Here is a 72089-nt window from a genome sequence, read left to right on the forward strand (position 1 = left end):
CATGGAAACCCAAAGATTATTGTAAGTGACAGAGATCCCATTTTCACTGGAAATTTTTGGACATAATTATTTTCTTTTCTTGGTACTCAGTTAGCTCATAGCTCATCTTATCATCCTCAATCTGATGGGAAAACTGAGATAGTAAACAAATGTTTGGAACGATATCTTTGTTGCTTTGTATCTGATAAACAGACATAATGGGTCAAATGGTTGCCTCTGGCTGAATGGTGGTATAACACTTCCTTCCATACAACAACAAAGATGACCCCATTTATGGCGCTTTATGGGTATTAGCCACCATCCATCACATCATATTTAAGAGAAAATTCTAAGGTTTAAGTAGTGGAACATCACATTGAACATCAACAACAAGTCCTCCAACTCTTAAAGGATAACCTCGTGCTGGCACAGAATAGAATGAAACAATATGCAGATCAACGTCGTAGTGAAAGAAGTTTTGATGTAGGTGATTGGGTATTCCTACGGCTACAACCATATAAGCAAATGTCCCTCAAGCAAGCCAAGAAGGATAATAAATTATCACCAAAGTATTATGGTCCATACAAGGTGTTGCAAAAGATTGGTACTATGGCATACAAATTGGAGCTTCCTGCAGCTTCTCGATTGCACCCAATTTTCCATGTTTCATGTTTAAAGAAGGTTGTAGGCGACAAGCTCCCAATTCAAACAATATTGCCAGAACTTGACGAGGAAGGAAAAATTATATTGGAACCGGAAGCAGTCACAGAAACAAGAACTTGACAGCTACAAAATCGATCAATTTCAGAGTATCTTATCAAGTGGATGAACTTATCCGCTGAATATTCCACATGGGAGGATGAGAATTTTATATAGAAGCATCCAGAAATTCTCAAGCGTTGAGGACAACACTTTTTTGAAGGAGAAAGGCATGTTGGGTCCCTATAATACTAGTGATTACCCCATTACTATTGTAGTTGTACCCCTTATTAATAATGTTGTGCCCCTATTATCCCCATATTGTTATTATTGTGCCCCATAGAATCCATCTATTGTTATTTTTGTGGCTTTATATTATTATTGTTAGGTCGGTTGGGTTATATTGTGACTCCTTAGACTCCTATATATAGAAAGGAGGTTTTGTCATTTGAATCATCCAAGAATTGTTCGTTTATGTAATGTAAAGGAGGTTGCCCCCTCGAAGAGGCTGAATTCTAAGGCGTCGATCTATCTTTTCTATCTTTTACTTGAGCTGGTTTCATAACAGTTTCTATGTCGCCGGATAGATCTTCTTGAATACTTGTTGACGCTATCTGTAAATGGTGGTTTATCCTGAATGAGAAAACTGGCAACTGTGGTTAACCAGAATACGAAGAAAATAATATGAAAGCGTTGGTTCTTATTATTGGAGGACGTTGTTTGGAATGAAACGCTATTTGGAATGGAACGCTGGTTCTTATTGTTGGAGGATGTTGGTTCAAATGCCAGAACACAAAGCTAAATCTATGCCAGACCACTTATAAATCATGTAAAATCGATGCCAGAATGCTCAACGCAGGGGATTTGAGCATAAATTGATGTAAACCACTCTCATAAAAATGCAAAATCAATTTGTAGAATCGATCTGAATGTTTTGAAAAGACTTTAAAAATAATTAAAATATACATCGCTGTCCTTTTTTGTTGTTTTCATTCACTCAAACAATTTGAAAAAGTCACACAGATTTGCATTTGTTGCTTTAAAAAATGATTTTAGAATTTGCAGACCTAAAATCAATAAAAAAATTTGCAAATTTCATACCAATGTTTTGCTGATCACTTCAATGGAGTTGAGTTTTCCATGATCTGATAGAGCTGGAATCTCCTCCTGAAATCAACTGCAGCACTACTAGTGCTCTGATACCACAATAATGGCAGAACTCTCCTCAGACCCTTAATTTTATTAATCAGAAAAAATAATTACATAATTTGATTTTGCAAGAGTTTACACCCAAACATCCAAACACTCTTGTAATGAGCTATTTATAAGCTCCATGTCCTAACTACCTCTAATTATGAATCACTTATTAAATAACAAGTGTCCATTTACAATAAATGCTATTCAATCCAACTAGCTAACAAATCTCCCAAAATAGAGCCTAAGATACAACACATTTGGAGAGTCATATCTAGTTACAACAATATACTAATTCTAAATGATTAAACATTCTAGAATAATAATTATTAATTTAATACCTTAAATTAATAATTATTTTATTTTAATTTTATAACCTATGATAAGTTGTATTTTTGGATCATGTAACATTCTGGAGACAATTTTATTTTTATCTCTCAAGAGACAATTTTGTTTTTGTCTCTCTAGAGACAGTAGTTGGGATTAAAGACATATTGTCTTTAAAAAAGACAATGTCTTTGATCCTAACTATTGTCTCTCTAGAGACAATAAAAATTATATTCAAAGATAATACAACATCACTTTTGTCTCTTTAGAGACAATTTAAAATAATGAATCTAAAAAAGTACATCTTCATTGAAAAAAACCAATATTAAAAGTACTTAATTGAAAATAGACTACAATATCATTGATTAATTCATATTATGACATAATGGAATCGAACCACCAATATCCTACTTATAAAGCAAGCGCTCTTCCATTGAGTTGGCGTCCTTTAAAGAATTATGTGAGAATTATGGTATGAAATTGCATATATAGGCATTGATTTTAAAAAAGTGCTTGACACATAATGGCGTAGTATTTGTAAAATCTAAAATCATGCAGCCCCTATTTTTAACTTGATAAAAATAACTCAATGGAGTTAGCTCAATGTCACACCCATGTAGCGTGACTCACACAACAAGCTAACTAGCAATTGCACCAAGAGGTGCAAAGGAAATAAGATATGAGTAGGGGAATTTGGAAAGAAAGTTGAAAAAAGCAAATATTTTGATCATTAAGCATTAGGAACCATTTCAGTGCTTGCAATCAAAGAGGTTGTCTTTAATTTTTTTCCAAAACTAATTGACCAATCAATTTTAAAACTAATTCTATTTTTACAATTAATGAAAGTGTATTTAGATTCACAATAAAAATGGCAATAAAAATAATAGCATTTAAAAACAATTTTGTTAAACAAAATAATAAAACAATTAAAATAAAAATAAAAAACCAATAATTTGCAATTTTGATTAATTTTATTTCATTTTTAATTACAACACAAATTTTGAATTAATAGTAAAAATAAAAATACATCCAAATTAAAATCACAACAACTGAAATCATATCAAAATCACTCTCAAAATAAATTTAATAAAAGAACTTTACAAAGCAGTCACAAATCTCAGTATATTGAAAATGATACTTTTGAATGGAATGGTTGAAAACACCACAGCTGGATTACATTAAAGTAGGGCCCAAAATAATAAAACAATGAAAACCCTTGCAACACAAATATTTCAATAAATTAATTTCGAGAGATTTTGAATCTCATAATTTCGGTGTATCTTTTGCTATATATATATATATATATATATATATATATATATATATATATATATATACTAAATTCAGCCTAGAATAAGTGAACTCACCCACACATGTAGATCCAATATGGTCAGCCTCAATGAAAAATCACAATTCAGTTTGTGGAGTTACCTCTTGGCCTCACACTAATAAAGAGTTGTATACAATTCCCTGTTTGATACACGAAACATAAGGGATTAATTCATGTACATTATGAAATATTAATCCATTTACATCAGAGAGGTAATCACTAAAAAATTTCGTTACAACTACAAAATTCTCCACCTTATGCATGAACAAGGCCAAGAAAAAATGATGTAAACAGAAATAGGCATATCAGGAGCTCTACAGGCCATGCAAATGAAAAGAATAAACATTATCAATTTGGTTCCAACGAAAATAAGAGGATATGGCATATTATTACAATATGCACTTATGTAGATTTGATTGTAACCCCATCCATATAACGAAGAGTCTTTAATAGCTTAGCTAACTAAAATTAGTAATATAGTAAAAAAGTGCTAGTTGAAAAAGTGTAGTGCAATTTTGCATCACAAAAGATAAGGGACAAGTGAAAACAAACAAATTGCCCCTTTCCTTAGGAGGATTGTTTTCTAAATTTCAATCCATTTGTATCTTTTCCCGAGGCCTTTGATGCAAACTAAGGCACAAAGAAATTCTTAGGAATTCATTGATTGCTTATATACTCTTAGGAATCTGATATGAGTTTCTACAAAAACAACAAAAAAAGGTCATGTACAGGCATATCATTATCAATGAGGTAAAGGAGATGCAAGAATCCATTCTCTAATGCCAAAAGTTCCCAAGGACACAACCCTCATATGAAGGAAATCTTGGCAACACATAACATAAGTAATAAATCCAAACTGCAATTGATTGAAAGAAACAAATGGACTATGTAGTATAATATTGTTAATATAACACATAAAGAATGCATGCCTCATGATTGTTTAGAACGCAATTGAAATACATTAGAATCAAGCATTTTGGCTATAAAAAAAGACATGTTTAGCAATGTTAAATGCATTGGGGAATTCCATCTCATATGAAGTGGGCTAATTAAAAGAGAAACTATATAAAGAACAAGAAAGTAAGCATGATATGCTACCTCAGAAGGAAAATTAGGTAAGAAGTAAAAATATAAATGTTAACAAGCCTAAAATAGAGCATATCTAATCCTAACAAAAGTTAGCTAAAATAAAAAAATGAAATAGCAAAACTAAGAGTGACTTAACATAAGTTAGAAATTTATTTTCACCAAGTTGCACACAAACCTTAGATTTTATGAATACTCTTCAGCATGATAGAATAGATTAATTTCGCCAACACAGAGGAATGAGTTTCGCTACTCTCTCAAAGGAACATATTAAAGCAACTTAGGATTTCATTTACAGAGTTTTTATCAAAAATGCTCAGAGCATCACATTAAAATTTAAATTCATTTACATCGTATCATTTAAAATTTAAAATTGTTCAAGATTAATAGTAAAGTCCATCATTTGCTCTCAAATTTAATGTAATGAATCCTAAGGATTTCTAAACTCAGGCGTCTAGGGAGAGAAGAACAAAGAAGTGCAGCAAGGGAACAGTTTGCAGCAACAATGCAAGAACAACGTATCATGTTGTGAACTTCGTAATAAATTTTGCAGATGACCCAAAGGCTAATTAAAGCGACTTAGGATTTCATTTATAGATTTTTTTATCGAAAATGCTCATAGAATCACATTGAAATTTAAATTCATTTACATTGTATCATTTAAAATTTAAAATTTAAGTTCAAGATTAACAGTAAAGTCCTTCATTTGCTCGCAAATGTAATGGAATGAATCCTAACGAATTTTTGAACTCAGACATCTAGGGAGAGCTGAACAAAGAAGTGCAACAAGGGAAGAGTTTGCAGCAACAATGCAGGAACAACATATCCTCTTGTGAACTTTGCATGAAATTCCATGGATGACCCAAAGGCTAAGGGAGGAGCACTTCATGTCCAAGATTAAGTTGATTTCCAAGTTAAGTTTGGTTGTAAAGTTATTGAAGTTGAAATAACTATGTCGGCATAAGGACATAAATAATTCAAATGTTAAGAAATATTTCCATATCTTTTGAATTAAATAGATAAAATTCATTTAATTATATTATATTGTATTGTTCAAGTTTGAGTGTTAGGTTTGACTGTAAAATTTTAAATTATTGAAACTGAAGTAGTTGTGCAGGTTTAAGACATTAAATAATTGAAATTGTTAAGAAACATTTTCATATAGTTTGAATTAAATAGATTAAAGTATTTGGACTATTTTTTTAATTTAATTCAAATACAAATTATTTAATTAAATAATATATAAATTTATATAGTAAAATTAATTGAAAGAAAATATATATAAAAAGCTAAAAATTAAAATATTTGATTGTAAATGTAATAGTTTTTAATTTAAATTTCAGATAGTTTAAAGCATTTTTGTTTTTGAGAGGTTATGGGTTCAATTCTATACACTTTTAGGTGAGGCTTCATGGTTGAGAATTTAAAAAATGATCCCCTGAGTGGATCTGGTTGATACAAATATTTCGTGGATATACCAATGGCAAATATACGGAGCCTATAAAGCACTTACAAGAATAAAGAACAAAAAAAAAATCCAAAATACAAATATTATATATGTATAATTTTAAAAATATAAATATGAAAATAATAGCTCTTCATGTAAATGAAAAGAAAATACTTTTATCTGTTTATATACATACACGCTTCCCCTTATTGTCTATATAAATGATGTTATTTTTGTGAAACCAAGGATTTGCTTATAATATCCATTTCACGTTTGTATCCTGTTTCTTGAGGATTGACAACCTACAAAGTCAAGTGATATCGGGCCACTGGAAATAAATGTTGGAAATAGTATTGAGAGGGGGGGGGGATCAGTATTATCAAGTCAAATATTCCTTTTCCAAAATCAAATGATATACGCTACTTCAGTTAATTGAACCTGCGTAAATACGCAACTATTCAGAAGGATACCCGCGTATACAATGCAAATTTTTAATTTACTTTATCTTTCTGATGTTGATTGTTAATCTGTGTTTGAGAATCAAATAACCAGTAACGAGAAACAATAAAATAGAGTAGAAAGACAATCACACACAAGAACAAAAGATATAAGGTGGAAACCCAATGTGGGTGAAAACCACCTACTGCAATTTGTCTCTATCTTCTCTTTAATTAGAAACTTCTTTTTACAATTGTACTGGTGCAGTCCTTTACCAGTATGCAGGCTGCAACCTGCAGAGAGCTACAACCCTCTCTCATTTTCCAGCTTCTCCTGGAAGGGAGCTACAACCCCCTTAGCTCTTGCACTAGCCAATATACTAGTATGTAGGTGCTGGCCTACAGAAGGCTACAACCTTCTCTTTCTTTTAGGGACCACGTTTCATAAATTTTCAGACTGGATCCACAAGTAGCATCAATCAAACATCAAGAATTTCTGCATCAAGCAATCACCTTTTCACCAATCAAAACTGAATCAAAATAAACACTTCTCTGATGGCTGTACCCAGATCACAGTAATAGTAACCACACACCAAATTTGAACCCAAAACACTGCATCAATAAACAGAAGCAGCAAGATCACAACTCAAAATATATACGCTACTTTAATAGCCTAAAACCTGTGTTCATACGCTTCTGCGTATGGAACAACCTACGTATATGCTGTTTGCCTTCACTCAACCAGCGTATATACGTGCCTTTGCTTCACTGAACCTGCGTACAGATCTATAAAGGATAATTCGTTCTTTCAGATATTCAAACACTAATTAATCCAGATTATCAGTTTTATAGATCAAGCAAGTGCCACATATAACAGATCAAAATCATACAATGATACTACCATTCGAGCTTAAAGATTATGATCCATCAATATAACTTATCCTTCTCTTTGCGCTAAGGTTCCTCCTTCATTTAGATCCAGATCTGCACCATAACCCGCTTACCAGTATTCCAGATCTATCACTTTATCAGATATTCAATAATAATTTAGACATATGTTTGCCACATGATCTCCTTCCTCGTTTATAGTTTTAGGCCTTCCACAATACCACAGTCCAAAACCATAATAAACCAATAGTACGGGCCCAATACTTGGGATTAACAAGTCTGACGGGGTACCATGGTCCAAAACCATAGGTTCAAATACCAAGAACTAACTACCACAGACCAAAAGTAAGTTCTCCAACATATACGCTCTTTTCCTTGAATGAAAGTTCGTGTATCCGCATACACGCCTTTGAAATGTCTGACCAACATGTATACGCGTCTTCGTCTAGATGAACCTGCATATATGTCTTTTCCTTCATTCTGAAAGCCTGCACTGAGATCTGTTACCAAAGAGAGTTACCATCAAGGACAACACTTGTGCCATAGCTCCAAACTTGTGCCATAATGCCAACAATCTGCCCATTTGGATTTGATGGCAACCCAAAATCCTCAAAGTCATTCTCCCCCTTTGTCATCAAGGGCAAAGGGTTGTGCTCCCCCTGAGTACAACCTGAAATTTCTGCCCTGCAGTGCTGACCATGCTCCCCATGATTGTAGGCAAGATCTGCAAAAGATGTTCTTCAAGAAGAACCATGACTTATACATCATAAAAGAGATACCACAAAAGAGATACATGACATAGAGATGAAATATCTAGAACAAGACTTATGATAGTCATCAATAACTGATAGCAGCAGCATATGTCCATCATCATTTAGATCAGCAACCAAGATTTCCTTCTGTTCTCCCTCTGCCTCTGTTCCACCTAAAATCAACAATAGCTCTGAACTAGAACCAAAAGCTTCTAAGATAATGCCAACAATGCATTATTAGAAGATTACCTGCTCCCCCTGAACCTGTACCAGAAGGTCTCTGTCAGACCCATATCAGAATATCTTCAACCAGAGTCTGTCCCTACTAATATCCATCAAACCTCCATATACGCGACCGTCTCTACGCAAACCGGCGTATGTATGTGGATCCTCCTCAGGCAACTCGCGTACACCCATTTTTCTCTGAAACAGACAATTTTTAATAGCAAGATGAAGCATCAACTACTCCCAGCTTCTGTCTGAGGTATTCAAATGTCTCCCTGGGCAGTGGTTTGGTGAGAATATCAACAACTTATTCCTTAGAAGGAACATACTCCAATTTGACTTTTTGTTCCAACACTTGTTCCCGGAGAAAGTGATACTTGATCGGTATGTGCTTGGTCTTTGAATGCATGACTGGGTTCTTTGAAATGCTGATTGCGCTTATATTATCACATAAGATGGGGATAGGTGGTGTACAAGTGATTTGAAAGTCCTGCAAGGTTTGCATCATGCAAAGAAGTTGAGTACAACAAGATGCAACAGCCACATATTCTGCTTCAGCTGTAGATAAAGCAATCGAACTCTGTTTCCTGCTGAACCAAGATACTAATCTGGAACCCATAAAGAATGTGCCACCACTTGTGGTCTTCCTGTCATCCATGCTTCCGACCTAATATGCATCTGTATAAGCATGAAGTGTGAGATCTGTATCTCTAGGATACCATAAGCCATAGTTTTGAGTTCCTTGAAGGTACATGAAGATTCTCTTCACTGCCTGAAGATGAGTTTCCTTTGGATTTGCCTGAAATCTCCCAACTATTTCCACTGCATGCATGATGTCTGGTTGGGTACCTGTCAAATAATGTAGACTTCCAATCATAGATCTATAGATAGGTTGATGCACTGCTATTGATTCATCATTTGCACTGAGACTGCTTCCTGTAACCATAGGGGTACATACTGGTTTCGAATCTTCCATGCCATACTTCTTCAGAATCTGCTTGAGGTACCTGGTTTGAGACAAGAAGATACCGCCTTCATTTTGTTGGATTTGCAATCAAAGAAAGTATGTCAGTTCTCCAAGCAAGGACATTTCGAATTCTTTCTGCATCACTAAGGCAAAGCTTTGACTCATAGCTTCCTCATTGCTTCCAAAGATAATATCATCTACATACACAACAAGTATTAGCAATTTTTCATTTTCAATTTTCATATAGAGATTGCTATCTGCTGATCCTTTTGAAAAACCTTGTTGATGAAGATATTTGTCTAAACGGTAGTACCAAGACCTTGGAGCCTATTTAAGACCATAGAGAGCCTTTTTTAGTCTACATAGAAGATTTGGATCATTCCCAAGAACGAAACCATTTGGTTGCTCAATGTACACTTCTTCTTCTAAGTCTCCATTCAGAAAGGTTGATTACACATCCATTTGAAATATTTTGAACTTTTGAAAGCTTGAGAGAGCAAGGAACATTCGGATGGCCTCTAGTCTAGCAACGGGAGCAAAAGTTTCTTCAAATTCTATTACTTCTTGTTGAGCATACCCTTTACACACAAGTATGGCCTTGTTTCTGATTACTTCTCCATTTTCATTCAACTTATTTTTAAAGATCCAGTTTGTCCCTATGACATTCTTATCTTTTGGTCTAGGAACCAATTCCCAAGTGTTTTTCTTTTCGATCTGCTCAAGTTCTTCATCCATTGCCTTGACCCAGCATTCATCTTTGCATGCCTCTTTTACATTTTGTGGCTCAGTGGAGGAGAGCAATGAAAAATAGCTTGAGGCTTCTGCAATTGTTCTTCTTGTTTGTACACCTGCCTCTTTCTACCCCAAAATTTTAGATTCTGGATGATTCTTCTGAACATACCTGGATCGAGTCTTCTCTTCTATCCTTATCTGTTCCTCTGGTGCCTCTTGAGGTTATTCTTCATCATCAGTCTGATTTGGAGAGTAGTCTTCATCCTCTTCGATATTTTCATAATTTACTTGCCTAGGAATGTATCCTTTTTCATCAACCACTACATCAATGCTATCAACAATTCTTCCAAGTCTTTTATTGTAACACTTATACGCTTTTCTGTGGGGAGAATAGCCAAGGAGAATGCCTTCATCTGCTCTAGGTTCAAGTTTACCAAGCTGCTCATCATTATTCTTAATATAGCATTTGATTCCAAAAATTTTCAAATGCTTTATCGAAGGAGTCTCACCATACCAGAGCTCATGAGGAGTTTGAGTGTTGCTCACTCGGACATTTGTTTTGTTGAGAATAACAACTGCAGCAAATCCAGCTTCACCCTAGAAGGTTGCGGGAGTCCCAGACTCATCAAGAATAGCACGAGCCATTTGTTGGATCGTTCTATTCATCCTTTCCACCACTCCATTTTACTGAGGAGTCCTAGCTATATAGAATTCCCTTCTTATTCCATGTTCTTCATAGAAATCAAAAAATTCATTTGAGGTAAACTCCCCACCTCTGTCGGACCCGAGGCACTTAATTTTGTGATCTGATTCGTTTTCAGCCAAGGCTTTAAACGATTTAAATTTTTCGAATGCTTTTTCCTTGTGTTTCACAAGTCCCAACTAAACCATCCTAGAGAAGTCGTCAATGAAAAATATAAAGTATTCTTCTCCTCGAGGTGACCTTGTCCTAAATGGACCACATACATCTGTATGGACTAGTTCAAGAGGCTTGTTGGCTGATCCTTCCTTCTCAGGGAAGTTAGTTCTGGTTTGCTTACCAAACTGACATGATTTTCATATGGTGTTGTCTAGAATTTTTATATCTAGAAGACCACGAACTACCTGGTATTTGCATGGTTTCCTTATTTGTGAAAAGCTTAGATGCCCCAACCTCCGGTGCCACAACCAATGTTCATCATCCTTGCTCAAATAGCTTTGTTGTTGTCCCTCTTCAAATATGTATAGATTATTTGGAGTTCTTTTGCCTTTGATCATTGTTTTTCCTGTATCAAGATCACGAACACTACATCCATTTGATCGAAATATTACCTTTGTTCCTTGATCGCACATCTCACTGACACTTAGTAGATTATGCTTCAAGCCATCAACATACAAAACATTTCCAGCTTTGACCTTATCTTTTAACTGAACAGTGTCTTTTCCTTTTATGGCTGCAGGGGTATCATTTCCAAAAGAAACTTTCTTTCCCTTTTCCAAAGAAGTATATGATTCAAGTTTTTCTTTATCACCTGTCATATGCTTCAAACATCCACTGTCGATGTACCATATATTTTCTTGTCCTTCTGCATAAAAAGTTATCCCACATCTTTCTGTTTGTGGTTCCTTTATTCTCCATGTTCTGGTGCTTGAGGCTTGCTCCTTTGTCTGCCGAAACCTGCTCCTGCATTCAGAATCTTCATGACCGAAGTTATTACAAATAGAATATTCAATTTCATTTTCAAGGGCCGAAAAGTTGTTATAGGTCCTTTTCGTAATCCCAGTAATACTTCTTTGTTTTTGAGCTTCTCTAGTCATGATTGTCTTATAAGCAACACATTGAGCTGCTTTGTGACCAAAGTTATGGCAAGAGAAACATTGGCCATTGAAGAAACTTCTGCAATTATCAAATCTACCAGCCAAATGATTGTAATTTCTATTGTCATCCATTCTTGAAGCAAATTGAGAGGTTTTTACCTGTGGCTGGTTGTAGCTTTTGTTTACCCTTAAGATGGATTGCCCCTGGTTTACCTGGTAGGCTTTGTTTTTTCTTGATTCATTCGTCCCTGCTTTACCTGGTGATCTCCATTTTGCTCATTCCTCCTTGCTGCATCAAGATAACTCCCTGAGGTGGATGCTTGATATGTTTCTCCATTATAACCCAGACCTGTCTTGATTAGTGGAGAACGTTGTACATTGATAATCTCATCCAGAGTTTCAGATCCTTTAACAAATTTAAGATTAAGAGCATTTGTTTTCTCAATTTCTTTTCTAAGGCCAACAATTTCACATTCTAACTTCTCAAGAGATTTTTCTTTTTCATCAAGTTGGAATTGCAGAGTATCAATGATCATATATTTTTCTTCTAAACATATTTTGAGTCGAGAAATCTCTTCATAAAAACCATCTACATCTATAGCGTCCATGTAATCATCATCTTCAAAGGCCATTAAAAGTTTATAATCATTACCTCGTTCATCTTCGTCACTATTTGATAGGCCATCACTGTCTTCATGAGTGTAGTAACTTTTCTTAGTTGCATTCTGTTTCTTGTTCCATCTAACAGGTTCCTTCCCTTTGTCAATCTTATCCTTGTGAGGACATTTGGCAGCATAGTGACCGACTCTTCCACAAGCAACGCATTTGAAAGGTAACTTACCTCGAAACCATCCAGTACCCCGTTGAAAATTTCTAACAAAATTTGATTCTTCTTCTTCTTCTAACACGTGTCCTGACTCATAGTACTCTCCTTTGCCTGAAGCCTTGAAGGCATCTTCTCTCCTTTCTGATGGACCTCCTTTCCTCATTTCATAAGCAGTTAGAATTTCGTGCAGCTGTGACATTTTAAGGCTTTGTAGATTCTCTTTTTCTTCTATTGCAGAAACTTTAGATTTAAACCTAGGGGACAAAGATCTTAGAACTTTTTCAACCACAACAACCTCTTTTATTTCTTCACCCAAATTTTTCATACAATTAACAATCTCATCTACACGAAGAAAATAATTAGCCACACTTTCATCATTATACATCCTAAGATTTTCATACTGAATCCCGAGGGTTTGAAGTTTTGCTCGTTTTACCTAATCATCTCCTTCATAGCTCAGAAAAATCTTGTCCCAGATCTCTTTTGCAGATTTAAATTTCATTACCTTGACAAATTCTAATTGAGATAGGCATCCTAATAGAGTTTTGACCACCTTTGCATTTGTTTCATATTTCTTCTTCTCAGCTGGATCTATAGGAGTTGCTGATGGAAAAGTATACCCTATATCTATGATATCCCAGACTTCTGTACCAAGAGATTGAAGATAGGCAGTAACTCTTACCTTCCAATAAAAAAAGTTTGTCCCATCAAAAATCGATGGCCTGATTGATGCTTCCCTCTCGTAGTTGCTCATGATGAAAGATCTTTCTTCAAGCGATCAAGCTTCTTCTGAAGAACCTTCTCTGATACCATTTGTTGGAAATAATACTGAGTGGGGGGGGGGGGGGTGAATCAGTATTATCAAGTCAAATATTCCTTTCTCAAAATCAAATGATATACGCTACTTCAGTTAATTAAACCCGCGTATATACACAACTATTCAGAAGGATACCCGCGTATACAATGCAAACTTTTAATTTACTTTATCTTTCTGATGTTGATTGTTAATCTGTGTTTGAGAATCAAATAACCAGTAACCAGAAACAGTAAAACAAAGTAGAAAGACAATCCCACACAAGAACACAAGATATAAGGTGGAAACCCAATGTGGGTGAAAACCACCTGTTGCAATTCGTCTATATCTTCTCTTTAATTAGAAACTTTTTTTTACAATTGTACTGGTGCAGTCCTTTACCAGTGCATAGGATGCAACCTGCAAAGAGCTACAACCCTCTCTCGTTTTCCGGCTTCTCCTGGAAGGGAGCTACAACCCCCTTAGCTCTTGCACTAGCCAAGATACTAATATGAAGGTGCTGGCCTACAGAAGGCTACAACCTTCTCCTTCTTTCAGGGACAACGTTTCATAAATTTTCAGACTGGATCCACAAGTAGCATCAATCAAACATCAATAATTTATGCATCAAGCAATCACCTTTTCACCAATCAAAACTGAATCAAAATAAACACTTCTCTCACGACTGTACCCAGATCACAGTAATAGTAACTGCACACCAAATTTGGACCGAAAACACTGCAGCAATAAACAGAAGTAGCAAGATCACAACTCAAAATATATACGCTACTTTAATAGCCTGAAACCTACGTGCATATGCTTCTGCGTATGGAACAACCTCCGTATACACTGTTTTGCTTCACTGAACCAGCGTATATATGCGCCTTTGCTTCACTAAACCTGTGTATAGATCTATAAAGGATAATTCGTTCTTTGAGATATTCAAACACTAGTTAACCTAGATTATCAGTTTTATAGATCAAGCAAGCGCCACATATAACAGATCAAAATCATACAACAATACTACCATTCGAGCTTAAATATTATGATCGATCAATAGAACTTATCCTTCTCTTTGCGCTAAGGTTCCTCCTTCATTCAGATCCAGATCTGCACCATAACCCAATTACCAGTATTCCAGATCTAGCACTTTATCAGATATTCAATAATAATTCATATGTATTTTTGCCACATGATCTCCTTCCTCTTTTATAGTTTTAGGCTTTCCACAATACCACGGTCCAAAACCATAATAAACCAATACCACGGGCCCAATACTTTGGATCAACACATCTAACGAGGTACCATGGTCCAAAACCATAGGTTCAAATACCAAGAACTAACTACCACAGACCAAAAGTAAGTTCTCCAACATATACGCTCTTTTCCTTGCATGAAAGTGCGTGTATATGTATACGCGCCTTTGAAACGTCTAACTAGCGTGTATAAACGTCTTCATCTAGATGAACTTGCGTATATGTCTTTTCCTTCATTATGAAAGCCTGCACTGAGATCTGTTACCAAAGAGAGTTGCCATCAAGGACAACACCTGTGCCATAGCTCCAAACTTGTGCCATAATGCCAACAATAAACTATCACAACCGGCTTGATGCCTAGGGTTTTCATTCCCATATTTTCCCAGTCACAAGGGACTTTGATTGGAAACCAACTTTTTGATATCAAGCTAAAAGCCCACATATCTAAATTATGGTTGTTAATCACAATGTAGGCCTAGGTTATGTTACACTTTCCTTGAAAATATTTGGAATTATAAGTAGTAGCCCAGTCATCACATACCAATCGAGAAGTTGGCTAGTTTTTCCATCCAACACCTAATCTAGGCATCCCTGGTCTAAACTTATTTGAAATTTGAAAGAAATAAGAAAAAATTCCTTTCAGCGAGGGGGGCGGACATAAAAGTTCCATTGGTAATTTTGTCATGATTTGACCGATGTGATGAATTGTTGGACATCATCATTGTTCTACTATTCTGATCACCCTCCTCCCTATCATCTCACTATCTTCCAATAGGAATTTTCAAGACTTCCATCCATTACCTGCTTCTTTGATCTTTCTAGAAATCAACGCTGCACAATGCATACTAATATGTGTCACGTCATATAAATTCAACGGTTTTCTACTGTTCAATCTCCTTAAATTCTTACAATTGCTATTATTTTTTTTCAATCGCATTTTTTTCAAGCATTCTATGGATACACTCCTATTTTGTATTCTTATGGTGACCCTATAGACAAAGATACATACTTGCCATGCACAGTTTCAAATCTCTTTGCAAGGGATATCATTTTTGACACTAGAGGTAACAAATCCAAGGTTTGTAGTGCGGATAAAGGTAGAAGGGAGATAAACATTAACATTTGCAGGCTCTTTAACTCGCCTTCAATTTGAACAATCCCCATAATCCAAATTCTTTATCATATTACATGAAAAGGCCCTAGTCCAACATGCAACCTTTGCAAGATCCATACATAAATGCTTGTGATATTTCACTGCAGGGTTTCAGTTTCTAAAACGATTTTCAAAATTTCTCTCAAAATGCTATTAAATAAACATTGGGAAAGTGAAAATTTGTAGCTATTGCAACCTTGAAATGAATCAAATCAGAGTCTAAAGTATAGGGATTCAACTACTGAAATGATTTTCAAAATTACTTACATTGAATAAACATTGGGAAAGTGCAATTCTGCAGCTATTGTAACCTTGAATCAAATGAAATCAGAGTTGAAAGTACACATATTCTAGCAATCCATCTTTTATAGCCTTATATATCTGTGTTGGTTCTACTCATTCCCATCTTCCATTTTGATTTGATCATATTAATCAGATGATTGTAGGAGGTTCAAACAACTCTATGTTAAATCCCTCGACAATAAGTTGGAGAGCAACATATAAGATTCCCTAGGAGGTTTCCCACCCCTTTGAAGGGAGACCAGGTTCAGGGCCATGATGACTATGCATTCGAGCATTAAATTGGAAAGGGGTTTTTGCTAGTTTCAGAGCCACGGTGGCTCTGCATTCAAGCATTAAATTTGAAAAGGGTATTATCTTGCATCAACGACAGTTATCTCAAATGCCTTAACTTCTACACCATAGCTTGTTATTTCTCCATAGTATGCTACAGTAAACACACTATTATTTTTCAAATTTAATAAAAGATATTACTGTCTTTACCAAAAAAAAAACAAAGATCTTCCACAAAATATTTTCATTACTAACCTAGTTTAAAATGAAGCTCTTCCCTTGACATGCCCAACCACATCCAGAAACAACACTGAGAGGCCCTTTCATGAGTTGTAGAGTGGCGATGGCCTCGGGGTCCATTCTCCAACATTCTCTGGATACACTTCTATTTCGTCTTCTTATGGTGACTCTGTGGAAAAAGATACATACTTGCCATGCACAACTTCAAATTTATTTGCAAGGGAGATCATTTTTGACACTAGAGATAAAAAATCTTGGGTTTGTGGTGTGGCTAAAGGCAGAAGCGAGGTAAACATTGACTTTCGTAGGCTTTGTAACTCGCCCTTAATTTGAACAATCCCCGTAATCCCAATTCTTTATCATATTACATGTAAAGGCCCTAGTCCAACAAGCAACCTTTGCAAGGTCCATACATAAATGCTTGTGATATTTCACTACAAGGTTTCAATTTCTAAAATGATTTTCAAAATTGCTCTCAAAACGCCATTAAATAAACATTGGGAAAGTGAAAATCTATACGTATTGCAACCTTGAATCGAATCAAATCAAAGTCTAATGTATAGGGATTCAACTTCTGAAATGATTTTCAAAATTAATTCCATTGAATAAACATTGGGAAAATGCTAATTTGTAGCTATTGTAACCTTGAATCAAATGAAATCAGAGTTGAAAGTACACAAATTCTAGCAATCCATCTTTTATAGCCTTAAATTTGCATGTTGGTTCTGCTCAGTCCCATCTTCCATTTCGAGTTGCTCACATTAATAATATGATTGCAGGAGGTTCGAACAAGTGTGTTAAATCCCCAGACAGTAAGTTGGAGAGGAACATAAAGGATTCCCCGGGAGGTTTCACACCCCTTTGGAGGGACTAGGTTCAGAGCCATAATGACTCTGCATTCGGGGATTAAATTAGAAAGGGGTTTTATCCAAGTTCAGAGCCATGGTGGCTCTACATTCAAGCACTAAATTAGAAAGGGGTTTTAGCTTGCATCAACTACACTCATCTCAAATTCTCAAATGCCTTAACTCCTACACCATAACCTGTTATTTCTCCAGAGTATGCCATAGTAAACACATTATTATTTTTCAAATTTAATGAAAGATATTACTATGTATTTACCAGCAGAAAAACAAATATCTTCCAAAAAATATTTTCACAACTAATCTGGTTTAAAATGAAGCTATTCCCTTAAAGTGCCTAGCCATAGATAGAAACAACGTCGAGAGGCCCTTTCAAAAGCTGTAGAGTGGCGACGACCTCTGGGTCCATTCTCCAACATTCTCTGCATACACTCCTATTTTGTCTTGTTATGGTGATCTTGTGGACAAAGATACACACTTTCCATGCACAACTTCAAATTTCTTTGCAAGGGAGATCATTTTTGACACTAGAGATAACAAATCCTAGGCTTGTAGTGTGGCTAAAGGCTAAAGGCAAATAAACATTAACATTCGTAGGCTCTTTAACTCATCTTCAATTTGAACAATCCTTGTAATCCCAATTCTTTATCATATTACATGTAAAGGCCCTAGTCCAACATGCAACCTTTGCAAGATCCATACATAAATTCTTGTGATATTTCACTACAGGGTTTTAATTTCTAAAATGATTTTCAAAATTTCTCTCAAAACACCATTAAATAAAAATTGGGAAAGTGAAAATCTGTAGGTATTGTAACCTTGAATTGAATCAAATCATAGCCTAAAGTACAGGGATTCAACTTCTGAAATGATTTTCAAAATTACTTCCATTGAATAAACATTGGGAAAGTGTGAATCCATAGCTATTGTAACCTTGAATCAAATGAAATCAGAGTCGAAAGTACACAGATTCTAGCAATCCATCTTTTATAGCCTTAAATTTGTGTGTTGGTTCTGCTCAGTCCCATCTTCCATTTCGAGTTGCTCACATTAATGATATGATTGCAGGAGGTTCGAATAACGCTGTGTTAAATCCCCTGGAAGAAAGTTGAAGTGGGACATAAAGGATTCCCCGGGAGGTTTCACACCCTGTTGAAGGGACCAGGTTTAGAGCCACGATGACTCTGCATTCAGGCATTAAATTATAAAGGGGTATTGGCCAGGTTGAGAGCCACGATGGCTGTTTATTCAGGCATTAAATTAGAAAAGGGTGTTAGCTTGCATCAACTACACTCATCTCAAATGCCCTAAATTCTAAACCATAGCCTGCGATTTCTTCAAAGTATGCCACAGTATACCGACTATTATTTTTCAAATTTAATGAAAGATATTACAATGTCATTACCAACAAAAAAAACAAATATCTTCCCCAAAATATTTTCACGAATAACCTGGTTTTAAAATGAAGCTCTTCCCTTGATGTGCCTGGCTGCAGACATAAACAACACTCGGAGGCCCTTTTATGAGTTGTAGAGCGCTGATGGCCTTGAGGTCCATTCTAAACTTACTCCCTTATCATTGCAGTAAACCAGCCTCAGGGACTAGCCGGGCCAGTTGGAGCCGCGACCGTGGGAGTTGTTGGACTTGCTGGAGAGAGATCCACTTATTTCTACTTACCCGACCCCGTTAGGGTTCAAAAACCTAACATCTGCATCATATTAGCTAGATATAACACAGAGGAAGTGGGTTCAAAACCCTGATGTCTGCATCATCTTCGCTGGATATAACATAGAGGAATTGGCGCACCCGCTCACCAGGATTCGAACGCGAGACCAGTTGAGAATGGTATGAATATAAAAGGTTCAGTGGGAGCAGCGTCTTTCAATGGCTGACATTAGATGAAATCGATTAAATGACTTGGAATTTTCCTAGAGCTGAGAGGCTCACGGTTAATTGCAGAAGCTAAGGGTTTCCACACGGAGAGGATCAAAGCGAAAACATGTTCATGACTTTGGCACTCGGAAGAAACATGTGAAAGTTTTAAAAGTGGAGATACATCCATATTAAAGAAAAATATAAATAGATTTTTTTCCCGCTTGGAATTTTAAAACAAATGGTATATAAATTTAAAGAAATTTGGACTTTTTCTTACTTAAAATTTTATTTTTATTTTTTATATATTAAAAATATAAAGTTAAAGTTTATTATAATATCTTTAATAGTAAAGAATATATATATATATATATATATTCTTTACTATTAAGAATAGTAAAGAATATATATATTCTTTACAATATGTATATATGTTATAATTTAGCTATTTTTTAAATAAATTCACAAATAAGGAAGTTTCTAATAATTTCTGGAGATATTTTATTATTATTAAAAAGAGAAAAAAAATAGTGGTAACCAAAATTGAAAGAGTATTGATTTAAAAATTTAAATGGAAAAGTTGTATATTCAATTTATATTTATCTTAGAGTTAAATTTATTAAATATTTAGGGTGATTATGTTTGTAAAGGTATAAATTATTTTTTCAGTATAAAATTAGAAAAATTATTTTAATTAGAGATTTGATTCTTATGTATCTTTCATATATTTAAAATTAAAATAGATCTAAGTTAATTTCTATTAAACTACAAAATTTCATTTTAGTTATATATATATAGTTTTATTAGAACATTTATAATACATATTTATATATAGTTATATATCTAATAAAAATGATAAAAAAACACGATGTTATCAACATTGTTTCCTTAATACTGGAATATTGTAAATGTCAAAATTTTGCAAAGTCATTAGGATCACGTACCTATCATATTTTCCCGCATTTAACATTGAGATGGGCATGTTGGTACATCCATTGGCTAGTTGAGATGGCAACAATCGGTGGTGCCCCTCAATTGTCACCTATATAGAGTAAATAGAAACTATTGACTTTAATTAATTTCATCTATTTAATTAATCAACATTAATTGAATATGATCACTTACCTATCGTATTTTCCAACATTTAACATTCATAAAGGCATGTTGCTACAATTTAGCCTCACAATATATTGTTTTCAAATAGTTTTCAAAACCAAACAAATATACAAAGAGATCTTTCAACTTTTATCATATGGGTGGATAATATCTGCGCCCATTTAACTTTATAAAACATTGATAATAACATGTACGGCTAAAATTTAAGAGGTAAATTGTTCGTTTTACCATAGCAACACTTTTGCTGTTTTAAACTATTTTTAAATTTACTTTAGCTTAAAAGTAAGCTAATAAGCGCTAGAGATGAAGTTCTGATGATAATCCTGGAATAATACATATATATATATATAAGAGTATTGTGTCATTAACTTGTTTTTTTAAGTCAAGAAGAATGACTTTTAGTTAAGTAAAAATATTTTGAAAACATACTCCAAACCCTCAATATTTTAAAATCTACAATCAAATCGAAACCTGAATTTAATTTTATTACAAATTTTGAAATATTTTAAAAATTTAACAAACAAAAATCAAACAACCATTCTTGTTTTTATATCTTTCATCATATTCCAATATATACAATCCAAGTAATAACCATCACACATAACATATCATCTTCTTAAATTTAATTTAATTTAATTAGAAATTTTGAAATATTCAAATATTTTAAAAATTCAATAAATAAAAATCTTAAAATTTTCATAATATTCCAAAATCTACATTCTAATTAAGTAATAACCATCGTACATACCTTGTCATCTTTCACCAAATGTAATATTAATAGCCATCCTTACTCTTTCCTCTTTTCATAGCCCTTTGCCCCATCTCAATCGGTAACTGAACAACACATTTTCTCGTCTTTTGTATAAGGATGGTTGTTGTTTTAATGCTTCAATGCCTGCAAATGGGTAGTGCAACAGCCTTAGACCATGAGAATTATCATACTATCTCGGTTGAAAACTTCAAATGGAAAGAGCCAAAGGGGTTTGCCAAATGTTCAGCTTCATTCACAGGTAAGGTAATTTTTTTGTTTTACTTTTTCATAGTACTTTTTAGATAAAAAAAAATTGGGGACAAAAATGCATAAATCCATGACCGGCTTCCTTTCGTATCTACTTTGATTTCCGTAACTACTCTATAAATCTCAATCTCAATGGATACCTAAGCTACGCATTTTCTAGCATGGTTGTTGTTCTGATTCAATGAAGGTGCATGGGCAGTTTAGAAATACCATGAGAATTACCACCCTCTCTCAATTGAGCACTTCAAATGGAAAGACACACGAGGATTTGCAAAATGCCCAACATGATCCATAGGGAAGTTGATCGAATGAATTTTGACAATATAGAAGTTGGTCTGTAGGGAAATTTATATTTACTGAGTTCATCTGGATGGATAGCAAAAAAACACATCCCCCTCTCGTTTTTCTTAAGAGAAATCGCTGATATGTTTCTATGTGGGCTCATAGGCAGTTAAGCAACTCAATATCATGAGAATTACCATACTATCCCAGTTGGAAACTTCAAATGGAAATGATAAGATGGGTAGAGATTTGCCAAATGCTTCTTTTTTCGGGCCATGAAAATTTCTTTGGTTGAGATGTTCAAGTAACTTTCTACTTGCACCTCACCTCATCTCAACTTCCTACCTGCACCTCATCTTATCTCATCCAAGTAACACATTCTCTAATGATAACCAAATAACACATTATCCAAGTAACACATTCTCTAATGATATGTTTAAGCGGGGCCGTTGTTCTGCCTCAGTGCAGGCTCATGGACAGTTTAGCACCCGCAAACGACCAGAGTTACCATACTATCTCAGTCTAAGACTTCAAATGAAAAAATTCACAAGAATTTTCCATGTTCTCAGTTGTTTTTTTCAGGTTAGGGAGAGTAAATATTTCTTCAAAAATTCTTTTGTATTAAAGTGATTTCAGTAAACTTGACTCTATCAAATTACTAGCAATTCTCAAACAAATAAAAACCCGTGGCTCTGACTAATAAGACACCACTTCTCTTTGTGTTTAGTGATCCTAACATGTTGGCTAAGATGTCGAGTCACCTGGTATCATTTCCATATATTTACTGCGGGTTGAACGTTATGTCAATACAAATCCGACCACCTAGTTACTTGCATGTGAATGATTTTATGTTTGGTTTATATTAATAAGAATTGCATCACCTGGCTACTTAAACTTTTTCATGTTTGGTATTATGGAGTTTTCAACGCTACATTAATACAAACCAGAACTCTTTGTGTTTGCAATATTCATGTGCCCTATCAAAAAAATAGGAATAATAATCAGAATTTGTGTCTGTGTTGGGAATTTCTTATAATTCCAAAAAGAAAAAAATTGAACAGAGAATAGTGCTCTATTTTTCTTTTTAACACAGAAGACAATGTTTTTCACACAAAAATTTTTTTATTCATTAGCAAGACTAACTGTTACAAAATTCTTCCTCCAACAGAGGGATTACAACAAGACTGCTTCAGAGGCAGTTCAAAAACTTCACTCTGTCTCTCCCTCAAAATTAACACTATCGTGTGTAATTTTTCTTTTCACTTCTTACATTCGCACTGCTGCGTATTACATCACATCTTCAACAACAAAAAAATGACATTACATTTTACTTGTACCGTAAAAAAAACTACTCTTGTGAATTAATAACAATAAAACTAAAAACTTCACCTACATTCAACAACAGTAGTAAATTCTGGCCATCAATGAAAATTCCAATTCACGTCAAGTAATAAATAGCTCCATGGTGCAGGCCTTGAAAAGTGAATCCATATTCATTTACTAGTACGGGCAGCCCAGAGGAGTGTACCCAAACGGACAGTTGTCGGCAAAATCGCGCGACCCTTTTTTACGAAACTTTACGCTCAGGAGAAAAGTTGTATTAGCAAACCGCTCAAGGTACATGTTAGCTTATGAGTGTGCTCACTGCCCCCCAGAGAATTACCACCATTCGGTAAAAAGCGGTGCTGGGAATTGGCAGTTTTGGCGCTGCAGTTGAGAGTAACATTTGAACACTCCCCTTTAATTTCAACTGGTGGGTTATCAATCATACCCAGACATTTCCTCAAAAACTCAAAACTTTTCTACCCCAATGGTTTGGTCAAAATATCTGCAACTTGCTCCTGAGTTCCGTAGTGTTCTAAAACAATTTCTCCATTATTTACCAATTCCCTGATGTACTGAAACTTTGTGTCAATGTGTTTCGTTCTCTTATGAAACACATAATTCTTGGATAATGCAATAGCTGAGCTATTGTCACAAAGAATCACAGTTCCTTTAGCTTGCTCTTGGCACAAACTCCTTAACATCCTTCTCATCCAAATTGCTTGACACACTGCTGCTGTAGCTGCCACATATTCTACCTCTGTTGTAGACAACGCTACAATAGGCTGTTTTTTTAGAAGCCTGCGAAATTACTCCTGAACCCATGTGAAAAATATAACCGCATGTGCTTTTCCGATCATCTACACTTCCAACCCATTACTCTCAGTGTATCCAATTAAATATGAACATTCTGAAGTAGTATATAAAATGCCAAACCTTTTACTACCTTTAACATACCTCAGAATCCTTTTTGCTACCTGCCAATGTGCTTCTTTTGGCCTCTCCATGAATCTGGAAATCAAACTAACAGCATGCATTATATTCGGCCTAGTTGCAGTCAAATACATGAGGCTGCCAACTATGCTCTTGTACAAACTAGGATCAAAATCGTTGCTATTGTCCTCTTTGCTAAGTTTTAATCCCATCACTGTGGGAGCGATTGTTGGTTTGCTCTCCTGCATATTAAATCTTTCCAACACTTCATTAACATATTTCGCTTGTGAGATAAAAATCCCATTTCCATTTTTTTCTACTTCTATTCCTAAGAAGTATCTCAGCAAACTCATGTTAGTCATTTCAAATTCTTCTTTCATGAATTTTTTGAAATTTTCAATAAGGTAATCATCATTACCTGTGAAAATAACATCATCAACATATAACACAACAATTAGAATTTTACCATCCTTTTCTCTGATGTAGAGGGTGGGTTATCCCTCACACTTTTCAGATCCATTTTCGAGTATATAGGAATCTATTCTACTATACCACGCTCTTGGTGCTTGCTTCAGCCCATAAAGAGATTTCTTCAATCTGCACACTTTGTGCTCTTGACCTTTATTTTCATAGCCTAGAGGTTGTTCAATGTAAACCTCTTCCATTAACACTCCATTTAGGAATGTTGAATTCACATCCATTTGGTAAACTTTCCACTTGTTTTGTGCTGCTATGGACAACACTGCTCTCACGGTTTCCATTCTAGCAACCAGTGCGAAAGTTTCCTCATAGTCTCTCCCATGCTGCTGCTTATATCCTTTGATAACAAGTCTTGCCTTATGTCTTTCTATTTTGCCTTCAACATTACTCTTGGTCTTGTATACCCATTTAACTCCAATGACTTCCTTTCCTTTTGGTAGTTCAACTAAATCCCATGTCTTGTTTCTTTCTATGGCATTGATCTCCTCATCCATAGCTTTTATCCATTTCCAATCCTTAATTGCTTCCTCGAAATGAACAGGGTCATCAACATGACAATATAAAGAAAACAAAGAGTTCATACCTTCATTTGTTGCCTCTTGTTCATAAATGTCACTTAAATTTCTGAACTTTTTACCTCTTTCATTTGGTGTACAAGTGCTTGAAGAAGTACTTGAATTTCCTCCTTGTGGTGTGCTTGGAGAAGCACTTTCATTTCTCCTCAAGGGTGTCTCTTGTTGCCCTTGTGTTGGTGCTACTGTTTGGAGATGTATTTCAGCCATCTCCTCATTATCTTCATCATGAGACAAAGAGTTTTTAACATTCACTATTTTCTCTATACTTCCATCCCAAGCTTCCTCTTCAATGAACTGAACATCTCTACTCACAATAAACTTCTTGGTGGATGGGTTATACAACCTATAAGCTTTGGATTCCTCATTGTATCCAATGAAAATACATTTCTCCCCCCTTGCTGTCCAACTTCTTCCTTAATTGATCTGGAATGTGTGCATAGTCCACACATCCAAACATTTTCATGTGGGTGACTCCTTGCTTTGTCCCACTCCATGTTTCTTCTGGCACTATGTTCATGACTGCTTTTGTAGGGAATCTATTCAAAATGTATGCTACACAATGTACATCTTCAGCCCAATAATCATTTGGCAGATGCTTTGCCTTTAACATACTCCTTGCCATATCCATTATTGTCCTATTCTTCCTTTCGGCAACTCCATTTTGCTGTGGAGTGTACCTAGTGGTAAACTGCTTATGAATTCCATTTTCTCTACAAAAACGTAGAAATTATTTGGAGATATACTCACCTCCTCTATCAGTTCTTAGAACTTTGATATGCAACCCACTTTGGTTTTCTACAAGTGCTTTGAAATTGCAAAATCTTTCAAAAACTTCACTTTTGTTCTTCAGGAAATAAACCCAAGTTTTTCTAGTAAAATCATCAATAAATGTTAGTATATAGTGGCTGCTTGCAAGTGATGGAGTTTGCATCGGTCCACATAAATCTAAGTGGAAAATCTCTAAGGGTGCTTTTGCCCTTATGCTTTGCCCAAATGGAAAACTTTCTCTGTGTTGTTTCCCCAAGATACAACCTTCACAAAGGCTGTCTGGTTTCTCTATCAATGGTAATCCTCTTACCATTCATTTTCTATTCAACAAGTTAAGACCTCCAAAGTTGAGATGTCCAAATCTCAAGTGCCACGACCAATTTTCATCTTTTGGTTCGCTTTGGAAAGCCTCTTGTGTCACTACTGCTATTTCTTCTCCATTTTTTAAATCTGCTTTCATTCTGAGAGGGAACATCGTGTTCCTTGTCATCTTCACTTCAGCAATACATTGTTTGTTGGGTGTTTTATCTATGATGGTTCATACATCATCCACAAAGAAAACATTGTACCCCTTTTGAATAAGTTGTCCAATACTTATGAGGTTACATTTCATTCAAGGAACATAATAAACATTTGCTATGGTTTTCTTTTCACCTTTCCTTGTTAAGACATTTACTTCTCCTTTTCCCATAACAGAAACTTTCCTATCAGTCCCTAGTGTGACTTGTGACTTCACACTCTGATCTAACATAGAAAACAGGGCTATGTTTCGTGTCATATGGTTACTACAACCCGAGTCTAGAAACTATACATCTTCACTCTTTTCTTCAGTCATATTATAGGCTAAAAACAAATTATCTTGGCTGATATTTTCTCTAGTGAAATTTGCACTAGTTCTATTACTCATATGATGCTTCTTCTTTCTACATTCATTTGCATAATGCCCATATTTTTTACAATAGTGACATTAGACATTGGATTTATCATACCTTTGTCCGAGCATGATTTTTTCCACTTTGTTGGCTACTGCCTTGGCCTTGGTTCTGATTTGGATTGTTGCCTCTTCCTTGAGAATTTGCTGGATTGTTTCTTCCACCTCTGTTTTGGCTTCTGCCTCTTCCTCTCTTGTTTCCTCTGCCTTGACCTCTTCCTCTTCCAAAAAACATCTAGGTCTTAAAGGCATGCTCTAGAGATGAGATTTCATTTCTACTCAATCTCTGCTCATGTGTCATCAGTGATGCATGTAGTCCATCAACTGAGAAGTTTGTTAGATCCTTTGTCTCTTCTATGGTGGTGACAATCACATCGAACCTTGAGGGTAGGATCCTCAATAGTTTCTCCACAATCCTCCTTTCTTCAAGAATCTCTCCATGAGACCTTATCTGTGTGACCAGACCAATCAGATGTGTGAAGAATGAGTTTATATTATCTAACTCCTTCATGCAGAGAGTCTCAAAGTCTCTCCTCAGCAACTATAGTTTTGTTGTCTTCACTTTCTCCATGCCTTGATAGGCTATCTTGAGAGTTTTCCATGCTTCTTTGGATCTCTTGGCTGCTGCTATCCTTGGAAACACACTCTCATGCACTGCTTGATACAAAAAGTAGAGGGCTTTAGAATCCTTCTTCTTATTTCTCTTCAACAGTTCTTTCTCTTCCTGAGTCAAATTGTTAAACTCATCTTCATCTGCTGGTTCTTCAAAACCATCCTCAACAAATTCCCATAAGTCTTGGGAAGCAAGCAAAGCTCTCATAGTTATTTCCCAATAGTCATAGTTTTTCCCATTAAATTGTGGGAGCTGAGTATTACAAATACCCATGCTAGTGCTGGCTCCAACCATTCTTGCACTCTTAACTATGCTTCAAAATACTTGACTGTGTATTTAAAATAACTTACTGTCCTCAATAGTAACACAAAATACTAACTTGAGAAATACCTTGGATTCTTTCTTGACTGGGTCTTCACTCTGCTGGAGAAGCTGCTGCAACAAGAAATCCTTCCTTCAGCCTCGTTGACACCTTCAAAGAGCCTGGACAAGCTCTGATACCATGTTGGGAATTTATGATAATTCCAGAACAAAAACAAAAGAATCTAAACAAAGAATAGTGCTCTGTTTTTCTTTTAACACAGAAGACAAAGTTTTTCACACAATTTTTTTTTTTATTCATTAGCAAGACTGATTGTTACAAAATTCTTCCCCCAATAGAGGGATTACATCAAGACTGCTTCAAAGGCAGTTTAAAAACTTTTCTCTGTCTCTCCCTGAAAATTAACACTGTTGTTTGTAATTTTTCTTTTCACTTCTTACTTTCACACTGCTGTGTATTACATTACATCTTCAACAAAAAAAATGACATTACATTTTACTTGTACCGTAAGAAAAACTACTCCCGTGAATTAAAAACAATAAAATTAAAAACTTCACCTACATTCAACAACCGTAGTAAATTATGGCCATCAATGAAAATTCCAATTCAAGTCAAGTAATAAATAGCTCCATGGTGCAGGCCTTGCAAAGTGAATCCGTATTCATTTACTAGTACGGGAAGCCCAGAGGAATGTACCCAATCGGACGGTTGTCGGCAAAATCGCACGACCCTTTTTTACCGAACTTTACACGATGGGGAAAAGTTGCATTGGCAAACTGCTCAGGGTACATGTCAGCTGATGAGTGTGCTCGCTGCCCCCCAGAGAATTACGACCATTTGGTAAAAAGCGGTGTGGGGAACTCGCAGTTTTGGCGCTGCAGTTGAAAGTAACATTTCAACAGTCTGCAGGTCAAAAAAATAAGAATAATAATAATCAGAATTTGTGTCTGCAGATCAAGAAGAGCTAAAGCCGGAAGTGAAGATAAGACTAGATCATATCCACGGGGCCTGCTCGCCTCTCATGCCCATGAACTTGAGCTCAAGGATAGACTTGGTCTCTTAAACTCTTGAACGAGACAATAATCGTTTGAATATAATAAGCAGGTCGAGAAACAACGGGACTTATTCTCGAATGAGCAATGTTCCTCTTCAACCTGGAAGAAAAGTCAGTACAAGAAACTATATTCTAACAGCAGGGTTTGGCACACCAACTAAGAATATGTCGCTCATAATTGACACGAGCAACGATGTGACATGGATACAATGCAACCCTTGTTCAGATTTTTATTCATAGGTAGATCACGTATTTGATCCTGAGCAGTCATCTTCTTACAAACACTTACCCTGTGATTTGGCTGCCTGTACTGAATTGACCACTTTAGAAGTCAATGTGGACCCCTGCAGTGTTGGGGGCTGCGTTTATGAAGTGAACTATCGGGATGGATCAAGCACACAGGGAGATTTCAGCGAGGAGACCTCCACTTTGGCTTCCGACTCTTTCCAGAGCTTTGCCTTTGGATGCAGGCATAGAAATATAGGGCTCTTTCAGGGGTCGGCCGGGCTTTTAGGATTGGGGTGGACTGCACTTGAATTTCCTTCCCAGACAAAAAGCAAATATGGCGGGCAATTCTCAAATTGCCTTCCTGATTTCAGATCCTCCACATCAACGGGCTCGTTCAGCGTCGGTCAAGGTTTGATTCCTCCCAGTGCCATTTTCACCCCTCTCGTCTCGATTCCGCCTACTGTTCTTGGAAGAGGAGGCACCATTGTGGACTCTGGAACAGTCATAACGTGGTTCGTCCCACAGGCATACAATGCCCTGAAAGCTTCGTTCTGGAGCGAGACGCAGGATCTTCTGAGCGTGCAACCCTATTCGAACTTCCACACCTGCTACGACCTATCTGGCTACAACCAGGTCAGGCTTCCGACCATAACTTTTTATTTCCAGAACAACGCAGATGTGAGTGTGAGCGCCCTCGGGATATTGATACTCGTTCAAAGTGATGGATCCCAGGTGTGCCTGGCATTTGCACCGACATCACAATCAGACAATTTTAACATTATCGGGAACTTCCAACAGCAACAGATGCAGGTTTCTTTTGACACAAGAGGCGAAAGAATTGGTTTTGCCTCTGGTTCCTGCGATACTTAGCACTGCTCTAATAATTCCAATAATACCAGTAAATTCCCTGTATGTTTCTGCAAAAGATCGTAGCCTCTGTCATGTAAAACTCAATAAGCAGATGTTTAGGTCTTGGGTTAGATGGAGGTTTTAGCCCCATCCTAGCCTTATCATGGACAACGTCTATCCTTCAACTTTCTATAAGGTATCAAATACTATATTTTTGAAAATTGCGTTGTTAATAATTTAACATTGTAGGATATAAATAATCCTTCTTAATAAATAGTTAATATATATATATATATATATATATATATATATATATATAATAAATTGAAAAAATATAATAATAAAATACACTTAATATTAATACTATTAACTATTTTAAATTTTTTATAAATGTAGACATATATAACTTTTTTAATTTACTATTAAGTTAAATTTATTTATAATTTATAAAAAAATATGAAAAAATATCTCAATCAATATCTAACCACTCAGAAAAATATGTATTTTAAAGTTAGTGGAAAATATGAAAAGATATCTCAAACAATATCTAGCAACTCACAAAAATGTGTATTATAATTATCTCTCTATTCCATATTGTTTTTGTTATTATCGAAGTTTTCAACACTTTACAATCTATTATAATTTTATTATAAATTCTTTAATTTGTTATTTAATTTAATTCATTTCTAATTTAAATTAAAGAGAAGTTTAAAGAATATCTCAACCATTCGTTAAAACTCACAAAATATGTGTTATAAAGTTAGTGATTAACAATTTATATCACAATTTCATCCATCTTTTTATTATCAAATTTTTCAAGTTTGTTTTATTTTTTTGTCATGGTGAATTAGTAACTAGTTGGAGGGTGGATGGGAAAGCCCCTTGAGAATTATCACAAGGGGCCAAAGATGAACCCTCCCTGGTATTTGAAACCAGTTGGAAGGGATAGCAACTCATTGTTAGCAACTCATTGTGTCAACCACTGAGGAAACTATTGGCTAAAAATTAGTCTTCAAGTTAGGAATTTAAGACTCAAAAGTACAAAGAAGTAGTGAAACTCTACTCTTTTATGAATTGTCAAAACACCACTTTAAATTGTATAGTTTTCCTTAAGCGAGGGCAATGATTCAACCCATATCAGTGAACAACACTACTTAGGACACATTTCTAATTTCTTTTAATTTTAATGTTAAGTTATCCATAATATATATATTCAAGGAAAAAAACTTGATATATTTATGACGGAATATATACATTGTTGTGTGTTACATAAAATGCCTTCAAAAGGCCAATGAAATATAGAAACTGTACAATTTTCTAGTATCATATGTAATTATGTCATCTCTTAGTATATTTCCTACTAGTAACATATGTAATTATGTCATCTCATAGTACATTTTCAATTTCAGCGTTATGTATCATATGTGCGGTGAACCTTCCATAAAGAGATAATAATAAACAATTTCATGTGAATTTCCACATGGAGAAAAAGGAGGACCACATGTGAGTTTCATTGTCCATTACAAAATTCATAAGCTCTGCAATGTCCAAGAGGAGGTTGTAGAGCTTGTTTCGAAACAACATCATGTTTGTCATTAAGTTCTCTCAAAACATGGTTGTAAATAGTATTTGTAGGGGCTTTCCTCCTTTACCACTAAAAATGCACCAGAGTTAATGATTTTTACAACAAGTTCAAATGACTTATTATCTGAATTTGAAATAAGTCAACCCCTCTCAATTTTGACTTAATAATTCAATGCATCGGTGGTGTCAGTTTCAACAGAGAATGCACTATTTTCTCTTTTCTTACAATAGAAACATTTCATGAATTTTCAAGTAATCTTAGCTATGATTCTCAACATGACTTCTCTTTTTGTTAGAATAGAAGCATTTCTTGAATTTTCAGGTAATCTCCACTAATGATTCTCAACTTGACTTGGACTCAAATTTAGAATTTTACATCTATTTTTAAAAACTGTGGACTTCACTGAACCTCACAAAATTAAACTATCCATAGCTTAGACTTCACTCACCTAACAAAATTAATTTTCAAACCCCAAGATTACAACCTTATCACTCCAATTTTCAAACCTCCAAACTAGATTTAGAAAATACAATGGGTAGAAAACCATCATGCCCAAAACCATCTGCAAACCCCATGCACAAAACCATGGGGTGACTCTGCCCTCTGCAAACCCTAGGGGGAAGTGACCCGACACAATGTACAACATGTGAAACTAGTTGTAGAAAGAATATAACACAACACATTCTAATTTCCTTACCTGTCTCACCAAGAGATATAATTTGACATACTAGTCCAATAATTTATATAAAAATGAGTCCATGGTCTTAGACTCCCTTATATATATTGCTTCAAATCCCATTTAGCAACTTTGTTGCCTTCACTTTTTCCATGTCTCTAATATATTGTCTTCACTTTTGCCATGTCTCCAATATATTGTTTAGACTTACTAGTCCAATAATTTATGTAAAAAATGAGTCTATGGTCTTAGACTCCCTTATATATATTACTTCAAATCCCATGTAGCAACTTTGTTGTCTTCACTTTTGTCATGTCTCTAATATATTGTCTCGACTTACTAATCGAATAATTTATGCAAAAAATGAGCCTATGGTCTTAGACTCCCTTATATATATTGCTTCAAATCCCGTCTAGCAACTTTGTTGTCTTCACTTTTGCCATGTCTCTAATATAATGTCTGGACTTACTAGTCCAATAATTTATATAAAAAATGAATCTATGGTTTTAGACTCCCTTGTATATATTGCTTCAAATCCCATCTAGAAACTTTGTTATCTTCTCTTTTGCCAAGTCTCTAATATATTGTCTAAAAACCGGTAGAAAAACTCGAATAAAAAAAGAAGAAGAAAAAAGACCAAAAAAAATATTTTACAAATTAAAAAAAAAACAAATTCTTCAGATCTGAACTTGAGTGCACACCGATATAAATATTAAATTTAATTTCATGAGAAAAATACATTTACAAAAGATTTACAAAAATCTACCACAAATTTGTTTCTCCTCACACAGTGAAAATAGTTCAATGTTTTACCTGTACAGTAAAAATAATAAAAACCTCTGGACATACTCTCGCAAAAACATAATTTATGAACTTATATTTAAACATACGTTAAGATTTTCACACTTTAATTGCACGCAATGCGAATTCATATTGAGCATTGCAACTTTGTATTGAATACAGATTCCAACCGCGCATTAATATTTTTTTGATTTTGATTGACAGATGCTTACCATGTGTGATGGATTTCTCGTAGAGATAAAAAATATATATGGTTAAAAACTTCATGTTCTTGAAACTTAAAGAAAATTTTAAACTTCATGTTCTTGAAACTTAAAGAAAATTTTAAAATATGATTTTTTTTTGGGTATTCCATTGGTTATAGACATTAGAGGTAAAAACTATACACGGTTCAAATACTTTATTTTTATTTACTTTCATGTTGCTTTAACTTTGACGAAAAATATAAAATGCTATTAATTATAAACATTAAATAAATAAAGTAGTTAGGATAAGATGCAGCTAGATGGCTAAATCTGTATTATATTAAATAAATAAAGTAGTTAGGATAAGATGCAGCTAGATGGCTAAATCTGTATTATATTAGCTTCATAAAATACTCCCGACATAAAATATGTAAAAACTAGGCACTGATATAATTGGTCAACTCAAATCCAAATAAAAGTGAATTACATGGTGAATGCCATATAATTTCAATGTAAGTTGTTTCCTTATATGAATAATATAAGCTTTAGATTTATTACAACGTAAAAGGGGTTTTAAGATAATATTTAAGATAGATTTTGTGTAAATTGTCTTAATTTGAGACAAAAAAAGTGTATTGTCTTAAATATTGTTCTTAAGCAAGTGTTTCAAATTAAATTGCTTTAAAATATTGTTTCTATAAAGACAATATATAACATAAGAATTTTTGTCTTTCTGGAGACCATTTCATTTTTATCTCTCCAGAGACAATTTCGTTTTTGTCTCTCTAGAGACAATAGTTGGGATTAAAGACATATCGTCTTTAAAGAGACAATGTATTTGATCCTAACTATTGTCTCTATTGTGACAATAGTTGGGATTAAAGACATTTTGTCTTTAAAGAGACAATGTATTTGATCCTAACTATTGTCCCTCTAGAGACAATAAAAAATTACATTCAAAGATAATACATCACTCTTGTCTCTTTAGAGACAATATAAAATAATGAATCTAGAAAAACATCTCATCATTGAAATAAACCAATATTAAAAGTATTTAATTAAAAATAGGCTACAATATCAGTGGTTAATCCATATTATGACACAATGGAATTGAACCACCAACCTCCTGCTTTATAAGCAGACACTCTTCCATTGAGCTAGCATCCTTTAAAGAATTATGTGAGAATTATGGTATGACATTGCATATATAAGCATTGATTTTTAAAAAGTGTTTGACACATAATGACGTAATCTTTGTAAAATCTAAAATCACACAGTCCCTATCTTTAACTTGATAAAAATAACTCAATGGAGTTAGCTCAATGTCACACCCATGTAGCATGACTCACACAACAAGCTAACTAGCAATTGCACCAAGAGGTGCAAAGGAAAGAAGATGGGAGTAGGGGAATTTGGAAAGAGAGTTGAAAAAAGAAAACATTTTGGTCATTAAGCGTTAGGAACCACTTCAGTTTGCAATCAAAGAGGTTGTCTTTAATTTTTTTTCCAAGACTAATTGGCCAATCAGTTTTAAAACTAATTCTATTTTTACAGTTAATGAAACTGTATTTATATTCACAATAAAAATGGAAATAAAAATAATAGCTATTAAAAACAATTTCGTTAAACAAAATAATAAAACAATTTTAAAAAAATCAATAACTCGCAATTTTGATTAATTTTATTTCAGTTTTAATTACAACACAATTTTTGAATTAACAGTAAAAATAAAAATACATCCAAACTAAAATGACAACAACTGAAATTATATCAAAATCACTCTCAAAATAAATTTAATAAAAGAACTTTACAAAGCAGTCACAAATCTCAATATATTGAAAATGATATTTTTGAATGGAATGGTTGAAAACACCACAGCTCGATTTACATTAAAGTAGGACCAAAATAATAAAACAATGAAAACCCTTGCAACACAAATATGCCAATAACTTAATTTCGAGAGATTTTAAATCTCATAATTTCGGTGTATCTTTTGCTAGATAAAAAAATATATATACAAAATTCAGCCCAGAAGAAGTGAACTCACCCACACATGTAGATCCAATATGATCAGCCTTAATGAAAAATCACAATTCAGTTTGTGGAGTTACCTCTTGGCCTGACACTAATAAAGAGTTGTATACAGTTCCTTGTTTGATACATGGAAAAGAAGGGATTAATTCATGTACATTGTGAAAGATTAATTCATTTACATCAGAGAGCTAATCAATAAAAATTATCCTTACAACTACAAAATTCCCCACCTTATTCATGAATAAGGCCAAGAAAAAATCATGTCAATAGAAATAGGCATATCAAGAGCTCTAGAGGGCACACAAATGATAAGAATAAGCATTATCAATTTGGTTCCAACGAAAAAAATAGGATATGGCATAATCTTACAATATGCACTTAAGTAGATTTGATTGCAACCCCATCCATATAATGAAGTGTCTTTAATAGTTTAGCTAACTACAATTAGTAATATAGTAAAAACATGCTAGTTGAAAAAGTGTAGTGCAATTTTTCATCATAAAAGATAAGGGACAAGTGAAAACAAACAACTTTCCCCTTTACTTAGGAGGATTTTTTTCTAAATTTCAATCCATTTGTATCTTTTCCTGAGGCCTTTGATGCAAATTGAGGCACAAAGAGATTCTTAGGAATTCATTGATTGCTTATATACTATTAGCAATCTGATATGAGTTTCTACAAAAACAACAAAAAAAGGTCATGTACGGGCATATCATTATCAATGAGGTAAAGGAGATGCAAGAATCCATTCTCTAAGGCCAAAAGTTCCCAAGGACACAACTCTCATATGAAGGAAATCCTGGCAACACGTAACATAAGTAACAAATCCAAACTGCAATTGATTGAAAAAAACAAATGGATTATGCAGTAGAATATTGTTAATATAACAAATAAAGCATGCATGCCCCATGGTTGTTTAGAACCAAAGAGAAATACATTAGAATCAAGCATTTTGGTTATAAAAAAAATACATTTTTAGCAATGTTAAATGCATTGGGGAATTCCCTCTCATATGAAGTGGGCTACTTAAAAGAGAAATTATATAAAGAACAAGAAAGTGAGCATGATATACTACCTCAGAAGGAAAATTGCATAAGAAATAAAAAAAAAATGTTTACAAGCCTGAAATAGAGCATATCTAATCCTAACAAAAGTTAGCTAAAATAAAAAAAAAAAGGAAATACCAAAACTAAGAGTGACTTAACATAAGTTCGCAGTTTATTTTCAACAAGCCACACATAGACCTTAGATTTTATGAATACTCTTCAACATGATAGAATAGAATAATTTCACCAACACAGAGGAATGAGTTTTGCTACCTTCTCAAAGGAACATATTAAAGTGACTTAGGATTTCATTTAGGGAGTTTTTATCGAAAATGCTCAGAGCATCACATTAAAATTTAAATTGATTTACATCGTATCATTTAAAATTTAAAATTTAAGTTAAAGATTAATAGTAAATTCCATCATCTGCTCTCAAATTTAATGTAATGAATCCTAAGGATTTCTAAACTCAAGCATCTAGGGAGAGAAGAAAAAATAAGTGCAGCAAGGGAAGAGTTTGTAGCAACAATGCAGGAACAACATATCCTGTTGAAAATTTCGCAAGAAATTCCGCAGATGACCCAAAGGCTAATTAAAGTGACTTAGGATTTCATTTACAGAGTTTTTATTGAAAATGATCAAAGTTTCACATTGAAATTTAAATTCATTTACATCGTATCATTTAAAGTTTAAAATTTAAGTTCAAGATTAACAGTAAAGTCCATCATTTGCTCTCAAATTTAATGGAATGAATCCTAAGGAATTTCTGAACTTGGACATCTAGGGAGAGCAGAACAAAGAAGTGCAACAAGGGAAGAGTTTGCAACAACAATGTAGGAACAACATATTGTGTTGTGAATTTCATAAGAAATTTCACGAATGACCCAAAGGCTAAGGGAGGAGCACTTCAGGTCCAAGATTAAGTTGATTTCCAAGTTAATTTTGGTTGTAAAATTATTGAAGTTGAGATAGTTGTGTGGGGATAAGGACATAAATAATTCAGATGTTAAGAACTATTTTCATATTTTTTGAATTTAATGGATAAAAGTCATTTAATTATATAATATTGTATTGTTGAAGTTTGAGTGTTAGGTTTTCCTTTAAAATTTTAAATTATTGAAGCTGAAGTAGTTGTGCAGGTATAAGACCTTAAATAATTCAAATAAGACCTTAAATAATTCAAATTGTTGAGAAACATTGTCATAAAGTTTGAATTAAATAGATTAAATTAATTGGACTATTTTTTAATTTAATTCAAATATAAATTATTTAATTAAATAATATATAAATTTATATAGTAAAATTAAGTGAAGCAAAATATATATAAAAAGTTAAACATTAAAATATTTGATTGTAAATATAATAATTTTTAATTTAAATTTCAATTTGTTTAAAGAACTTTTGCTATTGGGAGGTTATGGGTTCAATTCTCTACACTTTTAGGTGAGGTTTCATGGTTGAGCATGTAAAAAATGATCCCTTAAGTGGATTTGGCTCATACAAATACTTCATGGATACAACAATGAGAAATCTCTGGAGTCTATAAACCACTTACAAGAATAAAGAACAAAAAAAAAACGAAGATACAAAAACTATATATATATATATATATATATATATATATATGAATATAATAGATCTTCATGTAAATGAAAAGAAAATACTTTTATCTGTTTATATACATACATGCTTACCCTTATTCTCTATGTAAATAATGTTATTTGTGTGAAACCAAGGATCTGCTTATAATATCCATTTCACATTTGTATCATGTTTCTTGAGGATTGAAAACATACAAATTCAATTTAGATCGGGCCACTAGAAATAAACCATCACAGTTGGCTTCGATTCCTAGGGTTTTCATTCCCAAATTTTCCCAATAGCATGGGACTTCGATTGGAAACCAACTTTTTGATATCAAGCTAAAACCGCACATATCTAAATTATGGTTGTTAATCATAATGCAGGCCTCGGTTCTGTTACACTTCCCTTGAAAATATTTGGAATTATAAACAGTAGCCCATACATCACATATGAATCGAGAAGTTGGCTAGTTCTTCCATCCAACACCTAATCTAGGCAACCCTAGTGTAATTTTATCTGAAATCTGAAAGAAATAAGTAAAAATGCCTTTGAGTGGGGGGCCGAGGGGGTTTGACCGACGCGCTCAATTGTTGGACAACTTCATTGTTCTATTATTTTGATCGCCCTCCTCCTTATCATCTCATTTTCTTCCACTAGAAATTTTCAAGACTTCCATCCATTACCTGCTTCTTCAATATTCCTCGAAATCGACGCTACACAATGCATACTACTCTACATCACGTCATAGCCATTCAATGGTTTTTGATTGTTCAATGTCCTTAAATTCTTATAATTGTTGAATTTTTTTAAATCATATTTTTTTCCAGCATTCTCTGGATACACTCATATTTCGTTTTCTTATGGTGACCCTGTGGACAAAGATACATACTTTCCATGCACAGCTTCAAATTTCTTTGCAAGGGAGATCATTTTTTACACTAGAGATAACAAATCCCATGTTTGTAGTGTGGCTAAAGGCAGAAGGGAGATAAACATTGACGTTCGCAGGCTCTTTAACTCTCCTTCAATTTGAACAATCCTCGTAATCCCAATTCTTTATCATATTACATGTAAAGCCCCTAGTCCAACATGCAACCTTTACAAGATCCATACATAAATGCTTGTGATATTTCACTGCAGGGATTCAATTTCTAAAATGATTTTCAAAATTTCTTTCAAAACACCATTAAATAAACATTAGGAAAGTGCAAATCTGTAGGTATTGCAACCTTGAAACGAATCAAATCAGAGTCTAAAGTACAGGGATTCAACTTCTGAAATGATTTTAAAAATTACTTTGAATAGACATTGGGAAAGTGAAAATTCATAGCTATGGTAACCTAGAATCAAATGAAATCAGAGTCGAAAGCACATAGATTCCAGTAATCCATCTTTTATAGCCTTAAATTTGAGTGTTCATTCTTCTCAGTCCCATCTTTCATTTCTAGTTGATCATATTAATAAGATGATTGTAGGAGGTTCGAACAACTCTATGTTAAATCCACAGGTAGTAAGTTGGAGAGGGACATAAAGTATTCTGCGGGAGGCTTCCCACCCCTTTTAAGGGAGACCAGGTTCAGAGCCGTGGTGTCTCTACATTCGCGCATTAAATTAGAAATGGGTTTTGGCCAGGTTCAGGGCCACGGTGGCTCTGCATTCGAGCATTAAATTAGAAAGCGGTATTAGCTTGCATCAACTACACTCATCTCAAATGCCCTAACTTATACACCATAGCCTGTTATTTCTGCAGAGTATGCCATAGTAAACACACTATTATTCTTCAAATTTCGTAAAATATATTAATGTCTTTACTAGCAAAAAAACAAAGATCTTCCACAAAATATTTTCAGGACTAACTTGGTTTAAAATGAAGCTCTTCCCTTGATGTGCCTGGCCACAAACATAAAAAACACCAAGGGGCCCTTTCATGAGTTGTAGAGTGGCAACGGCCTCGGGGTCCATTCTCCAACATTCTATCAATACACTTCTATTTCATCTTCTTATGGTGACCCTGTGGAAAAAGATACATACCTGCCATGCACAGCTTTAAATTTCTTTGCAAGGCAGATCTTTCTTGACACTAGAGATAACAAATCCTAGGTTTGTAGTGTGGCTAAAGGAAGAAGGGAGGTAAACATTGACGTTCACAAGCTCTTTAACTCACCTTCAATTTTAACAATCCCCGTAATCTTAATTCTTTATCATATTACATGTAAAGGCCCTAGTCCAACATGCAACCATTGTAAGATCCATACATAAATGCTTCTGATATTTCACTACAGGATTTCAATTTCTAAATGATTTTCAAAATTGCTCTCAAAACGGCATTAAATAAACATTAGGAAAGTGCAAACTTATATGTAATGCAACCTTGAATCGAATCAAATCAGAGTCTAAAGTACATGGATTCATCTTCTGAAATGATTTTAAAAATTAATTACACTGAATAGACATTGGGAAAGTGCGAATCTGTAGCTATTGTAACCTTGAATCAAATGAAATCAGAGTCGAAAGTACACAGATTCTAGCAATCCATCTTTTATAGCATTAAGTTTGTGTGTTGGTTCTGCTTAGCCCCATCTTCCATTTCCAGTTGCTCACATTAATAAGATGATTGTAGGAGGTTCGAACAACTCTGTGTTAAATCCTGCAGAATTAAGTTGGAAAGGGACATAAAGAATTCCCCGGGAAGTTTCACACACCTTTGAAGGGACTATGTTCTGAGCCACGGTGACTCTGTATTTGGGCATTAAATTAGAAATGGGTTTTATCCAAGTTCAATGCCATGGTGGCTCTGCATTCAGGTATTAAATTAGAAAGGGGTATTATCTTGCATCAACTAAACTCATCTCAAATGCCTTAACTTTTACACCATATCCTGTTATTTCTCCAGAGTATGCCACAGTAAACACACTATTATTTTTCAAATTTAATGAAATATATTACTATGTCTTTACCAGCAATAAAACAAAGATCTTCCACAAAATACTTTCACGACTAACCTGGCTTAAAATGAATCTCTTCCCTTGACGTGCCCAGCCGCAGACATAAACAACACCGAGAGGCCCTTTCACGAGTTGTATAGTGGTGACGGCCTATAGATACACTCCGATTTTGTCTTCTTATGGTGACCCTGTGGAAAAAGATACATATTTTCCATGCACAGCTTCAAATTTATTTGCAAGGGAGATCATTTTTGACACTAAAGATAAAAAATCCCGAGCTTGTAGTGCAGCTAAAGGCAGAAGGGAGATAAACATTGACATTCACAGGCTCTTTAACTCACCTTCAATTTGAATAATCCCCGTAATCCCAATTCTTTATCATATTACATGTAAAGGTCCTAGTCCAACATGTAACCTTTGCAAGATCCATGCATAAATGCTTGTGATATTTCACTACAGGGTTTCAATTTCTAAAATAATTTTCAAAATTGCTCTCAAAACGCCATTAAATAAACATTGGGAAAGTCCAAATCTATAGGTATTGCAACCTTGAATTGAATCAAATAAGAGCCTAAAGTATAGGTATTGAACTTCTGAAATGATTTTCAAAATTACTTCCATTGAATAAACATTGGGAAAACATGAATCCATAGCTATTGTAACCTTGAATCAAATAAAATTAGAGTCAAAAGTACACAGATTCTAGCAATCCATCTTTTATAGCCTTAAATTTGTGTGTTGGTTCTGCTCAGTCCCACCTTCCATTTCGAGTTGCTCACCTTAATAAGATGATTCCAGGAGGATCGAACAACTCTCTGTTAAATCCCACAGAAGTATGTTGGAGCGGGACATAAAGGATTCCCCGGGAGGTTTCACACCCCTTTGAAGGGACTAGGTTCAGAGCCATGGTGACTCTGCATGCAGGCATTAAATTAGAAAGGGGTTTTGGCGAGGTTGAGAACCACAGTGGCTCTACATTCAGGCATTAAATTAGAAAATGGTTTTAGCTTTCATCAACTACACTCATCTCAAATGCCCTAACTTCTACACCATAGCCTGTTATTTCTTCAGAGTATGCCACAGTAAACCCACTATTATTTTTCAAATTTAATTAAAGATATTACTATGTCTTTACCAACAAAAAAACAATGATCTTCCACAAAATATTTTCACAACTAACTTGGCCTGAAATGAAGCTCTTCCCTTAACGTGCCCGACCGCCGATAGAAACAATATCGAGAGGCCCTTTCACGTGCTGTAGAGTGGCGATGGTCTTGAGGTCCATTCGAAACTTGCTCCCTTATCATTTTAGTAGACTAGCCTCAAGGCCTGGTTGATCCAGTTGGAGTCACCACCGTGGGAGTTGTCAGACTTGCTAGAGAGATATCCACTTATTTATACTTACCCGACCCCGTCGGGTTTCAAAAACCTAACATCTACATCGTCTTAGCTGAATATAACACAGAGGATGTGGGTTCAAAAACCTAACACCTGCATCATCTTAGCTGGATATAGCACAGAGGAAGTGGCACACCCGCTCACCAGGATTCGAACGCCATACCGGTTGAGAATGGTATGAATATAAAAGGTTCAGTGGGAGTGGCATGTTTCAGTGGTTGAGATTAGATGAAATTGATTGCATGACTTAGAGTTTTGCTAGGAGTTGATAGGCTCACGGTTAATTGCAAAAGCTAAGGGTTTCCACATGGATAGGATTGGAGCGAAAATATGTTCTTGACTTTCGCAATCGGAGGAAACATGTGAAAGTTTTTAAAAGTGGAGATACATCCATATTAAAGAAAAAGATAAATAGATGGTTTTTCCTACTTGGAATTTTATTTTTATTTTTTATATATTAAAAATATAAAGCTAATGTTTATTATAATATCTTTAATACAAAAGAATATATATATATATATATATATATATATATATATATATATATATATATATATATATATATATATATATATATATATATATATACTAAGAAATAATGAAGTTTTTAATATTTTCAAGAAATAGTTTATTATTATTAAAAGAGAAAAAAAGAGTTGTAATAAAAATTGAAAGAGTATTGGTTTAAATATTTAAATGGAAAAGTTGTATATTCAATTTATATTTATTTTAAAGTTAAATTTATTAAATATTTAGGGTGATCATATTTGTAAAGGTATAAATTATTTTTTGAGTGTAAAATTTGAGAAAATATTTTAATTAGAGATTTGATTCTTTTGCATGTTTCATATATCTAAGATTAAAATGGATCTAAGTTAATTTCTATTAAACCAGCTAAGATCCATTTTAGTTATAAATATACCAAGTATCAAAAGAATTCAAATCACTAAAGATGTAAACCTCTTCTTCTTGAGTATATAACTTAAGAAATGTTTACACATGTAGAAATTTGATCCCTTCTTTTTGAATATATAACTTGGGAAATGTTTACACATGTATAAATTTGACCCCTCAACACTTTGTGGATTTAGAGTTAAGATAGATATATGATAAATCTTTGTAATATTATTTATATTAGTAACTAATTTTACATCTCACTATCTATATATATATATATATATATATATATATATATATAGATAGATATATATATATATATATATATATATATAAATAAATTAAAATAAATTATAAAATATATCAAAGAAAATATCATTTATATATATATATATTTTATTAAAACATTTAATAAATTAATATCTATATCTATATATATATATATATATATATATATATATATATATATATAGATATGTATGTATTAATTATAAGTGTTTTAATAATATATATATATATATATATTATTAAAACACTTATAATTAATACATACATATCTATATATATATATATATATATATATATATATATATATATATATATATAGATATTAATTATAAATGTTTTAATAAAATATATATATATAAATGATATTTTCTTTGATATATTTTATAATTTATTTTAATTTAATTTTTTAATGCAATACGCGCAACAAAAATATATATACAAACTCTATGGTGGATAGATATCCAAGGCCCGTTGTGTTGACTTGGAGGAACTACAAGGTTGGTATCGAACACATTGCAAAAAGGTTAGACCGATTTTTAATTCAACCAAATCTCTTGGACAGGATGGGGTACATGTGATCCTGGGTCTCTCCGACAACTCTCTTTGACCATGCTCTGATCATTTTACAGTGGAAGGGAAATAGGATGTGGAAAGGATTGCTCTTCAAGTTCAACAAAACTTGATTAGCCAATGAGGATTTTTGCAAGATAATTCATGAATCATGGTCCCAGTTATCTGTGGATGATGGATTATCTTCGATGGAGGCAGTTTCCTTGAAGCTTCACATCCTCAAGAGGGTGGTAAAGAGATGGGAGCAAGAAAAAATGGTTGCATGTCAAAAAGAGCTGGAGGAGATTGAGGCAAAGATGGTTCACATAAATTACTTTATTCGATGTCAGATTTCTTTCACGGGCACAAATTGATGATTTACAGGAGTTAGAGGCTTGTAAATGATACATCCTTAGACTACATGAGGAGACATGGTGACTAAAAATCCATGTTATATGGTTAAAGGCGGGGACAAAAATACTCATTTTTTCTAGAGGTATGCTATGATGTGCAGGGACGAAAACACTATTGGGGAGGTTGTACCAGTTTGGGACATTGTCTGCATTTGAAATCCATCAAGCCTGAGAACTCTTTATCATCTAAGGGAAGAACAAGCATATAGAAGTTGTATGGTTGGCTTGATGAAGGTTCTTCCAGAGATGCATTTCACTATGAGGATCCATTCAAGCATGTTTTACATGTAATTGGAGGAATGGTTACATGTATTACATTCTTTTTTGTCATGACATTGATGGATATCCTTGTTCTTAGGTTAAAACTAGGGCCTAAGACCATGTGGATGAAGGATCTAAGAAAAAAGGGAGTTTTACAAGATGAACACCCAACTTGAGATCATGTCATGTAGCACTAAGTTACACATGGGTTTGGTCAAAGGCACACTTGAGTCTTGAGCTTGGACACCCTCTTCAAAGAGGTGGTTGGGGGATGTTGCAGGTAAGAATGGGTGAGAAATAATTGTGATGTAAGAACTTCCATGTATTTAATGGTGTGTTTCCCCTTCAAGTAGAAATGTTTGGGGGTAAGCACACATTTTCACATATTTGGAGGCATATTTCACCTTTCAAGATATTTGGGGTTAAGTACATTACAAAAATTCATCCCTAGGTGACTATTATCCATATGATCCTAGTTAAATATATAGATTTCTAAATTTAATATAATGTAGAATTTACTTTCAAATCATAGCATCAATCACACAAAAACTGAAAATTTAAGAAGTGGAAGAATAATAGAGTTTTGTAGATACATAAGTAATTTCTTCTCAAAATCGGCTTTGCATACCTCAAGGAAACCTTTACAAGCTACTAAAATAACAACTGCATGGTCATCATAATTATCTCAAAATGAGGTATATGACCTGCACAGAAAAGAAAGGAAGAAGTTGTACAACTGTTGTATTGCTCCATATGGCCATACATATCCATATGATTGTATCGATTCTCTGTACAATTTCCTTTCAGTCAATTGAAAACCTGTAAGTTCATCCTTATTATGTATTTCTTTCTCTTAGTTGTTCAATATGGGCAATACCTCTTTATCTTGTCTTATTTACGTTGTTCTAAAACATCTACAAGTTCTTTCTTGCACTAATTTTATCAATGTACATATTGTTTGAGACCTTTTATTCATATCTAGAATAAATTTTGCATGAGGAGATACCATGTGGTTGTTGACATAATCAAACCTTCAGATGAATATTAAATTCATGCTTTAAAAGTATTTCATCAAATAGAAAGTGGAAAGTGGCAATATGGACACATTTTATTCATTCAAAATACAAAAGGAAGTGCTCCACTTGAGGAGGATTAGGGCCTTGAAAATAACCATGAAGAAAATGGCACAAGGCCACCAATAGAGCCGCCATAGAATAAGTCAGAGAAGATTTGATAGGAACCAAAATGATTGTGAAGCCCCAACCATGGCCACCCCAATGCAAGCCAACAACCCGCACTAGTAGATAAGCAGAGAAAAAGGATTACAGGGCCCATGGCATAACAACATCCTTCACATTGATGAACCTCATCCCTAATTGTCTCTATCATATTGTGCCCCAACACAAAAACCCATTGAGGAGAAAATGTCGTCGACGATGGTGTCGAAAGGCACAAATTCATTTGTGAGTGCCCCCTTGTTTTGTATAGCTCCCACAAAAGAAGAGGAGTCTAACCTACTCTTCCTCAGCAAAGAACAATTGTCAGTGTCCTCACAGCCACCAGAATGCACCTCGCAACCTTTGGCATATTCACCACAACAAAACCTACAACTGAATCCACCTCATCTGACCACATTGTGTTGGAAAATGCCTCCTCATGCCACCATTTTTATAAACTATCAAAGCCTAGAAACCCTTGACCCTTGCAAAAAAACTTCGCAAAGTCCTCTCCATTCACATATGATTTGAAACGCTATAAAAAGGTATTGGTAGTGTATAATCTTCTCCCTCGTGTGGCTATTTGAACTCGTAACATCCTTTCAAGTGGTGAGATAAACAACCATCAGTGTGTTCACGATTTAGATTACCATTTTCTTTTTATTACTAAATAGTCAATACTACTCCATGCCTATTTTAGTGGATATCCCCTAGTTTTACCAAATACTCATTTTAATACCTCCAAAACCAATAACCCTCTACCAAAAGTCCCCACACCCAATATCTATAATATGTTGGCTCTATATTTCACAAATTTTAAAACCTATATGAATGAACATGATAATTAATTATGTTAAGCTCCTATGGCAAGTCGTCCCTTGAAGCGGTGACGCGATTTCGGCCTTTCGTATTGGTAAATCCCATATCCTTTGATGGTATGTGACATTATGCCCATCCCTCTATGGGCTTCACGAACGAATTCGGCCGTGAGGGTCCTGTTGTTCAAACTTAGCTTGTAGTTGGGTTGTCATTTCGACCTTTGGATATGGTCTCGTCCCCTAATACATTTTCCTTTGACAAGGAATTATAGGCTATTTTGTCCTCATCTAAGAATATGGCTCCCCTTTCTATTAAAAGATCCCTTTTCCATAATCCTGTGGATTCTGGAGGTCAATCATATAAAAATGTCACACATAGGAAGAAGAAACCCCATAAATATAAAAAGGTTTAAGCCTGTAACAACATCGAATTGGGTTATGACAAGGAGTCTACATCTCCCAATAATTGGTTTGATATTGATTTTGATTTTACTATTGGGAATCCCTCTATTTCCAATTTTGATGGAGTCTAGGTCCTTAGAGGGGATGTAGCCATGCAAGTGGTGCCTCCATGATTATTATTTCCATTACCATATGGGGTTTAGGAGCGACCCCAAAATTAAGCTCCCTCAAAGGTATTGTTTGGGTTCATAAACCCTCTCTAATCCTTTACTAAGAAATGATAGCTTGCAGAGATAAGGTGTGGGAAGAAATGTTGTCTATGTGCCTTGCATGACATGTAGTTGCAACTAATTCTATTGGATTATCTAGTGGTCTCAGGGTTAAGTGGGATCCAAAAATTGTTGAGATGCATGCGTTTATGTCATGTGCGCGGATTATCATGACCTAAAACATGATGGGAAATTTTAAATGGGTTTGAATTGTCAGTTAATATGCTCCATATGTGGGGAGTAGACTATTTTGGAACAAGGTTTCGCAATCTATAATGCTTCGATTAAGTTCCCAGATCACTATGGGGGATCTTAATATTTCAATGGGGAGGGAAAAGATTTGCGGACATAAGTATAGAAATGATAGTATGGCTACTCATTTCAAAGGTTTGATGGAGGATTTTTCCCTATTGGATGTGATGTCAGATTCTCTTGGCCCCAATTGGAGGAATGGGAGAACTAGTGACGAGGGTATCTAAAAACGAATGGAAAATTTTATGGTTAATCATCTGATAGATATAAGATCTTATATTATTCCAACATTTATTTCTAATCACTTTTCCATTATGCTAACATGGGATGAAGGGGAACAAAAGAGGTCATAACCCTTCAAATTCAACCAGAAATGGCTCAAAATGGATGAATTTGGGGATGTGCTCTGAAATTTTTCGTCTCTGTCATTGATTCCTCCTCCAAAGAGTCACATGACATCCATATTCCGAAAGCTTAGAGAGTTGAAAATGGCTGCTCAGGAATGGATTAGGGGGATGAATGAGGGAAAAACTAAACCTGTTAGGGAGATTGACATTTTCCTATGTTATTTCAATGATCCTGAGGACTCATTATTCTTCTCAGAGGAATACCAACATAGTATCATTGAATTGGAGTGTAAGAGAAGGGACATTCTCCGTTCATGGGAAGAAGACATCCACATGAAGAGAAAGGCGACATGGATAAAAGTTGGAGATAAAAATACCAGATATTTCCATGCACATTTCAATGCTAGGAAACAGATCAGTACCATAAAGAGGATAAGAGATGACATCGGAAACATACTCAGTTCACAAAGATCTATTGAACAGGTGATGGTCAAACATTTTGAAGGAAAATTATCGGCACAAGAGACATCTTTATGGTCACAAATGAATTTCATAGAATAAGCTCCAAACATGTTCACATCTGAGGATAATGACAGATTGGGACAACCAATCACAAGGGAGGAATTGATGAAGATATTGAAGGAATATGCAAAGGAGAAAAGTCTAGGGCCGAATGGGTGGGTGGTTGAAATTTTTATTCACTTCATTGATTTGATGATCATATATTTGTTGGAAGTAGCTGAAGAATATATGATTCATGGGTTCATCTTGGGGCCAATAAACGTGACTTTCATAGCATAAATCCCCAAAAGGGTGGAATCAAGAACCTTTGCATATTATCGTCCTATATCTCTCTGTAACTTGGTGTACAAAATGATATCAAAATTGATTGTGAGTAGGTTGAAGACAATATTGTCAAAGCATATTATAGAGAAATAGTTGGTAGACAAATAAAATATGTAATTGGTATTGCCTAGGAGATGATGCACTATATTAAATCACAAAAAAAATGAGATTTCCTTCTGAAGGTAGACTTGAGCAAGGCATATGATTACATTGACTAGGAATTCCTCTTCTTAGTCATGTTAAAATCTGGTATGTCTTTATTTAACATTAAATGGATTCTGGCAATTTTTCAAAATTACAAATTTTGTTGTCATTATTAATGGCTTGCCTTTATAGTTTTTCAATGCATATAGAGGAATTAGGTAGGGTTGTTCCATGTACCCATTTCTCTTTCTCTTAGTTATAGATTGTTTAAGTAGAAAAATGAAGGCATCAAAGGATAATGGAATTATTAAAGGGATCAGAGTAACCATACATATTTCCATCTGCAACTTTGCAAGTTTGAACCAATTGATGTACCCCAATGACCTATCATCTTACTAATATGTAATTGTTATCACTCAAAATTTTTCTTGAAGTTGTTGGAAGAGGAAAGGGGTTTGAGGTAACCACAAACCAACTTTTCGGTACAGAATCTAGCCAATCTGTACCTAGAGAGGGTTCTCTCTTTATGGTTTAGCTTTGTTTTGAAAGATATTAGGTTAGTTGTGAAGTTTAGGAGTTTTGTTTGAGTTTAGGTGGTGAGATTCAATAGCAAAGGGGTAGGACTGAGTAGTTTAGGCCATTGGGCTAATGGAGTCAAAAAAGATGGCTTAACTAGATTTGGTTTCTTAACAAAGGATGGTTTCACAGAGCAAGATGGTCAAACAGGGAATAAATAAAGACTTGGGATAGATGGAATGGACTCAAATTGGGTGAAGAGCAGTTAAGAATCCTTCAATCCTATTTGAAAAGGGAACTTGACTAATTACTAATAGAGAGCAGTTGAGTATTCTTTATTAAATAATCAAAGTGAATAAACTATAAAACAGGAGCAATTAAGATTTCATTGTTTATACTAGTTCATAAGAAAACATTGAGAATAATAACGATTGAAAACATAGTGCAATCAAGAATTTTTTGAATTACTCTTCTTCGTTTATCATTTAGATATGAAACATAGATGATATAAGAAACAAAGAAAACTTTAAAACACAAGGTATAGAGGACTTATTGATCCGGTGTTTGATTCAAGAAATCTGTGAAAAGTCCTATGCATCAATTCTTTATCCAACAATCCATACAAAAGTTGGTCCAACAACACTTTATTCCAAAATAATTACTATTACAACAATGTCTAAGAATCCACCCAAAATACTTCAAATGGAGAAGCATTTATACTAATTCTAAACTGAAATATCTTAAAATAATATCAAGATTAGTTTCACAAATATCTACAACTGTTTACATTAATAGAACTTTAATAAAGAACATTCAAAACTAATGAATCTATTTGGCACTATGTTTATGGATTTATGGTGACAAAGCAAAGAAATTCGAATTTGGTAGCAACTCTTAGTTGATGATGAGGCGTCCCAGTCACTAACTACATCCTTCCTTTGTGCATTTTTCCCCAGAAATTCTACAAACTTATGGTCCAATGATATGCTTGTACATCTCCATCCATGATAGATATGTAAAAAGTGAAAGAGGTTATTATAGATAAGTATCTTTTTGGGATAAAACCCTCTCAGTTTCCAAAAATTCAACTCCAGCTGTCCACAATATTCTCTGCAAAAATATGTCAAAAGCAGGACTTTGTACAAACTGAAAAATAGGCTATAAAAACATGCACTTATCTCCCTCTTGGTAATACCTGTGTAAAACGTGAGAGAGGTTTTTGTAGATGAGCACTTTGGAAACAAAAACCTCCTCCATTTTCAAAAAATAATTCTTGGATTGGCCACAAAAATTTCTACAAAAATATGACTTAAACAGGAAATTTCTGAAGAATGTACCATTTTTGCTCTGATTTCATCTTTTAACCTTGAACTTCTTTTGACTGTTTTTCACTTTTACTTTGGATAAAATTCATTGTATCTAGTGAAAATGTTTTCATCTTTGTTTGAACCTTAATGTCCTCATGTTTACTTTTACTGTTTACTGTTTACTTTTTACTTTAACGCTCTGTTTTTCTTTCATCTGCCTTCACTTTGACATGGATTTGTATCCTCTGTTTTGTAACTATCTTCCCTGCTATTTATCTTCATGCTAGCTGATTTACTTGATTTGGTCTTCCATGTGATACTCTTTAATAATGATACACTTTGACTATTCTTTAGTGTGTCCTTTTACCTTCCATCTCTATTTGAATAGATTTGATAACAATCTCAAAGTAAATAGGTCTTATGACTAGTATTAAGACTGTTTATCCAAGGCTACAGTCTTTTGATTACCTGTTATGGAGCGACTGGTAATGGTGTACTGGTTGACTTGGAGGCACACCATGGACTGGAGTGACATCGGGCAACAACTTTCAGCGTGGCTGACGGTTAGGTTCACGAGTTGGTTGGGTTTCAACGTTCAGGTTGCTGCATGCATGCATTCGTAGAATAGAACGACAAACTGATTTCATTTATTTTTTATCCAAAGTCAACTTTTGGTGGGTTTTGGGATCGGTGAGTCAGCGGGAGGGTGACGTAACATTTTTTTTCGTTTAGCTTGAGAGTGGTAAGCGGTTTATATCGCACCGCTTATGGAGGGGGGGCGGTATTCGGGCTTGAGCGAGCAATTCCATAGGATGGGAAATGCGTGGCGGAGACACTGTGCGAAAACCACTTTGTGATCGCGCGTTAGCGCGCGGTCACAAAGGGTCACGCGATATGTATAATAGCCGTTAGATCTCAAGGTCCTGATCAAATGACTATCGGGGCTCTGAAGTGATGGGTGTATAATGGAGGCAGGCCCGATACATTTAAGGGTTAATTAATTATATCAGGTTTTAAGGGATTGGACGAGGAGGCCGTTAATTAACCGTGAGGGTTAATTAGTCCCTTATTAATGCGGCGTGGCATTTAAGGGCTGTTAATTAGTTACTAATTAACTAATTAATCCCAGTTAATGATGTATTATGGTTATAACTAACCAAAGGAGCGAGATATATAGAAATTCGAGATTTTAATAGTTTAAATAATATAGGAGTGGGTGTAATTTTGTTTTATAGGGGAATTATATAACAAAACATTAGTGGTTAATATGACCAAAATGAATGGGACAATGCTAAGTCTAATGTTTTTCGAAAATGCATTTCATCACACAACACTTATACCTTAGGCTAATGATATATGAGGGTTTCATGTAGATAGAATGCTTTTAATTTTCCTAAGAAAAATAGGATTTTACTTAGGAAAAGCTTTATAAATGGAATGAGTGACTTTATAAAGGGTGAATATTGATGAAGGGGATTTAAGTGCTTTAAGTATTTCAAATTATTGAGCCAAGGGTCTGGTCCCTCCGAAATTTAGAGAAATGCTCTGAGCCCCCCTAACTTGTTTATAGGTACCTTTAGCACTTAGGGGAAATTAGTGAATTTTTTGGGAAAATTGGTGTAAGGAAGTTAATTAGTTTGACTTTGTCTCCTTGATGTGTTGTCTCCAATGTGAGTTGTGCTTTGTCCAAGTGATGAAAGCAAAAGATTTAAGCATTTAACTTAACCATTCACGACACATTTATTCTGCAACTACCATCTACTTAACCTATCTACTTTATTCTAGCATTTTTACTTCTTTATTAGGGTGCACTTAAACTGGCAAACCCTTATCACACTTTCTTTTTCTTTTATATGTAGATATCTATCTAATTCTAGCCTTATTACATCCAAGGGCTCAGCTTAAACTGTTGAGCTCCTTTTATTCACTCTACCTATCTACTTATCTGCCAAGATTACACTGTTTGGTTAGATCTTTATTCTCTAGTTCTACAACATGAAATTGAAATATGAACTAGCCAAGCTTAAGCTATTTGACTATTCATAAATTGTGGCATAAGTGACAAACTGCACACAATTGTTTATTCTACAATAGTAAAAGGTAGTGGCATTTAAACTTGCACACTTTCCTTGGTCTTTCTTTTTGTTGGGGTTCATTTTCTTTCATTTTTTTGACCATCTTTATTCTTTTTACCCTTTGATTTTTCTTTTAGGGTATACCCTCTTTACATTTTTTAAATTTTTTGATTTTTGAAAATATGGAAAACCTTTGCAACAAGTAAAGGTATGAACATTTTACATAGCTCATCAAGTCAATCATGATATATGACACCTATTGGTATAAGAGCATAACATTAATGATTTCCTATATTTTATTCTATAATCAAAGGAGTTATCCTTTTTTAATGACACTTGTTAGAGATGACACTCAAGTTACTAACAACATTTAGCAACACCCATAATGAACTCTAATATGATTATGAATTTTTCATATATTTTGATCCTAGCCTATTAATTTTGAAATATTTGTAGATCATGTTGAGAGTTTCAATGGTATACAAGGCCTTTTCTATGTCAGTACAAGGTCCACTCTATGATTATGACCTTGTTCTCAGTGAGAAATATCTTGAACCAACATGTTTTATGAAAGGTTTTTAGGGATCCAAAAGAAGAGTAGAAAGGAAAAGAAAAGGTATGATGGCGATAAACAAGAGAAATTGATTCCTACCTCACCACCTCACTCGAAGAGAATAAATCCTACCCTTTGATCTCTATTTCTTTGATTTCTTATAGCTAGCGGTAGCAATACATGTTTCTTTCGATACTTAAAGTTGGGTTTGTAGTTGTTCAATTAAGGAGTGGTTTACCAAATAAAAAGTGAAATACAAGGCCTCTTTTAAGAGCACTTAGCGGCTCTAGGAAATGGGCATCCTGTAAGAGGGAAATCTTAATTATAAAGTGGATCACTTTTAACTAGCTAATAATCTATGTTAGGCCATCTTACTTGTAACACTCTAAGGATATGGAGACATTGAGTTTCTAAGATTTAGAGACATCAAGTTTATAAGATAAGGATAATAGCTAGTATTAATCTCATAAGGATTTAATTCTAACGTCTTTATACTTATCATTCTTCCTCTAAGGCTATTTTCTATCTACAAGTCCTTTATTTATCACAAGGAGACAATAATGATATATATAATACTTCTACTTGACATAAAATAAGAATGGAAACGTTCCTTAACTTTCCTCAACCTCACGAAGTTCAATTGAGGCCCTGTGTTCCTGTGCTTTTTGTTTATAAGACACATGGGAGGAGTAAGCTATCTATGAATGTCAACTAAGGCTCATGACTTCGATACATTTGAATGTCTCCATCACACCTTGGTGAGATATTTATGAACTTTAACTAAGGCTCATGACTTTAATGCACTTGAATGTCTCCATGGCACCCTTGCGTTATGCCTTCACCATTCATTATGCCACAACCACTTCCAACAAGATTGGTTGTGAATCCTTCAATCAAGGAGAATTTATTTTTGAAGTGAAAGGATTAAAACTATGAGATTTGAATGATTACAATTGAGTTGAGAGTTGAAATGAAGATAGTAAGGAAAGATAAGGATAAAGGAAAATCTTCAACATGTGAATACTTTTGTGTTTCTGTGGGTGCTCTAATTCATATAGACATCACACTTCCAAACCTTTCATACCCAACCATATACCTAATGAGAAAAAAATATAATTGGAAGGTTAGGGTATTAAATAATTAAAAGAATGGTAAGACAAAAATACTCAGTGAATGAAAGGAAACCTCAATACCAATACCTTCAGCTATGCAAGGAAAATACCTCTAGAAAATACAAGGAAAGTACATCAAATTGAAAGGAAAATACCTTTGGAAAATAAACCCTTTGTTGCGTTCCTTGAAACATCTAGCTAAGCTTCAAGTGCCTTTGCAAAATCACAATGAAATCCCCAACATATAAAAACTAAAACAATTTGGCGCAAAAATGATTTTCAGCCTCTACACCAAAACAAATTCAGTGGCTTCAGCCTACTTGTTTCCATTTTCAGCCGACCTGTTTCCATTTTTAGCCAGCCTAGCCCACTATTTATTTTTGTTTCCCTCTCAGCTGCCGCCCCTATCTCCCACTTTTCTTATGAGTTAGTGTCTCTTAATATCTATCTCCCGCCACCCACCAATAAAGGATTATGTGCTATGTTTCCCTAAATGCTCATAAGGGGTATAACCGTTGGGACTACTGGCCTAAATGCTCATCAGAGAATCCCTCATCTCGTGGCTCTCAAACCCTTGTCTCGTGGCTCTCAAACCCTAAGCAGCTCTCAAACCCTCGTCTCGTGGCTCTCAAAGGTTAGTGTTGGTCTCTACATTTTCTTGACAAACCCTCCATTATAATGGGGAAAACGAGGCCCTCCTTCTACACATAAATTCTGATACTCCTCTAGCACTAACACTGTAATCCTTGTCGGGTGGAGTTGTGGGCATAGCTATTGTCCCCATTTCCTAAAGTCATGTGCATGACATTTGACAAATTTTCCTCAGAATTTATGTTATGAGAGTGGAAGGCTCCATACAGAAATTTCCCAGTATTAGGAACCTTTGATAACTTCAAATCCCTCATCATATTTATCATAATTCTGTTGGGCAACCTCTCCATGGTTCCAAATGCCATTGTGATAATTAGTAGCGAATACTAGCATAGTCGGTGACAGATATACACAGTACTCTAATCTGCTCTGCACTGGATGTGTGAAGAAAATATAATGTGATCCTCACTTTAACAAATCAGGAAAAGTTACGAAATTAGTTGTGGGCAACCTCTCCATGGTTCCAAATGCCATTGTGATAATTGGTAGTGAAGACTAGCGTAATGGGTGACAAATATACATAGTACTCTCATCTACTTTGCACTGGATGTGTGAAGAAAATATAATGCGATCCTTAGTTTAACAAACTAGGAAAACTTATGATATTGTTGTGGCTAATTCGAGCCATTGGATTTTAGTCACAATTTAAAAATACTAGAGCAATTACTTGTAAAATAATAAAGGAGAAAAAATAAAGTTGTTGAGAAATTGACTAATGAATTAAGGAATTAATTTGAATTATTTATAATAAAAATATGAATGTGAATACAGTATATATACTCTTCAGGAGTAAGAATCAATTTAAATTAGACCGGAATTCCAAGAGTATGCACCCAATTATCTATAAATGATCTTTCCCTACTTGGAATGTAAGTCAACACTGGATCGGTAGACCCAAGGTTAACAAAATATCTAATAATTGAGTGAATTGGAAATAGGTGGAGATAGGAATTAGTTAAAATTTATTAGTAGTTATCACATGTTAAAAAAATCAATTAAACATATTTAAACACCAAAATAGATGTAAAAGTAAACTGCTAATGGTGCTAAAAAGCGGGGAGGAATTACACATACACGATAGGAAGACCTATGCGTGAGGGAATTAATAATAATGGAGTAGAATTAGCCATGCCATCCTCCAACCAATTTCATTCAATGTTACATGTCATCCTAGGTGGCACCGCATGATAAAAATAGACCCACTGATAATATAAAACCTTGAAAATCGAAAATGTCCAAATGATATGGAATGCCTATTACTAAATGAAAAGTGGTCATATGTGCTCCTAATAATGTATTGGAAGATGGTATATTAATTGCTAAAGTGCAAGACCTCATAAGGTCCTAATAAACTACCAAGTGCAATCTTCCCCAACACCCCCCGGAGCTCAACCAGGAAGTATGATAGTGAATAAGTCTCGATAATTCTTGGTCATGTTAGTTACTCATGCATAAAAAATTGTCATGTTAGGTACTCATGCATAAAAACTATGTAAAAAAACTCAAAGAATACTGGAGATTTTCAATTATGTTAGGTACTCATGAAACAACTTATGCAAGACACAATATGAGAAGAGTGAGGTAAAGTGGGAAAACCCACTTGGAAGAAAACTATAAGGTACCTAACCCCCCAATTTCTAATTAGGGCTTCGGGGTGACTAAAATTGACCTCCTTCGCCACCTTATGGTAGTGGATTTATCTAAATTTCATCTTTCTTTAATCACCCCACTTTTTTTTTGTCAAATCAACATTGCCTTCTACTCATCGAGAGATTTTCAACGATATAGATTTTACTTTAATTCCTACCTATTCGCACGAATATTTTCCCACTTGAATACTGTCCTTAAAGGCCACATCAATATACTTATAGATCCATGTGGAAAAACCCATTCATGTGTCACCATCACATAGGTCCATGATATATTATTTACAATAATTTCCTACCTAGGAAGCTTGGTGTTTTATCAACTATTAGCCCCCCAAGCAATGCTTCACCAAATTTTCCTAATCCATTTCTAATTAACCAATTTGGATATTGGCCATTAGTTGAAAAAACTCATCCTTTCATCACCTGCCACTCTATCAACTGAGTCCCCAAGCCTCTGGGACACACTACAATTCCATTTTTTGTTCCTCCCAACACTTGATAACCTGATCTGATATTGGATTATCACTAGATGGAGACTCCACTTCTCGTCATTCATCATTTTGTGTATTGGGCCCCTAGGCCACCAACCACTAGGCATAACTCATTGTTTCAATTCTAAGAATCTATCGATAATTGATACCTGACATGTTGATAGATCGATATCTCAAGATGTTAATAGGCTAATAGCTTGACATGTCAATAGTTTTCCATCGAGATACCATGGCCCTCAGAAATGTAACGAAATCCCCAACTACCAATGCCTAATAGTTTGACATGGTTAGATCCATGTCACTAATACATTGGGTTCCACCTAGTCACCATCTTAACACCATTGTGAACTATGATCCACAAAGTCCCACCACATTGGCTGCCACACCATTAAAAATTTTACCTTGTGCCACATCATCATGACTAGTTACCTTAGCACATCAACTACTACCTAGCGTGCCATATTACTAGGTCCAATATTCCAGCATGCCATGTCCTCTAGCCCATGTACGTACTGTATTTGGCTTCATCAGTATTGAGAAAAAATCCCAATGGTTTGGTCATGGTCTCCCAATAGCAAACACTTGATGACCAATATTCAATCTCCATCTATCATCTATAATAAACCACTCCCATCTAATAACATATTAGGTTCTATATATGTTAGTTTCCTTCAAATCTTGCATTTCTTCTCAAATGAAATCCTAATAAATGGAGAGTTTAAAGGGTGATAAGTGAACCTTCATTGCCCCAAAGTCGATAAATGATCACCCAATACCATACCTTTCCTATCAATATGATGACTTGCTGTCGAGATATGATGTCGTATAAATATAATGTAAATGTCCCTAACATTCGATGGTTATCATTGGGATCTATTAGTATTAGGTTATTCTCATTGGTATTTGTTATACCATGTGCTAATCTCTGATACCAGATACTTTGGTAAACTATATGTCAGCCAATTGATACACTATGTTGGAGTTCGCTTGTAATAGAGGTATTCATTATGTCATTAACCCAATAGCTGACAAATAATATTATGTCTTTTGGTTCTTAATACCCATTTTGGATAGCTCTTGGTCATAGCCCCCTTACTGGACATATTACCAAGCACTGAGGCTAGGACCCCCAAACACTGAATTTCCAAATAGTCCAAAAATATAAAGGGGAACCAATCTCTAAATCTCTCCAAGGAAAATAGCCATATAGAATGGATTTCCTTAATTTGTCTCCAAAGATGGAAGATATTTTTAGAGGGCATGGGTATACGAGAATGACTTCTAAGACTACAAAGTTCCTTGTTATCCTTGAATGTATCCATACTCCTTGATCTCACTACCATATTCTAGGTCTTTCATTTAGTTTCTTTAGTATAATTTACCAACTCGAGAGTTATTTAGTGAAATATTTTATACTTTCCACGAGATGTTCTGAGAATACTCTTTCCCTTATGTATCATTTTCTGAGATCAAGGCTTATATTTTTTTCTCAAAGTCCATATCATCTACAATACTCTATGCTTAGTTCAATAAACTTAGAGAATATTTGGCCCCTCTATGAATTGACTATGAGCACTATTAATAATTGTGACTAGTAGTCCATTAATCACATGCTTAAGTGAAACATTACATCCCTACTCATAGTCATTAAAAGAACATCATAAATGCACATTAAAGATTGATTAAAATGCATTTGAATACGATACAACCATTGCATCAAACTCTATTATTCACATTATAAATAGACATCACATATGCCATAATATCCATTTAGCATATTAGTGCATACATATACTCATTTCATCAATCATCATTTGTTTTTTATTAACATGGTTTACATTCCAAAGTTGAATTCCACAAGGGTACTTGTGTAATGAATATTTTGTGATTTCTACAACTCAGGAAGGGTAAGCCATGTTCTATGTCACCATAGTCTTAGCTACACTTCATTCATTCTTGCATCTGGCCACCCCCATGCTAAACCATGAATCCATGGGGGAATTTTTCACTCAAAATTATAGGGCGGGGTCAGGAAGCTCGTTCCCCTTCATGAAGTTAAAGCCTTGTTAAACCTAGAGTATGCCCAATCATTATGGGTGATGTCTCAACTACGATACATAAGAAGTAACCAGAAAAGGGAAAATATCTTATAGGATATAAATGTTGTAGGTATGGAGGCCGATATCATTCATCCATATAGAATTTAATATCATATATTTCATACCATTGATCCAAGCATGGTTCTCATCAAAAGTGTGGCCACAATGGACCCACACAACACAAAGAGAGGCATTCTCAATGCTTCCTTTCTACACTTCTCATGTGTGGTTTCAATAATATTTCTAAAAATATGGACATTCTAGGAATGCACAACTCAAAGGGATTATTTCACTCATCGAGTATTCCTTTGATGCTTCACTGAATGCTTTTATGCATATGTTTTAGCTACTACAACCACCCTCCAAAATTTTGAATTCATATAATTTTTGGAGCCCTTATTGATAATATTCTTGATATGCCTAAGTGGTCAAGGTCACTCTAAACTTGATTGAAATCCCCTCAGTGTTTGAATTCATTCGAGTTTTCTTTGAAAATCTCTAAGTGTAAACACACTTTTCACTCACAAGCTTCGTGCTCTTTCCCTTTGTAGTGCACCTTTGTTTGGAAATCTAGTTCACTTCTCAAAACTAATGCCAATCATGATCAATGCAAGCACATATCTAAACATTAGTCGACCCCCCTTGTCACAAGAATATGTGTTGGGTGCACTTCAAAAGCCCAACGAGCTCACACATGTGAGCTAGTTATAAATATAAGCCCTCCCCAATAGTTCATTTTATAGTTTGTTTTGTTGCTTGGATGTTCACACACTTTCTGAGTATATATCAAGGCTTCCATTTGTGATTGCACTGCATACTCCTTATGGGTAAGGTCTCCTTTTTTGCACTAAATAAATGCACTTACGACTTTGTCATATTAGTCCCTTGTTTTTTTTCATATGCACCTATTCATGTGCCTTGAATTTTCACTTTCCATGAATAGTTCAATGCATATAATTGTATGTGTGTGTGTGTGTCATTTGTTGAAATTTTCGTTTTGATTGGTTTTCTAAGTGCTTGCATTTTTTGTGTCTATACTTAGTTAAAGATTTGCATTCATGGTTTACCTGTCCATCTCTTTCTATTGGAAACAAGACTCCCTATGAAAAGTGGTATGGACACATTCCTTTGGTGAGGGATCTTAGGGTTTTTGGTTCCTCCTGTTATGCCTTCATACCTAAGGAACAGATAAAAAAATCAATGCAAGGAGTCACAACTGTATATTCTTTGGGTACGCATACCTCCAAAGCATACCATCTCTATGATGAAGTGAATAAGAATTTTATAATATCTAAGGATATGATCTTTTATGAGTCTTCCAAGATTGATAATGTTGTTGAGTGACAACTTAATCGTTTGGATAGATTCGAACATGCAAAGTATTTTCAAGAGTTTGATAGTGATATTACACATCTCCTCTTAGCTCTATACTTTCTATGAAGAGCTTTGAAGAAATCAGGTTGATGGAAATTCCTTTCCTTGCTTCGTTAGGAAAGAGCTAAGAGATTACTAGCAGTAGGTAGCCAGATTTGATGAGAAGTGAGGGTACACGTAAGATACAAAGCAAATATTAATGCAAAGGAGTAATGAAAAGGAGTGTACTGACTATATACATATCATCAAACATCTTTCATCCCACTTAGGATGCCTTGCATGGTGCCTGGTTAGTCATAAGATCATGTTGGTCACAACCTCCGTAGCTTAAATAAACAAGTGGTATTTCTCTTCATCTTCTAAGCTATGTAATAAACAAGTGAAAGGGAGAAAGACACGTAGAGGAAACACATGGAATGACTTTCAGTTCTTGCAACCATGCATGTCATTGAAGATAGAATGATATGAAAATAATAAGAAAACTTTTAAGCTACAGTAAAAGGCGTATTTCAAAAGATGTGCTTTGTTTTCCATACCTAGCCTCCAAAGGATTATGCATCAGATGTAATCTTCATACGGTCCTAATATTCTATCATAGGTTGGGTTCCTTGGTCTTCTTATTTTTTTTCTCATCTCCTTAAGAGTCATCTATCATGTCATCTTTCTTTGTGGCCCCTGAGAGACATAATTGTGTGGTTTCAGTGAGCAGTAACTATTGTGGGATGAGGCCCTGGGAGGACACATCTACGCAATTTCAAGATGTAAGGAAGATTGGGTAGTTAAGGGACAAAACTGCACAGTTTCTTGAGACATTGGGTTCTGGCTGAGGGAAGGACATTGGAGGAATGCTAAGGGAGGTTGTGATTTCTGCGCATTACACAGTTCCAATAGGCAATGGAAAATCTTAAGGGTTACATATGTGAAGTGCTCAGTTCAGGAAAGTTGGATGAGGCTAGGTTGATAAGGAAACTCCAAAATTTGGCTAAGTGTGGGATCAATGGAACTAATCTGAACAATGATAAAAGTTGGATACGATCACACACTTGAAAACTTAGCGATACAACATAGATCATCCAGACCATATAACACATGCTTCACTTAATGCAATAACCTTTGTGTCAGCTTACAACAAGTGCGGCTCCCATGATAGACTTTGGGAGGATAAAGGAAACACTTGCATTAGAGTGTTTGAAATGAGTGTGAAACATGTCTATGTGGTGAGGAAAAACCATTCTCATAAATATTTCCCCTTGAAACAAAACAAACCTCCCTTTGCATGAATAGTGATAACCCCCACGCCCAAAGATGACACATTCTATGTAAAGATAAAAGCATGAATGACTCTTAAGATCGAAAAGGGGAGCTTGAGATCATCAACTTACCAATAAGTGACTAAGGAATGATCGATCACAATATCCATAGTAGGATCTGAAATTTAAGTGCAGGCAAAATTCTGGAGGGTGTTGCAGCTGCTACAACAGAGCCTTCACCTTCTTGCTAGCTTATTTTTCAACCAGTGCCTTGAATTCTACAAACTTGGAGAATGTCTCATTTTTCTTCCACATAAAGAAGATCCAACACTTCTGTGAGAAGTCATCAATAGAAATGAAAAATATTTGTGTGTGACAGTGTAGGTTGTCGAGAAATGTCCATAAACATCATAGTGGATACTTTCTATGACTACCTGTTCTTTTTGTCTTGATCATGGAATGTGGATTTTATATACTTCCGCAACATACATCCTTTGCATACATCTTATTGCTTAAGTGCTCCTTTAGGGAGGCTAGTGGTTATTTGTTGTATACTATTCAAGGTACCATGATGAAAATGACCAAGTATTTTGTGCCAAATATCATTGACATCGGGACCTGTACTTTCTCCACCTTAGTGCTTAATGCAGCACAATCTTCCACATCTAGCTTATATAGGTTCTTCACACAAACCCCGATATGCTTCACCTGTCCAGCGGCTATGTGTGAACGCTTTTCCTTTGATGAATATCACTTCAAACCATGGTAAACCAACCACTTAGTGAATGCTAGTAGATAGACCCTTAATCCTTTACCTTTAACTTTTTTTACTAGCGCCTCGTATTGAAAATTTGAAGACAAAATATTTCTTTTCTCTTAAAAAATTGTCTTAAGATCCCCCTTCGTGTAGCAGTGTCGAATGCAACAATAGGCAAGTTGTCTCTAATCGTATCAACAGATATGAAAGGGAGAGAAGAGGAATTGATGTCTGAGAAACCTTGTCAATGAAAGTTGTCGTGTTCTTCTTAGTTGACTACCCCCACAAAACAAAGATCCCAACAAGCCATTGTCTTTATATAAGATAATGTGAATGGTAAGTAAAATAACAAACTCAGTATAGACGCAAGACAGTAGTTGCCTACAAGTTGGCAAACTTGGGGAACACTGTCAGAGTCAATTTCACAATTGTTAGATAATATTGCCTTAAATTGAAATGTTTGTGTCTTAATTGTTAATTGTATTAAATAGGTTTCATCTAAAGTGGCCATTATCATAAATATAAAGTTTTGTCTTAAAATATTTTTGTCTCAAACTATTTTTGTCTTAAATATAGAGTTTTCGCTTAAAATAATTTTTCTTAAATTGTTTTTGTCTTAAATATAAAGTTTTGTCTTTAAATGTTTGTCTCAAATTCATAACATGCGAATTCAGAAAAGTGTGGCATTCATAACCATTGTAAAGGTAGTAACAAAAATAAAAATGAATTTGGTAATCACAGCATTAGGACATTATTGTGCTAGTAAGTATGTAATTTTCTCTATTAATAAAAATAAAAATAAATTAATGTTCGTCTAAAATAAAATTGAAAATAAATATATAGATAAAAAACTACAATACAATAATTTTATTTTAAAATCTAAATATTTATGAAATGAATTTTTAAAATTATACAGATATATTAAAATTTTTAATGAAATAAATATTTTTAGTTCAAAGTTGTAATATTTGAAATATTAATTTTAAAATTTATGTGGGAAAAACAATTTTATTATAATATGGATCACGAAAGTCTAAGATCTAATATTATTTTTGTTATCATTTCATGTAAAAACCATTTCATATTAATATTAATATTAATATAAATCTAAATTCATCTTGACCTAAAATTTTTATAAAGAAAAATGAAATCTATTAAACTAAAACATTTGATCTCTCCATGTAAAAACCATTTCATATTAATATTAATATTAATATAAATCTAAATTCATCTTGACTTAAAATTTTTATAAAGAAAAATCAAATCTATTAAACTAAAATATTTGATCTCTCGAGACATTTAATAAATCCCAAATTAAAAAAAAAAATTCTCAACTTACATATAAATAACATTTTCCAAAATTAAACTAATATAAAAATATATTTTTCAAATGATTTTGAACTTTATAAAAATATATCTTTCAAATGGTTTTGAACTTTTAATTATATAGATAAATTTGAACTTTATAAAAATATATCTTTCAAATTGTTTTGAACTTTTTATTATATAGATAGTTAGCATATGCATGTACTTATTACAAACTTTAGAACTGCACTACTTACATGTAAAGATGTAATTGGAGAGCTAAATTAGTCCGGCGACAAGCTAGTGTCACAATATTGTTTTTAAGTATTTTCAAAACCAAACTAACATACAAAGAGATCTTTTAACTTTTATGATATGGGTGGATATTATCTGCACCCATTTAAATTTATAAAACATTGATAATAACATGTACGGATACAGGAGACAGTTTGCCATCGCCAACACTTTTTCTTTTTTAAAACTATTTTTAAAATTATAAGTGATATGAAAATGAATTTTTGTGAGGAAAAGGTTAAAGATTCACTTTAGCTTAAAAGTAAGCTAATAGACCCAGCTAATAGACCCTAGAGATGAAGTTCTACCAAATGAAGTAATATGGTTTTGTGCTTTAATGTTCAATCACAACCTTTTCCATTTTCCAATGTTTTAGAAATTTAATAAACAAAAATCAAACAACCATTCTTGTTCTTACATTTTTCATCATATTCCAAGATATACCATCCAAATAATAACCATCACACATAACATATCTTTTTAAATTTAATTTAATTACAAACTTTGAAATATTCAAATATTTTAAAAATTCAATAAATAAAAATCTTAGTATTTTCATAATATCCCAAAATCTACATTCTAATTAAGTAATAACCATCGCACATACCTTATCATCTTTCACCAAATGTAATATTAATAGCCATCGGTATTCTTTCCTCTTTTCATAGCCCTTCGCCCCATCTCAATGGGTAACCCAGCAACACATTTTCTGGTCTTTTGTATAAGGATGGTTGCTGTTTTGATGCTTCAATGCCTGCAAATGGGCAGTGCAACAGCCCTACACCATGAGAATTATCATACTATCTCCGTTGAAAACTTCAAATGGAAAGAGCCAAAGGCGTTTGGCAAATGTTCAGCTTCATTCACAGGTAAGGTAGTTTCTTTTGTTTTATGTTTTCACAGTACTTTTTAGATAATTTTTTTCGGATAAAAATGCGTAAATCACCTAGAACTTGTATTTGAGCTCATCCATGAGCAGCTTCCTTTCATATCTTACTTTGATTTCCATAACTACTCTATAAATCTCGATCTCAATGGATAGCTAAGCTATAGCATGGCTGTTGTTCTGCTTCAATGAAGGTGCATGGGCAGTTCAGAAATACCATTAGAATCACCATCTTCTCTCAGTTGAGCACTTCTAATGAAAAGACACAAGGATTTGCCAAATGCCCAACATGATCTGTAGGAAAGTTGATCGAATGAATTTTGACAATATAGAAGTTGGTCTGTAGGTAAATTTATATTTACTGAGTTCATCTGGATGGATAGCCAAACAACACAGCCCCCTCTCATGTTTTTTTTAAGAGCAGCCGCTGATATGTTTCTATGTGGGCTCATAGGCAGTTAACCAACTCAATATCATGAGAATTACCATACTATTCCAGTTGGAATCTTCAAATAGAAATGATAAGATAGGTAGAGATTTGCCAAATGATTCTTGGTTTTTTGGGCCAGGAAAATTTCTTAGATTTAGCTGTTCAAGTAACTTAATACTTGCACCTCACCTCATCTCACCTCATCCCAATTTCCTTTTCTATTTATTCAGTCCATGCCAATAGATATCCAAATAACACATTCTCTCATGATATGTTTAAGCGTGGCCGTTGTTCTGCCTCAGTGCAGGCTCATGGGCGGTTCAGTAACCCCAAACCACCAGACTTACCATACTATCTCAATCTAAAACTTCAGATGAAGAAATTCACAGGAATTTTCCATGTGCTCGGTTGCAAAAGACTTACCATACTATCTCAATCTAAGCTCGGTTGCAAAAGACTTACCATACTATCTCAATCTAAAACTTCAGATGAAGAAATTCACAGGAATTTTCCATGTGCTCGGTTATCCTGTTTCCATGTGCTCGGTTGTCCTTTTGCAGGATAGGGAGAGTAAATATTTCTTCAAAAATTCTTTTGTATTAAAGTGATTTGAGTAAACTTGACTCTATCAAATTACTAGCAATTCTCAAACTAATAAAAACCCATGGCTCTGACCAATAAAACCTAACAAAGATGTTTTAGACACCACTTTTCTTTGTGTTTAGTGATCCTAACATGTTGGCTAAGCTGTCGAGTCACCTGGTATCATTTCCATATATATACTGTGGGTTGAACGCTATGTCAATACTTGCATGTGAAGGATTTTATGTTTGGTTTATATTAATAAGAACTGCATCACCCGGCTTACTTGAACTTTTTCATGTTTGGTATTATGGAGTTTGGTTGATACAAACCAGAACTGAGAACGCTATATTTTTGCAATATTCATGTGCGCTATCAAAAAAAATAAGAATAAAAATAATCAGAATTTGTGTGTGCAGGTCAGGAAGCGCTAAAGCCAGGCGTGAAGATAACACTGGCTCATATTCACGGGGCCTGCTCACCTCTCAAACCCACCAACTCGAGCTTATGGATAGACTTTGTCTCTCAGACTCTCGAACGAGACAATATTCGTTTGAATACAATAAGGTCCAGAACCAGCGGGACTTATTCTCCACTGAGCGATGTTCCTCTTCAATCTGGAAGCACTGTCGGTGGAGGAAACTATATTCTAACAGCAGGGTTTGGCACACCGGCAAAGAATCAGCTGCTGGTAATTGACACGGGGAGCGATGTGACTTGGATACAATGCGAGCCTTGTTCAGATTGTTATTCACAGGTAGATCCCGTATTCGATCCCGTGCAGTCATCTTCTTACAAACACTTACCCTGTGATTCGGCTGCCTGTACTGAATTGACCACTTCAGAGGACAATCCGAACCCCTGCAGTGTTGGGGGCTGCGTTTATGAAGTGGACTACGGGGATGGATCAAGCACCCAGGGAGATTTCAGCGAGGAGACCTTCACTCTGGCTTCCGATTCTTTCCAGAGCTTCGCCTTCGGATGCGGGCATAGCAATTCAGGGCTCTTTCAGGGGTCGGCCGGGCTTTTAGGATTGGGGCAGACTGCACTTGCCTTTCCTTCCCAGACAAAAAGCAAATATGGCGGCCAATTCTCATATTGCCTTCCTGATTTCGGATCCTCCACATCAACGGGCTCGTTCAGCGTCGGTCGGGGTTCGATTCCTGCCACTGCCGTTTTCACCCCTCTCGTCTCAAATTCCATATCTTCATCCTACTATTTTGTGGGATTGAGCGACATAAGCGTCGGAGGCCAGAGACTCTCGATTCCGCCTGCTGTTCTTGGAAGAGGAGGCACGATTGTGGACTCTGGAACTGTCATAACTCGGCTCGTCCCACAGGCATACAATGCCCTGAAAACTTCGTTCCGGAGCCAGACCCAGGATCTTCCGAGCGCGCAGCCCTATTCGATCTTCGACACCTGCTACGACCTGTCTGCCTACAGCGAGGTCAGGGTTCCGACTATAACTTTTCATTTCCAGAACAACGCCGATGTGAGTGTGAGCGCCCTCGGGATTTTGATATCCCTTCAGAGTGACGGATCCCAGGTGTGCCTGGCATTCGCACTGCCACCGGAATCAGACAGTGTTAACATTATCGGGAACTTCCAACAGCAGCAGATGCAGGTTGGTTTTGACACGGCAGGCGGAAGAATTGGTTTCGCCTCTGGTTCCTGCGCTACTTAGCACTGCTCCAATAATTCCAATAATACCAGTAAATTCCCTGTACGTTTCCGCAAAAGACGGCAGCCCGTGTCATGTAAAACTCAAGAAGCAGATGTTTAGGTGTTGGGTCAGATGGAGATTTTAGCCCCATCCTAGCCTTATCATGGACAATGTCTATCCTTCAACTTTCTATAAGGCATCAAATATTATATTTTCGAAAATTGCGTTGTTAATAATTTAACCTTGTAGGATATAAATAATCCTTCTTAATAAATAGTAAATTTTAATAAATCATAAAATAATTTTATATATATATATATAAAAGTTTAATAGATTTTCAAATAGACATATATATATAAGTTTAATAGATTTTCAAATATATATGTATATGTATAATAACTTGAAAAATATTTTTAATATTAATATTATTAATTATTTTAAACTTTTCATAAATGTAAATATATATATATATATATATATATATATATTTTAATTTGCTATTAAATTAAATTTATTTATAATTTATAAAAAATATGAAAAAATATCTCAATCAATATCTAGTGACGCAAACAAATATAATTTTTTTAACTTGCTATTAAATTAAATTTATTTAGAATTTATCAAAAAAATATGGAAAAATATGTCAATCAATATCTAGCAACTCAAAAAAATGTGTATTATAAAAGTAGTGAAAAATATGAAAAAATATCTCAATCAATATCTAGTAACTCACAAATATATGCATTATAAACTTTGTGAAAAATATGAAAAAATATCTCAATCAATATTTAGCAACTCACAAAAATATGTATTATAACCATCTGGCTATTTCATATTTTTTGTTATTATCAAAGTTTTCAACACTTTACAATCTATTATAATTTTATTATATAAATTCTTTAATTTGTTATTTAATTTAATTTATTTCTAATTTAAATTAAAGAGATGTTTAAAAAATATCTCAACCATTCGTTAAAACTCACAAAATATGTGTTATAAAATTAGTGACTAACAATTTATATCACAATTTCATCCATCTTGTTATTATCAAAGTTTTCAAGTTTGTTTTATTTTTTACCATGGTGAATTAGTAACTAGTTGAAGGGTGGATGGGAGAGCCTCTTGAGCATTATCACAAGGGGCCAAAGATAAACCCTCATTATTACAAGGGGCCAAAAAAGAACCCTCCACGGTATTTGAAACCGGTTGGAAGGGATAACAACCCATAGCAACCCATTGTGTCAACCACTGAGGAAACAAATGGCTAAAACTTAGCCTTCAAGTTAGGAATTTAAGACTCAAAAGTACAAAGAAGTAGTGAAACTCTACTCTTTTATGAACAATCAAAATGTCACTTTAAATTGTATAGTTTTCCTTGAACAAGGGCGATGATTCAACCCATATTTGTGAACAACACTACCTAGGATACATTTCTAATTTCTTTTAATTTTAATGTTAAGTTATCCATAATATATATATTCAAAGAAAAAAAACTTTATATATTTATGATGGAATATATACATTGTCGTGTGTTACATCAAATCCCTTCAGAAGGCCAATGAAAGATAGAAACTATACAAATTTTCTAGTATCATATGTAATTATGTCATCTCTTAGTACATTTCCAATTTTAGCATTGTGTATCATATGTGTAGTGAACCTTCCATAAAGAGATAATAATAAACAATTTCATGTGAGTTTCCACATGGAGAAAAAGGAGGACCACATGTGAGTTCCATTGTCCATTACTAAATTCATAAGCTCTGCAATGTCCAAGAGGAGTTTGTAGAGCTTGTTTCGAAACAACATCAAGTTTGCCATTAAGATCTCTCAAACCATGGTTGTAGATTGTATTTGCAGGCGCTTTCCTCCTTTACCACTGAAAATGCACCCAAGTTAATGATTTTTACAACAAGTTCAAATGACTTATTATCTGAATTTGAAATAACTCAACCCCTCTCAATTTCGACTTAATAATTCAATGCATTGGTGGTGTCAGGTTCAACAGAGAATGCACTCTTTTCTCTTTTCTTACAATATAAAAATTTCTTGAATTTTCAACTAATCTCCACTCATGATTCTCAACTTGACTTCTCTTTTTGTTACAATAGAAACACTTCTTGAATTTACAACTAATCTCCACTCATGATTCTCAACTTGACTTGGACTCAAATTTAGACTTTTACATCTACTTTTAAAACTTGTGGACTTCACTGAACCTCACAAAATTAAACTATCCATAGCTTAGACTTCACTCAACTAACAAAATTAATTTTCAAACCCCCTGAATTACAACCATATCAATCCAATTTTCAAACCTCCAAACTGGATCTACAAAATACAATGGGCAGAAAACCATCATGCCCAAAACCATCTGCAAACCCCATGCACAAAACCATGGGATGACTCTACCCCCTGCATACCCTAGGGGGAAGTGGCCCAACACAATGTACAATGTGTGAAACTAGTTGTGGAAAGAATATAACACATACTGAAAACGTTCTCATTTCCTTACATGTATCACCAAGGGATCTAATTTGACTTACTAGTCCAATAATTTATATAAAAAATGAGTCTATGGTCTTAGACTCCCTTATATATATTGCTTTAGATCCCATCTAGCAACTTTGTTGTCTTCATTTTTGCCACGTCTCTAATATGTTATCTTCACTTTTTCCATGTCTCTAATATATTGTCTGGACTTACTAGTCCAATAATTTATGTAAAAATTGAGTCTATGGTCTTAGACTCCCTTATATATATTGCTTCAAATCCCATCTTGCAACTTTGTTGTCTTCACTTTTGCCATGTCTCTAATATATTGTCTGGACTTACTAGTCAAATTATTTATGTAAAAAATGAGTTTATGCTCTTAGACTCCCTTATATATATTGCTTCAAATCCTATTTAGCAACTTTGTTGTCTTCACTTTTGCCATGTCTCTAATATATTGTCTAGACTTACTAGTCCAATAATTTATGTAAAAAATGAGTTTACGCTCTTAGACTCCCTTATATATATTGCTTCAAATCCTATTTAGCAACTTTGTTGTCTTCACTTTTGCCATGTCTCTAATATATTGTCTAGACTTACTAGTCCAATAATTTATGTAAAAAATGAGTCTATGGTCTTAGACTCCCTTATATATATTGCTTCAAATTCCATCTAGCAACTTTGTTGTCTTCACTTTTGGCATGTCTCTAATATATTGTCTAGAATCTAGTAGAAAAACTCAGAAAAATAAAAAACAAAATAGACCCCAAAAAAAAAATATTATACAAATCAAACAAAAACAAATTCTTCAGAACTAAACTTGAGTGTACACCAATATAATTATTAAATTTGATTTCATGAGAAAAAATGCATTTATAAAATATTTACAAAAAGTACCACAAATTTGTTTCTCCTCACACAGTGAAAACATTTCAATGTTTTACTTGTACAGTAAAAACAATAAAAACCTCTTGGCATACTCTCACAAAAACATAATTTATGAACTTATATTTAAACATACATTAAGGTTTTCACACTTTAATTGCACACAATCAAAATTCATATTGAGCATTGCAACTTTGTATTAAATATAGATTCAACCACACATTAATATTCTTTTGATTTTTATTGACGGATGCTTACCATCTGTCATGAATTTCTCATAGAGATAAAAACTATATGTGGTTCAAAAACTTCATGTTTTTGAAACTTTAAAGAAAATTTTAAAATATTATTTTTTTGTATTCCATTGGTTATAGACATTAGAGATAAAAACTATACACGTTTCAAATACTTTATTAGTCCCTGCCGCTTGCGGCACTGGACTATAATAATCGAATTTTTGGCCTTAGCATTAATCTCTGGAAGTTTAACCTAATCTCTGCAAGTTTAACTTAAAGTTTAGATTTTATGAAACATGTTTAACGTATCACATGGATGCATTGATTTTTCAATACTAATAAGATTTTTTATCATTTTATTTAGCCTCTTCCTAAGGCAGAGAGGTTAAAAAGGCTATAATATGATGGTTAACTAATTTTTTTTATTCATATTTAAGAAAACTAAAACTAATGCTAGCATTAGTTCATTGAAATTAAATGTTTATTTAGGTTTTTTTGGTTGTTAATTGTTGTATGTATCTCTTTGTCAGTCAAGTACACAACATATTTAGTCACAAAACAACAAAGCCACAACACATCATATAGGTAAGCCACAA

The 72089-nt window shown here is 34.3% G+C and overlaps 1 protein-coding gene and 1 pseudogene across 1 annotated transcript; both read left to right on the forward strand.

Moving 5' to 3' along the window:
- Positions 1–18800: 18800 nt before the first annotated feature.
- On the forward strand, positions 18801–29949 carry LOC149239860 (aspartyl protease family protein At5g10770-like; annotated as a pseudogene).
- Positions 29950–64933: 34984 nt separating this feature from the next.
- LOC149239861 (aspartyl protease family protein At5g10770-like) lies at positions 64934–68115 on the forward strand. The gene is made up of 2 exons (XM_089373560.1): positions 64934–65187; positions 66636–68115. The coding sequence occupies exons 1-2, from the start codon at positions 65004–65006 to the stop codon at positions 67898–67900; spliced, it is 1449 nt and encodes a 482-aa protein (XP_089229686.1). The 5' UTR covers positions 64934–65003; the 3' UTR covers positions 67901–68115.
- Positions 68116–72089: the final 3974 nt, after the last annotated feature.

The sequence above is a fragment of the Pinus tabuliformis genome, chromosome 8 (assembly GCF_031772625.1).
Source record: "Pinus tabuliformis cultivar Carrire ecotype Pingquan chromosome 8, CPIR1, whole genome shotgun sequence".
In the NCBI taxonomy this organism is placed as follows: domain Eukaryota; kingdom Viridiplantae; phylum Streptophyta; class Pinopsida; order Pinales; family Pinaceae; genus Pinus; species Pinus tabuliformis.

Bases quoted from the DNA above. Each gene is read 5' to 3' on its own strand.
- LOC149239861 (XM_089373560.1), top strand. From the start codon at position 65,004: ATGGGTAACCCAGCAACACATTTTCTGGTCTTTTGTATAAGGATGGTT. The intron at 65,188-66,635 runs GTAAGGTAGTTT...TTGTGTGTGCAG, and splicing joins ATGTTCAGCTTCATTCACAG to GTCAGGAAGCGCTAAAGCCA.